Here is a 68,937-nt window from a genome sequence, read left to right on the forward strand (position 1 = left end):
TTTAAATTGGAATTGCGGGTATTCACAAATAAATTAACAGCTTTGATTAGGTTTTCATCTGATAGATCTAATAGCATAGAATGATGGCAAACTTTCTTTATTTTAGAATCGTCGTGGAATGATTTCATGGTGTGGCGCCGCAGCCACCCCGGTCCCAAGACAAAACGGGCCTATCAATTTTGGTTGTCAAACGGTTGCAAAGATCTCCCCGGCTTTGCCTGGGGTAGAAGAAAACTGTACCAAAAAAAAAGAAATGGGGAAAAGAAATCTATCATCAATAATTTCTATTGATAATTACCAATAAATTAGTTTCTTGTTTGTTTTGTGCTTGTTTGAAACTAGGCCTGTTTACGTTTGAAACGTAAACAAACTGTGTCGTATGCAATACAGTTGTCGTCTGCCATGTCAATGAATTCAGATTTGTGCAATAACATCAGGTAAATTTGGGTTAAATTTTAAAGAAATAAGGGATAAATCAGAGAAAATGGCTGTAGCAAACTCACATGACTAAACGTAATGTAAAAATAAGTTCAAGAGATTTTTTAATGACGTATCCATACATGTGCATGTAGTTTATAGTATGTTTGTATGTAGTTTATATTAGCAAATACTTATACATTTGCAATTGAAAGCCTTTTTCTAAAAGAGTTTAAAAAGTCGATTTTATCTGAAGCTGAACTTTAGTAAGTTTAACTGAAGTGCGTTAGAATTTTAGAGAAATCCATCTTAAATATTAGCAGGCACATTTTGTCATAATTTGGTTGTAATACATTGTTTAGGATATATTTACCCTTAAATGCTTTGATAAATTATTACGTTCGAGATATATATAAGAGTTTAACGAATTCAAAAAAAGTTTAAATTTATTTTATTTTTTTTCATCTGTATTTTATACATGATACAGTGACAAAAGTCTCTGAAATATCTCTAAAGTATCTGCGTTGTCAACAAGCCCTATCCCTGTTTCCACCCATGAAGTTTAGCATTGCTGTGGCATTGTTGGTTGGAGCAATTCCTTTGAGTCTACAGATTTGAAAAAAGCCAACCTATTAGCTATAAAAACCTAACCAAATTAATTATAAAATGGTAACCAAAAGTAATTTAAGCCAAACTTTATTTAGTATCAAAAGAAAACGTAATTGTATTATAGTAATATAGTGCGATGTAGATTGTATTTTAGCTTCAATAGCAATGGAATGAAAAATAGATTTAAGTAGATTAGATGTGGAATCTAGTTATAGATATTTTTAAATGCTCAGTGATAAAAGAGTAGTTTTAATCAAGAAAAGTTGGAAAAATAAAACTACGAAAACTAATTAAAGATCTGATGTGTCCATGATCGAATATCTCGAGTTGATCCGATTGACATTACTAAAAAAATCAAATAATCTGAGATAAAAGAATCCAAAAAAAAACTTGTACTCCTGCCTGCATCAAAATATCAGTAGAGTTGATTTCAGTAGAATCTAGAAAACACTTAATAGACCTTTTCACAGTTCCGATATAAAATTTGGAACTGTGAAATGGTAAAAAAGTAAAAACGTAAACAAACACTATTTTAACAACACTATTTTTAAATCTTTGAGTTTAAAAAGCAAAACTTAAATTTAACTAGCAATATTATTGAACCAGTACCAATACAAATTTGATGTTTATTTAAGGAGATAATTTTTTTTCAAATAAAAATATACTATTATTTTACTTAATCGAAACAAAAAGATCAACGACTTAAGCTTAATTTTGAATGTGGGCTGAAATGTCTTTAAATAATATATTTTCGCGAGAAAGCAACAAAAAAAAGCAGCAATGACTTTGTTGGTATTTTGTATAAATTTTGCAAAATAATTTTTTTAATTTAATTTCAGAATATGTTGAAGAATTTTCTTTTTAGTTTAAAAAAGGTAATTTTAAAGGAATGACCAAGCTTGATAAATATCTCTTATTTGATAAACAAAATGTGACAAATATATATGACATAGTAAACAGAACTAAAAAAAAATTATATTTAACCACTGACTTATTTATGTACCTTACATACTCCATTACATAGCTTCATTACATAACTCCATTACATAGCTATATTAGGTAATATTTCTATGACATAGATATATTAGCTAATGTATCTATGTAATATATGTAATTCTACATATTTTCATATTTTCTACAAAAATTTCAATGAATTAAATTTATTAATTCAAGTAAAACATGGTTTGTAGCAACTAGTTATTAACAGAAATATCGCGCCTAAATCCAAACTCTAAGACTCACAGTAAATTTAGACCTTTTTTTAAAAGAGGACACTCCTCATTGAACGGTGTAGTGACAGCAGTAAGCAAAGGAAAGTGTTTGGATGTTATTATTTTATCAAAACATTGACAGTGTATAATATGGGGTGGTAAAAAAGGTACAACACAGTATACAAATTGGAAAGTTAAACATAGTTGTAAAATTAACCATCGAAAGTCAAGTCAAAGTCAGCAATGGAATCCTCAGGTGCTATTGATATATTCCAGCAATCTGTAAGTCGGAATAAACTGAGATCTTGAAGATGGAGACACAGCTTCTTTCAAAGAAGTTGTTAATTCCAAACCCTACGAAGCGCAGTTTTTTATTACACCTGTTAAACTTGATTGTATTGGACATGTAAATAAACGAATAGGTTCTTGACTTAGTACACTAGTACAAGAATATAAAAATACCTCTACACCATTAGGCGGAAAAGGAAAATTGACAAACAAATCCATCAATTCAATAACAAATTATTATGGTATTGCCATTTGAAGAAGTCTAAAATTAAATTGCAGTAACAATGAAAAAATTTACACGATGAAAAAGTGGATTGGTGCTATCCTTCATCATTGTACCAACTTTTCTAAGTTAGATAAACGCCACATGTTTTGTCCACCAGGGGAGGAATCGTGGTGTAGTTATAAGAAAAATAAACTTAAAAAACATAAAGAAAGAATTAATTGGATGTTTCCTATCTTGCCAAAGATTTTCCAGGATCTTTCAAATGATGACCTTCTTCGCAAGTGCATCCACGGGGAAACTCAAAATGCTAACGAGTCCCTGAATAATATTATCTGGATGAAATGTCCAAAGCATGTCTTTGTAGAAAGATCAATTTTACAGTTAGGTGTATAGAGTGCTATTATTCAATTCAACGAAGGTCAATTTGGACTTGTTAAAGTGTATGAAAAACTTGGAATACAGACTGGTGTCTGTTTTAATACTATATCTGAAAAAGTGAACCGACGCAGCATCCAAAATTTACTTATTAAAAAATCAGATAAGACAAAAGCAAGAAGAAAAAAACTAAAAGCCATCAAGAAGGGTATATTGGATCAAGATTTACATAAAGAGGGAGGAGAAACTTATTTAAAAGGAAGATTTTAGTTGTAAAAACAATTTATTTTTTCTTGTTTCTTGATTTTCTCCCATATCGTTTTTCAAGAAAACTTTCTAACGAAAAACATCATAACTTTTGAATTAGTAATGATAACTACTTGAAATTTTCATGGCTTATTTTACAAGTGATCTGCTAGTGCCTGAGTTTTTTTTTTTTTATATAATTTTCAAGTAAGGGTTTGGGAACTAAGATCAGAGGCTTAGTAGCGAATTTTTCGAAAATTCAGTAGTTTTGTAGCATAAACTTTTGTAGAAACAAGATCATATAATAAAAAAAACTCACGCACTAAATACAGGTAGTACACACAAGTATACCAAGTTTGAAAAAACAAGCTTTTACTCATGAGTAATCATGTTTCTAGTAAACCCTATTTTTAGAGTTTTTTTGAGTATTATAGGCCTCTATGATCATCAATATATTTTTGGAGTTCGAAAATAGTTTTTTTTACACATTCTGTACCTACTTATGAAAAATTATTGCTTAATCAATATAGGATTATATAGGAATCACCTTAAGGAAAGCAAAATACATTTACTTTTCATAGGAAACCAAAACACCAGTTGTAATGTGTAATTTGTAAAAGCTGGTTGACATCAGAAGTTGATTTTTGGCAGTCTAATCTTTCCTAGAACCTTGCATGCATATGATTTTTTTTTGATCAAATCAAATTGTGAGGAATTTATGGCCCTAGGAGATATTATTGCTCAAAGTTATGGTAAATTGACTAGAAAATAACAAATATTACTTTATTCTATATTACTATGTATTATGTAACATTAACTATTTTCTCTATGAGCTATTATAAAGCTTCTTTGAGATTGTACTTAACTTGAGCTATAAGAATTTAAATGTTTTTGTTTTAACTTCTCCTCATAGCTGAAACATGAGTTATAATTTCTTTCTAATATGGTTTTAGGTATTAAAGCAAGGCTACTTTGGTGTTTGCCTTGTTAAACGGCTAGCCATGTTTTAAAATTGAGTAATAATTTCTGGCTTATTGTTCATATAAGATTTTAGTTTTTTTGAATATGCGCTCAACAAACTATGTGTTCTAGATTTAAATAAATATTACTACCACAATGCATCGGGCGTTAGCCGATGTACTGTGTCTTTTTTAGTTATTTAGGTGCTCTAAGAAGTCCTAATGTTCTCATAACACAGAGCATAACAACACCTTTGTTTCCAACAAGCCCAAAACAAACAAAACTAATTTATTGAGAATTTATATTATAAGTAATAATTTATTTTAAGACTTTCTGCATCCCCAAGCAAAACCGGGGAGATCTTTAAAACCATTCGATATCCAAAAGTGATACGCCAGGTTTAGGTCTTGGGACCGGGTGAATGCGGCGCCATGCGTTCCACCACGATTCTAAAATAAAGAAAGCATTGTCGTTATTTTATCTAATATTAAACCTATTTATTTTTATATTTAAAAAATCCGGAAAATCTTTTCGTAAAATATCCGTAAAATATTTCGTAAAATAAAGTGTTAACACGTTGTTCAACGGGTTAACACTTTGTCAATGTGTTAACACGTATGTGTTGCATCCTAACCTTCCTACATCATTTTAATGCACAACCTATTGGTTATTACTGTTAACAAATCAGCAGTAGAACTAGAAGATCAAAATTCATATCAGAAAGTTATTAGATTCAATTAGAGAGATTAAGTGTTTGTTAATTAAAGACTTAAAAACCTAACTTTTGATAGTAAGAAGACTAATGGGATGGTAGTTAGACGAATCATATCGCTCTCCAGAATTTTTGAAAATAGGTACAACAGACACCGCTTCACAGCAGGCAAGAAAACACGTTTCTGATAATCATTTTTTGAATAGTTTTTAAAGTATAGGCGACAGCTCCGGAGAACACTTCTGCAAGACTAAAATAGGGATGTTGTCCATACCACAAGCTGTATAAGAGTCTAAGCAGGAAATCACTTTAGATACAGAAGCTGGGGTGATTGCAATGGATCAAACTGCCATTCAGCTATATCAGGTAGAATGTGATTAGTGGAATCAAGAGATTGTTAAAAAGTTCATAGCAAACAATCCAGCTTTGTCTTAGATGAGGTCACAGTCTGAACCATGCAAGAGAAGGCGGATTTAAAAAAAAAACATATTTACTTCCAACAAGGCTGCAAGCAACCACTATTAAAGTTAGAAGTTACTGGAAGGAAAAAGATGAATAGCAAGATAATGATTTAAAAAACTGCAAATTATATGAATCAGGAAAACATGAGGAAGGGATTTAATTCTAAAGAATTGATACTCGAGGGAAAAAACTAGACGAATAAGAATTTTTTGAGCACTTAGGAACAGCCACAGTGAAAGGATGAGACTTAATTGAATGACGAGTAACACAAGAATAAATTCTAGTAGATGGCACAAGAGACACTAGCTCTTTAGCGCCCATTGTAGTATTTGTATAATACTAAAATCTGAATTATGCACGAGAGGTGGAATAACAGATTTGCCCTTATTATAAATACTGTTAAAGATTCACCAAACACCAAAGATTAACGCTAACAAGAAAGATCAAAAGTAAGAGTTAAACCTAGAAGACGAAGAGTTGATGACTCATCGAGTACAAAACTATTCATAAATATAGGAAAATCTAGATTATAGCGATAACGATTAGCTGAAAAGTATTGAGTTATTTGCCTGATACACCATAAGACAAAAGCTTATGTAGAAGACCAGAATGCCAAACTTTATCAAAGGCTTTAGAAATATCAAGAGCGATGGCCATAGCCTCTCCACATCTATCTAATGCAGGGTATTAGAGCTATATCAGGTATTAGTTATATCAGGTAGAATGTGATTAGTAGAATCAAGAGTCAACAATTTGGGCAAATCTGTTACTCCACCTCTCTTGCATGGTTCAGATTTTGATAGATTGCCTAAAGACAAAACTGAATTGTTTGCTAAGAACTTTTCATCAATCTTGTCTTTTGATTTGACTAGTCACGTACTACCAGCCGACAAACAAGTTGATCCATTGCTTTACATTCTTATCACTTCAGCTTATGTATCTAAAGTGATTTCCTGCTTAGACACTTCTACAGCATGTGGTCCGGACAATATACCTGTTACTATTTCTTGCTGACATTCAAAAATACTGGATAAGTATTCAATGAAGGGTATTCCTGATTAGAGATAATTTTTATTCTCAAAATATACCTTTTGATTTATTTCATTAAAATAATCCAAATTGAAATATAAAACTGCAACCATAATTGTGTATGCTTTAATTTTTAGTATAAATCAGTGCAACTGAAAACTTGCTCTATTTAGCTCTACTATTAACATATACATGACATTACTTTTTAACTAGTAAGGCAATATGCTAACTGTTTAAATAAAAGTTATTGTTTGATGATTATAAACAATTATTTATCTTATAATCAAATAAAAAAAGTAACTTCAGTAATAAATGAAACTTTAAAAGCAATTCAAACCTTCAGTGTTTTTTTCCATAACTTTTTTCTTCTAAGCTACAATAATGCACTGAGTTCAAAATTTCATGTTCTTTAATTTTTTTTGCATCTGCATATGTAGATAGAATGTGCCTAATACCTAAATTTGAAGCCTGGTTTGAAACTGCAGCAGTGTTTGGGTGTGTATCTATTTAGAAATAGCCAAAGCAACAGTTACTTAATTGTATAAAACATAAAATAATCTTTCATTATTTTCTTTTCATATTCCATCACTGAGAAACGATTAAAGCAATGCTGTTCGTTATAAAAACCATTATAATATAATTTAAATGTGATCACATATAATGTTCAATGATAATGTTAATGATCACATTTAGCATATGTTCACATGAGCAGACTGCAATCTATGTGATCATTTATGAGTATGTATTATTAAGTAAATCTATGTGGTCATTATACTTGAATAGACTGCAGATAAAATTTAGATGTGGATATATATCCACATTTAAATTTTAAGGTTATAAAAAAACATCTAAATTATATAGTTATAAACAAACATCTCTTTATTTTATTCTTAAATCAATAAAATTTAGATGTGGATATATGTAACAGTACTGGTACATATGTACCAGTACTGGTACATATGGATATATATATCCACATCTAAAATTTAGAAAATTTAGACTAAAATTTAGAATAAAATTTAGAAAATTTTGACTAAATTTTCTTGATTTAAAATTAAAATAAAGAGATGTTTGTTTATAACTATATAAAAAAATACCCAATAAATCTTCGGAATTTCGAAAAGAACTGTCTTTACTCATTTTGATTTGAAGAATAATTCAAAAACTTGTACAAAACGAACTATGTTGAACTGTTAAAATGTCAGCAAAACTAATTTAAAAAAAAACATGGCGCGGTAATTCAAAATAAAGTTTCCATTTTAAACGCATGCGTATTAGCATACAAAAATTTTCTAGGTCTGTGTTTTTTTGCTTTTCGCATTTCGCATTTTGAGTCATCCAATGGAACGCTAACCATATATATATATATACACATATATATGTGTATATATATATATACATATATATATATATACATATACATATATAAATATATTTTATATATATACATATAATATATATATATATATATATATATATATATATTATATATATATTATATGTATATATATATAGTATATTTATATATGTATATATAAATATACAATATATATAAATATATATATATATATATATATATATATATATATATATATATATATATATATATATATGTATATGTATATATATGTGTGTATATTTATATATATATATATATATATTATATATATATATATATTTATATATATATATATATATATAAATATATATATATATATACACGTATATATATATATATATATATATATATATATATATATATACACGTATATATATATATATATATATATATATATATATATATATATATATATATATATATATATATATATATATATATATATATATATATATATATATATACGTATATATATATATCGTGCGTTGTTTGCTTTACTTTTTTCTCAGGTCTTAAGTAATTAATTGTTTGGAAATTTATTAGGCAGTGGTAGGATTAGAATTCTCTTCTTATACCCAACATAATTATTTTAAATATTTCTTGTGCAGTAAAATCAACACAATTTGCGTTAAAAACTGTTTGTAAAAAATTTAAGGAGAAATATTGAATTTCTCGAATCTAGTTTTGTAAGGAATTTTTTTTTTTAAATCTGAGAGTATAGAAACATTACAATAAATATTATATGATCTTTTTTTTTATATTCAGTTACCAAAACAATTTTCAAATAAGCAATAAAAATGCCTCGTATTTTCATTAAAGGAGGTGTTTGGTCAAACACAGAGGTAAGTAAATTATTTAGTTTTTTTTTTTAATTTATAAAAATATAAAAAATATATTGAACTAGTTAACAAAGGTAAATACTTATATTTGAAAGGCACCTTGTTTAATAAGCAATTGTATTTGAATTATTTCTATTCACATTTTTTTAAATTTAAATATAAGTTAACAGGTCAGCAACTGGCAAAAAGAAAACAAATAGTTAAATAATCTGAATAATATTTTGAAAATTCAAAATTTCATGTTAGTGCATAGTTCATTAATGGATAAAATTGAAAAAAATAGTGAAAAACAAATATTTTATGAAATATTGTGCCAGAGTATTTTGTTTAGATGTTTTGAGTATTTTGATTTGAGATTACCAAATGAATTACATATATTTAACATGAATTACATGCATAAAGTGTTGCAAGTTAAGCAGATCATTGTTGATATTGTGTTTTGGTAATGACACCACCTGTTAGGGCTGCAAAAAAAACTTTTGTTTTAAGTACACATTGCTAGACTATTACTAGTCAATTAAATGTTACTAAAAATTATTATTATTTTTTAATCTAATGTGACTAAAAAAAAATCCAATTTTTTTTTTTTTAATTCAATACACATCCCCAAGGCCAATTATGGCAAGTATCTTTGTGTCATCAGCATACATTTTATAAACATTTATGTTATCAAGCAGATCATTAACATAAATAACAAATAGAATTGGTCCCAAATCAGAACCCCGATGAAAACTGCTAGTGACAGGAACCCATTCAGATATTGTTTCTCCTAAAATGATTTGAAAAGAAAAAGTTTATCCAAGAAGATAGCTTACCAGTAATGTTGAATTTTTCTATTTTAAATATATTAAACTTATGTGGTACTTCAAAAGCTTTAGCATAGTCAAGTAATATAATATTATTCAATTTTTCAGCAAAAGTTATAGGTCCATAGTTTCCATAAGATTTGTAACACTTGATTTGATTGTATCAAATCTGTGTTGACAAGAATCAATGTGGTAAATATTCTGACAAGGTTCTGGTAATTCAGATTAATTGAACGTTGATCATTGACAAATGATTATGGTTTAGTTAAAGATTTCACACACAAAATCATTAGCTAAACCATTTTATAGAACTAATGGAGTTACCCAGTTAGTGCCAACTGCATAAGTCCATTAGTTCTATAAAATTTAACAAAGACAATTTATTAGAATCTAATTTGAGTAAATGACTTCCAAGTACAACAGTTCAGAAATTATAGCCTTAGAAACATGACACAGTGGCCCCCTTTCATTTTACAAATGGTCAAAATAGACTACTTTAGAGCTGTATATTTTTTCAACAAGTGTCTCATTTTTTCTAGAACTATTTTCTGGATAGTTCTCTTTTTAAAAAAGTGATTTTTAATAACTTGTATTAAATTTAAACAAGTTATGACCTCCTCAACTTTGGAAAAAAACCTAAAATTGCTAAAATATGCCAAAATGATATTAACTGTCGCATTTTTCTGTTCATCGACAAGTCTTTACAGATAAGTTTTCTGATTAGCTACTACTATCTGCAGTAAATGGGCAAAATATAGGCAGCTTATTGCAGTTTAGAACTCAAATTCATAGCGTCCAAAGTTTCATAGCGCAATTGCGCTATGAAACTTTGGACGCGCTGTGAAACAAAATATTGAACAGTCCAGCAGAAAAAAATTCCCGCTCAACCTTGACATTTGTTGGTTTCACAGTCATTAGAAATGAATAAGGTCTTTCTAAATAATTGCCCTATGTAACACCATTTTCAAATAGTTTGTAAATTGTAAAATTAAGAATCAAGACAATAAAATACTATTTACAGACATGAAAGTTGTTGCAATATCATGGCTGTTCATGAAATATTTTCAAAATATGCAGAGATACCAAAAAATTATAATTATTTTTACTAGTTTTCTACAAAATCAAATTTTTACCATTGGTAACAAATATGATTCAATTACAATTATAGTTAATGATTATTCCTCAAAATTGAAAAAAAAAAGATTTTAATTTAGTTTTAACCAGAATGAAAATAATTAAAATTAAGCACAGAAAGTACAGAAAAATAAAGTATTTTTAGCTTTAAATTTTACTTGGATAACACCAGGTTTTATCTATTTTAACTATTCTACCCTGCTAACCTTAATTGCAATAAGTGACAAATTTTTGATAAAATATAAATAATCTTAAGTATACTATATGGTTGTGTAAATAGTCCTTTCTTTTTGAATTTTTGATAACAATTTATCAAGTCTAACTGGTTTCATCGGTATTTATTATTTTCTAATAACACAATCAAGTTTCTCTTTAATACTTAAATAGATTACTTACAGACTTAGGTACCATTTCAGGTTTCTCAATTATATCCAGCATATCAGGCTCAACTGATATTCTAACTAGAGCAGGATTGGAAGCATTTAATATTTCCGACAATTTTGTCTAAAGTTTTCAACATTTAAATGAAGAAGGCACTGTAATTATTTCTTTATTGACTTAATGAAACTTTGACCGTAACTCAGGTATTGCAGAAGTCTATTTGTATCAGTTCATTCATGCATACAAACCACTAAAGTTGTTTGTATTTTCTTGCTTGTGTTATTTTCAGCATCTTATTATTTTTTAAGCATAAAACTAATTGTCGGCTGTAAAAAGATTGGAATCTCAGCAACAACAAAATGCTTCAAGCGCTGCTTTAATGGTAGATGTATAAAATCTCTGATAATATTGTCACTGTATCATGTGATAGAGCTATAGAATTATCTTGGACTGGGTATATCAATTAATGGTTTTTGTATAAAATTTTGTTGTTGTTGTAAAATCGTTTAAGCATTAATAGAAGGCTACAGTCCTTTATTAAAGATAGTAGTTTTCCAAATATAGCTTTAATATATTTTTGTGAGATGTTGTTTTTGGTAGGTGATTGTCTAAATATTAGTTACAATTTGCAAACTTTTTTTATGACTGGCCCATAATGAAATTCATTTAGTATATAGCTACATATACGATGTGTAGCTAGTGACACATTGTTACAAAATCACAGTATTTAAAATTCAAATTAACATTTTTGAAACAAAAATTGATATAATATTTTTATTAAGATATTTAATGGCAATAATATTTAAAAAATATATATTTCTTTTTGTGAAAAAGATTATAAATTTTAAAATCTTTATATAAAATTCTAATTCTTTTAAGACCCAAGTGATATTCTTTTAGAGAAAAAATTTCAGTGATATACGGGGCTTAGCAAGTAACTAAAGGTTGACTACTTGCTAGGTCAAGGATGGAGCATTACCAGTGTTTATAAGTAAACACTTGTCCAGAAATTCAGTATTTTATATAAACTTTATTTTTTGAACTTTTTATTTTTTATACAAAACAAAATTGAAGTTGAACACACAGTTACGTTAACAAAATGCGTCATTTTTTTGAGTTAATTCATTTATTAAAAGATGTCAAAGCATTACATTTTTTTTGAATTAAGTTTTTATTATTCATATTAAAACGTTGCAATTAGTTATAATTTTAAATTTATAGTTTAACATTTATATTTTTTTTCATTGCAAAATTACCATCTGCTAAGGTTGCATTTCTTTATCGTGCTCGCCAGTTTCTTACTCAGGATTCTGTTCTTTATCTTTATAAATCTCAAATCCGTCCTTGTATGGAATACTGTTGCCATATCTGTAGCAGATCTTCTCATGATGCCTTTTCTCTTTTAGACAAGGTGCAAAAATCCATTGTAAACATAGTTGGACTTGCTCTTGCAGCCAACCTCTAACCATTATCACATCGTTGTAATGTTGCTTCTCTTTCTCTTTTTTAATTCTCTTTCTCTTTTTTAAGCTTTAAATACTATACTTTCTTGTGCCATCTACTAAAATTCATTCTTGTGTTACTTGTCATTCAATTAAGTCTCATCCTTTTACTATGACTGTTCCTAAGTGCTCTAAAAGTTCTTATTTGTCTAGTTTTTTTCCTCGAACATCAGTCCTTTGTAATTCGCTTCCTTCATCTTGTTTTCCTGATTCATAATTTGCAATATTTTATGTTGTCTGTAAACCATTATCTTGCTCTATAAATTTCATCTTTTCTCTTCCAGTAACTTTCAACTCTAATAGTGGTTGCTTGCAACCTTGTTGGAAGTGAAGATATAGAAAAATAAATAAATAAAATAAAATAGTCCTAATAGATACTGTTGTTTATCCTAAATAATTATTAATCAAAATATCATTTTGATTGCAGGAAAAAAGCTCATTGTGATAAACAGCCTACAGAAATCCAAAAAATAAATCCACTACAGTGGAGGAGGCTACTTTAATTTTGGTTACAACCCTCTCAACTCTTTAACTCTGAAAAACAAACTTTGACAAACAAGGTCGCTGTGCAGAGAAACAAGTTAAGCACAGTAGTACTAGGGGTGTGGTGGGGATTAAACTTGGAACTTCTTGCTTATGAGGCAAGTGCTCTACCACTTTTCCCAAAATTTTCCAACTTTTTAAGTAGTAAAAAATTATGGAATCTATTTTATTTTTATTGAAAAGTTTCACTTTTTTGATAAATACTGTAAAAATGCAAAGTTTTTGAGATAATGGCACTTGAAACATTTCTCACATCTTGAGTTGTCCATAATGATTATTGCTAGTCTGGTAGTACCATAATAATTTTTTGTTGATTATTTTTTTTAAATTAATCAATCCATAATCGTGTTTATGCTAACGAAAAAAGTTATATGTCAACAATACTGAAAAATTAATCAATCCATAATCGTGTTTATGCTAACGAAAAAAGTTATATGTCAACAAAAGTTCAAAATGTCAACAATACTGAAAAAGAAAACTGTTTTTAAAATAAAAATTGTTCTAAATTTTATTTTGAATTTTATTTACAATTCTTTAAAACTGCATACCTCTTTGTCATAATGAAAATAGAAACATTCTAGTTTCAATTTGTTTCAATGCATAACTTTATGCCAGTTAGCTTCTTTTGTTCTGTTTAGTAAAATATTTACTTTATATATAAACTTTGTGTTCAAAAAGCTTTATTTCAATTGACTCCATAATGTGTTTGTAAAACATCCTTATTTGAAACCAGTATAAATATATACAAATCTTGCAAACAGAGCTCTGGTCTTATTTTAGAAAATTATCTTTAAATCAGTCACAAAATAATTTTGCATGCAGTGCATTGCATTTGATATTTTTGCAATATATTGATAAATCCAAATTTCGAATAATTATTAAATATTTCATTAAACACAAATAAATGCATTAAAACTTAAATAAAACATGAATTTTTTCTGTTAGGATGAAATTCTAAAGGCAGCTGTGATGAAATATGGTAAAAACCAATGGAGTCGAATTGCTTCTCTACTTCATAAGAAATCAGGTAAACAATGCAAAGCTCGTTGGTATGAATGGTTGGACCCAAGTATTAAAAAGGTATTTCTAGTTGTCATTTATACAAAAAGTAAGCAGTTATGTTTAACTTTTACAAGTAAGACTTAATTATCTTAATTTAGCTTTAATTTAACTTAATAGACTGAATGGAGCAGAGAAGAAGATGAAAAGTTGTTACATCTTGCAAAGCTAATGCCAACACAGTGGCGAACCATTGCTCCATTAGTTGGGCGAACTGCTGCACAGTGTCTTGAAAGATATGAATATCTTCTGTGAGTTTATTAGGGATGCAATGGTACATTTTCAATATTTGGACTTATAAACTGGTTTTTTTTTAATAAAAAAATTCAAATAGTACCAAACATGAATATGGTTTACAAAAGTTAAATAAAAAAAAGTAAATGATATTTACTAGTAATTTTGTTTTTGGTACTATGTGACTTATCCGTTAAAAACAACAACACTTTATTAGCCCGAATATATTGAAATTTTTTGTAATGTTACATTGTTACTAAATGATATTTGCATTTTATGTGAATAAAGTTTAAAGAACTAAATCTGAACAATGTTCTCTAAAGACTTTGTGTTTAATTTAATTTATTCTTTTTAAAAAAAACGGTTTGTATGTTTAAGTATCGAAAATGTATCAATGTATCCCTAGAGTTTGTTATTAAGTTTAGAACTAATTGAAAGTTGATAAGTTTTCTACTTTTAGATTTCTGCAGTATACATTGAATTGAACTCTGAAATAAATAAAATGTTTTGTAATATAAATTCTTAAGATCAAAAAAATAATAATGAAAGTTAAATTAAAATATTTTTTTTAGTTGTTTTTTGTTTTGTTATTAATTTGTTATAAAAGCAAAAAAATATATTAAAGAATATATTTTTAGTTTTTTTGTAAAAATATATTCTATAGTATTTATGATTAAGACATATTTTTCAGTGACCAAGCTCAACGTAAAGATGGGGAAGGTTTAGATGAAGATCCTCGAAAATTAAGGCCAGGTGAAATTGATCCTGCACCTGAAACCAAACCTGCTCGACCTGATCCAATAGATATGGATGAGGATGGTAAAATTGTTATATCATATATATATTTTTGTTCAATAATATTTATTATTATGTAAATATATATATATATTTGTTTTTAATTAAACAATTTTTATTAGTTGTCTTTTATTAGTTAGTTTTTATTAGTTGTACTTTAGTTTTTTTTCCCACATTTGTGAAAAACAATAAAAAAAACCAAAATACTGATAATTATAGTGAATGACTCAAGTAAAACATAAACAATATATCAAATCTAATAACGGCTGAGGTAACACCACTGCTAGGCAAAGACTTTTCATCATCTAATAAGCTGGCATAGATGCAAACCTTTGTTACATTAGTATCTGCCTATGTTAATGCTGGATCATCTTCATTTTACTCAAGAGTTTTTTATTGTGATTTCTTGTAATATTTAAAATAATTCAGTTATTAATAAAATTTTGCAACATATCAATTTTAGATTTTTCTAAATTTGATATGTTATTTGATATGTTAAATTACCTGGTTCCATTCCTGCAGAGGAAGCAGTTGTTGAGAAAAGTTTTGACATATGCTCTAGTGGAATAATTCAAATTCTAGTTCAGTGGAATATTTCCCTGCTATATCTTTTCTACTTGGAAGTTTGTAGCCAATGCACTAACCATTTCTTTAAATAATTTATTTCAACAGTTCTGAAAGGAACATTTATGGCATAAATCGTTTTGGCAACAAGATTATCAAACTTAATTTTGCATGTTTTTATTAAAAGTGACTTTATTGATAAACTTGAATTTTATAAAAATGAATATGTGCTAATGCTATCTGATCTCGCTTATGATGTGTCTGAGTTTGAAGAACAGCCTATACTACTACTAGGTCATGATGGTGCGTGATTTGCTTCTGTTCCAGAGAAACTTCTTTTCCTTGATAGATTTAAAAGTCTGAAGAAGCTGGTCTGTAGACAGACCGGTAAAACAAAGTAAGCAAAACAAAATAAGTGCAACAAAATAAGTATAACAAAATAAATATTTTTAAAGTATTATGAAGAAATTTATAAAAAGTTTCAAAAACGTTTTAGAAGAGTTCAAAAAAAGAGTTTCAAAAATGTTTTTAAAGAGTTACTGCTATTAATTTTTTTAATTGTGTTTTTCTAAAAAAACAAAAATAAAATACATAAAAAGTATCTTAACACATTTAAAAAAAAATCTGTAGTGCAAAATTTTATCTTGGTCTTTAAAATATTCTTGTTACAAGAGTTCCTTAAAGCATTCTTCAATACTATTGCAGCTATTTAACAAGTTATTAACTGAGCCTTATTTTCATTCCTTTTGAAAAATGGCTTCTATGGTTCTAATTTTGAAAAATCTAAAGTCTAATAATTTACTCAATGACAATCAATATGGATTTATCATTTTGTTTTATTGCTGAACTTGTTAACTATAACAGAAAGGTTTATCATGCATTAGAAGAAAGCAGTGAAACAAGAGTTTTTGCTTTTGACATGTCAAAAGAAATGTGTAGTTACTGCCACATTTGCTTTTGACATTGTCATCACAAAAACACTAACAACCCATTTATTGGTGTGTTAGTGGTTTTGTGACGACTCATACGAAACTTGTTACTATAGTATTCTGATGTTGTGATGAGGGGGGGGGGGTTCTAAAATGGTCGAAAATTGCGTGATGTAATTTGTGGATAACCCCTTGAGTCTTTTCAAAATCCAAATTTCTTATTTCTATCTTTTAAAATTAAATTGGTTAAAATTGTACCAAAATATTTAAAAGTAAAATGAGGTTTTGGTTAATTTTCTATGGTTTTATATTCTAGCCTTTTTCTTTGCTTTTAAAAGCGAAGAAAAAAAAAACTAAGTTATTTACTGCAAACAACTATTGCAATATAAAAAAAAAGTAACAAAAGAATGAGTTTAAAGTTTTGATAGTAATTTTTAGTAGAAAAAAATGTTTCAGTTACCAAATTTCTTATTGTTAAGAATTTGCAATCAATATTAGGCCAAATTAGAAATTGTCATCACTGTATTGAAAACCATGGAAGAGAACTGGTATGCACACAATGCACAAAGTGTTATGTTGCAAATGACAAGAAGATTCTGACAGAGAAGAGAAAATTCTATTTTATTGTCATATTTTATTGTTTTTTCCTACCATTGATTCCAACTTATTAATGATTTTTCACAAATGCTGAAAAAGAGCTAAATGTTCTGTATGCATCATATATATGATTTCACATCATGAAAATAGTATAACAAAAAACATCACATCAAAAAAAGCATCACAAAGGATATTTGATCTCTCACCTGAATTAAAACTTGTCTTATGATTTATTTTTCTGTGCAAACTGCTTTCTTCTTAACAATCATTGCTGCAGAAAGTGAACAATAATGTATTTTTTATTTAAAATCTTTTAAAAAAGCATTAAGTTTTTAATATACAATCAAAATAACCTTTTGCTTTTTTTTCATGTCATCAAGTTTTTTTAGCCTAATGTTTTTAAATAGAACATTTAATCAGAATAAATTTTGTAAAAAAAAAAAGTAAAAAAATAGTTATCTAATAAAATATACCAACTATTGATAAGCTATTAAATATAAATTTTTTATTCCGATTTTCAAAAAGCATTTAACACCTCATAAAAGATAAATATAAAAATTTATGTGTTTATTGTATAGAAAAAGAACTGTTAAAATGGATAGAAGCATATTTATCAAATAGAAAACAACATGTTATAACATGTTGTTATCTATTTGATAAATATGCGATACAAAATCAGATTAGTTAAAAGTGCTGAGCAGTGTTCTGATAAGGTTCTGTACTTGGGTCATTATTGAGTTTGTTATATATCAACGATTTACCTTTTAAAATTAATAATAAATGCAAACTTTATGCAGATGATAATAAGATTATTGCTGTAGTTAACAACAAAGTAGACCCAAAATTCTTGCAAGATGATATTGATAATCTAACTGGTCTGACAAATGGGTATTAGCATCACAAAATGTAAAATCAAGTATTTTGGAAAAGATAATAAGAATTTTAAATATAAATGATTCAAGACTCAGCAACTATAATCAAATTAATAAAATCATTTACTTACAAGGACAAAAACATGCTAAATATTCTGTATTAGACTTATGTAAGAATTATTCTTGTGTACACAGCACCAATATGGAATCCTTGTAATAAAAAAATTATACAAAAATTAGAAAGTATTCAAAAAAAAAGCAACTTACAACTTTACTTGGAACTTCCAGAGATGGAAGTTCCAAGTAAAGTTAACTATCCATATGGATATAAAAAGGGCCGGCCCAAACAAATGCGGAGCCCAGTGCAGGATAACCTTGCAAGGCCTTAATATTATTATAGTACATTTATGTACACATATATAATTTTTTACACATATTATTTACATGTGCATTACATTACATGTGCTTACATGTGCATTTTAGTGCACATTGAACAATGGCACTTAAAATAATATAATTAAAAATATTACTAAAAATATTATAAATAAATAAACTAACATTTCAGTCATCAAAATTTTCTTTAATAAATCAAATAACAAAAAATAGAATTATATTGAAAAAATATAGATATATTTAATACAAAGAATTCCAAATTTATCTCCTTGAATTATGGCAAATTCAGAGATATCATCATAACTTTCTATACACAAAATTGCTAATGAAGTAAATCTTTCTTGGCTTATTATTTCTTTACCTCAAATAATTTTTTATTAACTTTAATCTTGAAAAAGATCTCTCTGCTGAAGCGACTGTTATTGGTAAAGTTAGTATAATTTTAAGTGCAGTAACGAAATTTGGATATAACTCAAATAGATTATTTTTTTAACAAATATTGCAGTATTTGTAATATTCTGAAGTTGGAAGGCAAAGCTTGACGACAAATTTTGATTTGATACATGAATCAATCACATCAATATCATCTTGCGATGTCATATATCTTTACAATATTTTGATTTGATACATGAATCAATCACATCAATATCATCTTGCGATGTCATATATCTTTACAATATTTTACAAGTTCATCTTCACTCATGTTTTTAATATTATCCAAACTGTATAAAAAACCATACAGTATTTCTTGTTCCTTATAAGGTTTAAATTTTCTTGTGAATAAATTAATCGCATAATCAACAACGACAAGAAAATATTGAATTTGAAAATATTCTTCACTCGATGAAAAATTTCTTACAGTTCTTTGAATCTTAAATTCAGGCGTTACTTGTACTTCTTCAGCAATTTCCTTAGCTATTATTATGGAAGAGTTCAATCCCTTTTCACTGTATTTTTCAAAAAATTCTAAGTCTTTTTAAATGTGTATTCACTATGCTGATATCTAAATTGGAATGTTGAAAAATCTTGCTTATGATATTTACTTCATTCAATATGGCATACCAAATTAACATACTTATTATAAATTCAAAAGAACAAAGTTTATTTCCAATTACTTCTATTATCGATCTTATTTTTACGTCTCTGGTATGTTTTAGTAGGTGTTTTAAAAGTAGAGAAAATTGCGGTATTTGAAATCTTATAGATTTCACGCTTTCCAGACGGCATTCCCATCTTATTTCAAATATCTACTCTATATAAGTTTATGAAATCTATTATTTATTTGTCTATTTTTTATAATTCAGGTGGCCTATGGTAATCTTTTACAACATCCTAGACTTATCTGCTGCTAATGCTTTTGTAATTTTCATTTTGTTTTCCGACGGCATTCCCATACTGTTCAATGTTTAAAAAATAGAACACTTTTTTATCGTAATAAAAAATAGAATGTTTTTTTTATATATTTATAAAAACAGAATACTTTTAGTTGAAAATTTGAATAGAACATTTTTATCATAAATTATAAAATTAGAGCACTTTTAAAGGAATGTCAAAAAGCTTGTTTTTTAATCAAAAATATAAGGGTTTTTTTAATTCTATTCTATATGAAATACACAATTTAGTTCAAAAAACATATATAGCGTGCATGGGTTTTTTTAAACATTATTGTTACTTTGTTAATAATATACATGTTTTTCACATAAATGAGCATGATAAATAAATTTAAAAAAATTATAAAAATGATTAAAATTAAATTATAATTAACTGGCACAATTACAAGTCTTATACAAAGGTTTCCATTCTTTCTTATACATAGACATTATTAATAATTTTATAGACATCAATACTAATCTCATATACTATTTTTTTATGCATAAACATTACTACAAATGTTATAAAATAGAAACTGTTAAAAATTATATTCACTCTGGATTTTTTTATGATTGAGTACAAACAGAGCAATTTTCTTTTAGAAATGGAAATGCTATCAGAAGCAAGGGCAAGGTTAGCAAACACACAAGGTAAAAAGGCCAAAAGAAAAGCTAGGGAAAAGCAGCTTGAAGAAGCTCGTAGATTAGCCTCTTTACAAAAGCGCAGGGAGCTTAGAGCTGCCGGCATAGAGTAAGTATATATATATATATATATATATATATATATATATATATATATATATATATATATATATATATATATATATATATATATATATATTATTTTTATTGTAAACTAAACTTCTGAATTTTTGGTTTAAAATAAAGTTCAAAAAAATTATGTAAAGTATTATTTCATTCAGAATAAGAAACTATTTTCAATTGTTTGTAAACTCATTAAAGTTTATTTACGGTATTTATTGGTGTTTATTATGTTTATTATATTTGTTGTTGTTTATTATATATTAGTACATTTGTTGTTGTTTATTATATATTAATACATTTGTTGTTGTTTATTATATATTAATACATTTGTTGTTGTTTATTATATATTTACTACATTTGTTGTTGTTTATTATATATTTGCTACATTTGTTGGTGTTAAACTTATTTTATTGGTTTTTAGTAATTTAAAATTTGAATTTAAGATCACTACTAAGTTATCTAAAATTTCAAAACTAAAATTTTGCTAAAATTAAAATATACTGGATAAAAGTGAAACAGAGACCAAAGTTTTAGGTACCAAAGCTCTAGTAAAAGGAATTAACAAAACAGTTTTAATTAAATAAACTGAAACACTGAAAATAATTTTTATTTATATTTGTAATTTAATATTGAAAGTTAACAAATACTTTTCTCTGCCAAACAAAACTATGAGTGCATGTTTAGAAAACAACTCTGACATTACACTGAAATAGCCTCCTGCTGGGAACTTTAGTACATTTATGTATATACATATATATATATACATATATATATATATATATATATATATATATATATATATATATATATATATATATATATATATATATATATATATATATATATGTATATATATATATATATATATAATGTTTTCTTTTTATTTTTAGAATTCAGAGATTCCGACGAAGAAAGCGAGCAGTAGACTACAACGCTGAAATTCCCTTTGAAAGAAAACCAGCACTAGGTCTTATTTTTAACACTCTTTTAACTGTTTTATTTGTGTTTAATTATGTCTAATTATGCCTAATTATGCTTAACTGTCTTTTTTTCTTCTGCAAAGGTTTTTATGATACCAGTAATGAAGATGTCAAAGCTTTGGAACCTAATTATAAAAAATTGCGACAAGAACATTTAGATGAAAAACGACGTGATATTCAAGAGGAGGTAATGGAAAAATGATCTTACTAGTTTTTCACTTCTTTTGTAATCATTTAAATATTTTTCACTTTCTTTTTCATTTAAATATTTTTGAAATATGATTAGCGTGAAAGGAGAAAAGATAAAGAAAAACAAAAGAAAAGAAAAGAGACTGATCTTCCTGGTGCAATATCATCAGTAAATAAGTATATTTGTGAATTTTAATTATTTATTATATAACATTTGATATTATATATTATTATAGTAAGTATTTTTTAAAATTAATTTAATATTTAAAGTAATTACTTATAATTATAACTTTATATTTGTCATTATATATTATTATATTAATAAAAGTTATACAAATTATACTAAATTGTAAAAAGTACAAAAAGAAGCATGTTAGTAATTTGTTTGAACATTTTTAAATATTTGATTTTAGAATGATGAATCAAGATGGTTCAAAAAGAAGAAGTAAACTAGTTCTTCCATCTCCTCAAATAACCGATGCTGAGCTTGAGGAAGTAATAAATTATAAATTATATTTATGCACACACAGATATAAATATATATACATACATACATACATACATACATACATACATACATACATACATACATACATACATACATGCATGCATACATACATATATATACATACATAGACGGAATATAGGAGTTTGAGCTAGGTAGCAATAAGTTTTTTGTATAATTTTTTTTTTCTTTTTGCAAAAAAAACTGTATAGATTTAGTTTGGCAAAAAAAGTGGGTAAATATGTGTATATTCACTATAGTACTATAATATAAATGTTTATATATATATGTATATATATATATATGTATATATATATATATATGTATATATATATATGTATATATATATATATATATATTTATATATATATACATACATACATATACATATACTATAGCATATGTAGATATATATTTGACTTTTTTTGCTGACTTGAATCCATACAGTTTTTTGGGAAAAAGAAGAAAAGTGAATAATAATAAAGAAAAACAATGGCACTCTCTTGTATGTTCTTAATCCAAAATTTAGTAATAAAGTTGTAATATGTTGCAAATTTACTTTATTAGGTTGTAAAGCTAGGCATAGCTAGTGAGCAAGCAAAGGCTTTTGTTGATAATGAGGATGAAAGCGCTAGTAAAGGTTTACTTTCGGATTACTCAATTACTCCTGGTACTAATCTACCAATCAGAACACCTCGAGCACCAGCAATGCAAGATACTATTTTTCAAGTAAAAATTCAATTCTTTATTTGATTTTCAAATTTTTTGATTTTTATTGAATCACCTTATTTTTATAAAATAAAACATTTTATTTACAAATTGTAATCAGTAAATAAACCTGAATAACTACTATAACTATAAATGTATAAAAAAGATTTACATATAATGTTATAAGTTTCATATTATTTTTTTAGTTTTGAAACTTTTGAAACTTTATGAATTTATAAGGGACAAACTTTTCTTATTAAATTTGACATTTTTTAAAACTTAAAGTGTTCAAAATATATTAGGACTGTGCACACTTACATCTGCTAAAGTGTATATTTGGAAAACATTTTTCAACTTTGGAAAACATTTTTCAAAGCAAAGACACAAATAGATAGATAAAATTTTATCTAGATATTTTCTATTTTTCTATACCAAATATAAAAATTTTTAATTTAAGAAATGAAAACTAAAATCACTGATTATTATTGTGAAATTTTTTTGGGAGTTTTTTAGTTTAGTCATGAATCAAATTTACTTTCATATTGGTATCAAATAATATTTTAAAAAGTACTGTTGTTGAAGCCTAGGATCAAACAAACTCTAATTCATAATGGTAGCCGACCCTCAAATGATTTATTATCAGGCTTTTTTAAACTTTTGTTGTATAATAAACTAGATCAAAATGTATTTTATAAAAAATATATTTTGCCTTCAGAAATTATATACTCAGAAAGTATAAGTCCTCTATTTTCTATTGGATTTGTTAATTTGACATTGTAATATAAGCATTAAAATATTTAGTTTAAGACAAATTTTTTCAATCTAGCAACAAATTTAAATTTTACTCCATGAAGTAAAATTTAAATTTTTCAGGTACAAAATTCACTGGCTTTTCTTCTAAAAACTTAATTACAAGCTCTGTCATTTTTAATAGCTGACAATGTTATATTGTCAGTATTTCTACCAGCATTACAAAAGTACATAGATAACATCCCAATAATAATCATAGCAAGTTTTGGAATATTTAGTGCTATATTTGTCTTCTTCTTTGAAGGGTTATCAATATCAAAATCATTATCAGAACTGGTATCAATATAGTCCAGTTCTCTGTTTCACTTTTGATAGAAAATTCTGATAGTGCATAACTAGTTTTTTTTTCACGCTGTCAGAGTTTATTTCATATGTCAGATATTTTTTTTTATACAGATCTTTTACTAACATTTACAAACTGGCGGTCCAATGCTTTAATTACAATTTTTCTGTCATCTCACTTGTATGAGAATTAAATTTTTATCTGATGGCAGACTCTGCCTTTCAGTTTTCAAGCTTCATTTAGAAAGCACAATTTATTATCCAGTTCAAAACAATCTTTTAAATTTAATTTTATCAAAGCAAATGTATGCTTATGTATATGTATGTTAACTTTATATTAACACATAACTACTTTTCTGCGAAGTAAACTCTTACTTTTTGTAAAAGCTATTATTTCATTAATAAAATAAAAACAAAGTTTTCTTACACTATCAGAATGGACAAAAAATTATAAATTTATATTCTGTTGTATTTGGTGTAGTTAAGGCAGTTTTAAAATATTGTAGTGTCTGTATGATATTTAAAATCAGGTCTGTGAATTACAAAAAGACGAATAAAGTTAAAATAATTAATTTTGCGGTATCATAAAATATAAATATTCATAGCGAAAAAACCCAGACCGAAGATTTTTTTTTTTTTTTTTAAATCTTTGTTCACTTCTCCAAATTTTAATAAGATTTTAAATAAATATGTTTTTTAAGTCAAATGAATATCATAGTTTAATAATATGATCTGTTCTGATCGTTTATTGGCAATTTTTCTTAATTATAAGCTCTTTTTTGGTTGGAATTCTATTACTTTTTGTGAAAGTTGGTAGAAGTATTGTATTTTGACAACTATATATAGTTAATATACGTTTGAACCGATTAGAACTAGGATCTATAGTTGGTTAAGGCATTTTTTCAAAAGATTTTAACTAAGTTTATGTTAACGCTAATGAGCAAAAGTGATTAAATTTCAAATTTTGATATTGTATTATTTTGTTTTCACAGGAAGCTCAAAATATTATTGCTCTACAACAAGTTGATACACCTTTAAAAGGTGGAATTAACACTCCAATGTACACAAGTAATTTTGATGGTGCCACACCAAAACACCAGCAAATACAGACACCTAATTTAATGATTGCTACACCTTTTAGAACACCTGCTGATGGAGCGCAAGGTTTATCTGTTCTTTAATTCCTCAATCTTTTTGTTTAGTTTCATCTGCATTATTCGTTATTGGTTTTAAATTAATTTTGGCTTAAATATTTATTGAATTTTATTTGAATATTTAAAGTATTATTTCATAATAATAAAATTAAAATATCGAAATAAAATTCAGTTTTATAATATTTACTGCTTTATAGATTTTTAAATAAAATTTTATTTTTAATTTTAATTGATTTTTAATTTTTAATTTTAATTGATTTTTTTTCAAATTGATTTTTTTTCAAATTGATATTTTTTTTTGAATTTTAATATTTATAGCAGTATATAAATTTCCAGGTTTTACACCGCGAAACACTCCACGTCTTGGAGGAGTACCCCAAGGAATGACTCCAGGAGCATCAGTTAGGGACAATTTAAACATAAACAGAGACGACATATATGAAAATCAAATGGAAATAAAAACTCAACTAAAAGCAGGATTACAGAGTTTACCCAAACCAAGCAATGATTTCGAAATTGTTGTACCAGACGTAAGTTATTTCTTAGTTGAATTGCTGTACCAGACTTAAGTTATTTCTTAGTTAAATTGTTGTACCAGACGTAAGTTATTTCTTAGTTAAATTTTTAAAAAAAGCAGCGGATTCAAAATGGCGTTAATCTTTATATTTGTTCTTAATTGTTAATTTTAGAAGTTTGAAATAGATATGGATGAAAACGTTGATACAGGTTTTGTCGAAGATGCATCTGATATAGAGTCAAAAAAACTTTTAAAGATGAAAGAACAAGGTCTTAAACAGTTTTTAAAATTTACGTTTTTATTCTCTATAATAATGTTTTGTAATTATTAACGCTTGTTAATTTAATTACAGAAGCTGCAGAATTTCGAAGACAAGCAATGGCTGTTCAGAGAAACTTGCCACGTCCCTCTGATGTAAACACTTCAGTATTACGACCAGATGAAATGAAGAGAGATCTAAATCTTTATCAGGAAGTAAGTTAATATTAATTTTGTTGTTTCTATATTTTTTAACCAATAATTTATTATTATGTACATTGTATATATTGTGTATATTTGCGCGGTTATATTTCAGGCAGAAGAAATGATAAAAGCTGAGATGGTGCATATGTTACGACACGATATTGTTTATCATCCGACAGAGCACCAACTTAATATGCTTGGTCTTAAAAAAGCAAGTGCGTCTGTACAAACGGTAATTAATGCAAATAAGCGCGTTCTTGAAGAATCGCCTTTAGACAAAATTTCTGATAAAGATATGGAGGCAGCACGTTCTTTACTCAATGAAGAAATTGAAGTTGTTAAAAAGGCTATGGCACATGGGGATCTTTCTATTGATGTGTATACACGAGTTTGGGAAGAGTGTTATGGCCAGGTACTAAGAACTTTTTAGTTCTTTGTATATATACAGACTAATTGATGTTCATATTTTTTTAATTTATGTATTATGTTCTAGTTATTGTATTTACCAAACCAAAAACGTTATACTCGTGCCGCTCTTGCCAGTAAAAAAGATCGTCTAGAATCGCTTGAGAAACGTCTTGAGGTTTGTGGAGTTATTGTTTACAATTACAATCAATATAAATAGATGTTGCAATAACAATTATTGCATTCGTTTAGCATCAAATCAAATGAACATTTGTTTTTATATGAATTTGTGTTATTTAACATACTATTTACATGTATGTTTTTTATTTGATAAAGATTAATCGTTTGCACATGACAGAAGATGCTAAAAAGGCTACAAAACTTGAAAAAAGGCTTAAGCTTTTACTCGGTGGTTATCAGGTGACGTGTTTGTTATTTTTATTTGTGCATAAAATTAAAAAAAAAAAATGTGACTAGTGATCTGATTTCTGCACTTGCTTTAAATAGTCCAGAGCTGTTGGTTTAAGTAAACAAATCTCTGATCTCCATGATCAAATCGAACAAAGTCGAATTGAAGCAGAGACGTTCGAAATGCTACATAAACAAGAACTTCATGCAGTTCCAAGACGTATTTCTGTAAGTTATTTGTCATCATTCATTATTTTTTGTCGTTTATTGTATTAATATAATTTTTTTTAGGAACTTATATCAAATTTTATTGTTTATTATTCAAGGCTTTAGAAGAGGACGTTGTTCGTCAAACAGCTCGTGAACGCGATTTGCAGCAAAGATACTCTGATCTGCTTTATGAACGCGATCGATTGGTACAACTTACGACAAGTGGCTCGGCAACAACTTAATTGCAACGCAAATCAATTGCTTTAAAAAGCTGCTCGGTTTTCGCCCACATTTATGTTTTTTACCAGTGATGTTGAACAGTTTTGATGTTGAACAGTTTTGAAGAACTTTATAAACCTCTTCTTAAAAGTTGTTATTGTTAAAAAGTCTTTGATATCACTAGTTTAGAAAATTTTAATGATTAGGGGTTCTCAAATTTCTTTGAAAATTTTTATAAAAATCAATTATTCAAAATATACATTAATAGCATTTTAATTTCTGAATCGTTGCATAAATCTGAATACTCAAATAACAACTATTTAATAGTTATTGTTAAGTGATTGTGTTTAAGGTAGTCATTTCCTATTTGGATTTTTGTTTTAAAAAATCTTATCAAAATTTGGTTGCAACCAAATAACTGCGTTGTCACACCTTTTAACTTTCAGAATTTTATTTTAACTGAAATGACCAAAAAAATTAAAATGTCAAACGCTGTCAAAAGTGGTCTAGAGTACTAAGAATTAATACTAAAAGTAAAAAATTAATAGCATTTTATAAAAAGGTTTTATGTTCTTAACAAAATGTTTATGTAGTTAACAAAACAATTTAAAACAAGTTGTCTGAGATCTGTAAACTTAGAATATTTTTTGAACGTTTTCTATGAGTTATGTACCTTTAATCTGCAAACTGTTATAGGTTATTGCATCATAAAAAGCGGTTTTAAAAATCCAAACTACAATGTCATTCTAGTGTAAAAATTATTCATGCAATGAAAAACTAACAGCGTTTGTTGTAAATTTCTGCTGTAGTCTAGGCAGTTTTTAAATTATTCGACTTCTTTTATTTGAGTTTAGCATGATTTTGTCAACGTGTTATGTCTAAACAAGAGCTTTTGATGTCATAATTTTTTTTGCTTCAGGTTTTTATATTGTTCAAAGTAACTTTAATATTTTTTATATAACTTTCAAAACTTTTTTACAACCCCCAATAGTAAACCTAAAGAACACCATTTTTGAGTCTTTAGATCAATTTTGCTCAACAGTATTAACTTGATTTTAGTTAAAATCTTTTGAAAAAGTGCGTAAACTCACTATAGATCCTAGTTCTAAGTTCAAAATACAACATTTCTATCAATTTTTGCAAAAAATTTAAGAAATCCGAGCAAGAAAGAGCTTATAATGAAGAAAAACTGCCAACAAACGAGCATAGCAGATCATATTATTAAACTATGATGTTCATTTCACTTAAACAGCCTATTTGTTTAAAATCTTATTCAAATTTGGGCAATCGTGATTTTAAGATGATTTAAAAAAAAAGAATCTTTGGTCTGGGTTTCTCCGCAAAATTTATCATTTTAATTTATTTCGTCTTTTCATAAATCTAGACCTGATCTTTTAACAGAAAAATGTCGTGATCAGCAAAATATCATACAGCTGTATGAAATAAATACTACAAAAAAAAATACTACTACTCGGCGTAGTTTAAAATATTACAGCATCTTTAGAAAGCGTCTTTAAAATATTACAGCGTCTCGCGACTTTAAAATATTATAGCGTCTGTACAGACGCTGTAATATTTTAAAGTCTACACTGAGTAGTAGTATTTTTTTAGCCGGTTGAAACTTCGCGCGAGTAAGATATATTTTCTTTGAAATAAAAAAAAAAGAAATTACAATGAAAAATATTGAAAAAATTATAGCAAATAAGTTAGAAGAACACAAAAAAAGCGTCATTAAAGGAACAGAAAAAAAAAGGAGGAAACCTTTACTAATATAATAAGTGGAAACCTCAAAATTTATCAAATAAACTTGACAAGATGGAGCAAGAAATTCATGACAACAAATAAAAAATTTTAAATATCGAAAAGGATTTAAGTGATGTTAAAGTAAGCTTAAGTTTTCATAAAGCAAAATCCATGGAAAAAATAAAACAGATAAAATATTATGACAACAAAATAATGCTATTATATACAAAAACTAGGGAATTTAGGCTATTTTTATAGTCAACATAAATTTTGTTTATTTTATATAAATTGTATTCCTTAAAATACTTCATTTTCAAAATGGTTTCAACCACCTCTTTAGCTAATTTATTTCCAAAGATACAGATGTTTAAATATTTTCAATACTTGGACTTTTGAAGAAATATTTTCTTTAAGCATCGCGTTAATTTTTAGGCACCGAATATTAAAATTTTATTTTTTTAATAACAAGTTTTTCCTAAAATTCGTTTGGAAATAAGATTACGAATGCATATTATTTTAAAAACTTATTAATATAACTTTTTTCGGTGATTTGCAAACACGGACCATTAAATGATCAATTAATAGTAAAATACGTTTTTTTAAATTTTTGAAGAATTTAAACGTTTTAAACAATGAAACATTAAATGTTTCAATATTTAATATGTTATTTAAAACAAAATTATTCCAAAAAAAATTAATTTCAATTAAATTTTATTTGAATTTTTTCTTTATCTAAAACCTATCTTAACATAAAAAAAGTTGTCGGCTACAGAAAGTTTTCATATATATTTATATATATATATATATATATATATATATATATATATATATATATATATATATATATATATATATATATATATATATATATATATATATATATATATATATATATATATATGAAAACTTTAAATATATATATATTAACACTTGTTTAACTTACTTAACGAAGTGCACCAACGAGAAGGTAAGCCATAGGACTTTGCACACCATCTGTAAGCTGTCATGTTGCCTAAGATTAACCCATTTTAGGTTTATTACGCATTATTCTACATTTATATGTTTATACAAATAAAAACATTTTACGTGCACATTTTTTACCACATAAAAAAATAGTCTAACGCAGAAATCGGCACATAGTTTTGACTGCGCTTATTAAAGTTAAAGTAAAACGGGGGAAATTGTACAAATCACCAGTTAGAAAAAAAAACTCTTCCAAATGACCCATGAGAAAAAATTTCAAAAATACATACACATTATTAATAAATAGCTGCAGAACCTACTTTCATGTGAAGACGGATGAATTATCTAATTTAATAGGTATTTTAACAAAGTTGAATCATTTAAAAGTAATAGTAACTTAGCTTGAGGATAGCCCTCCATTTATGGATTCTTTTCTTTTTATATTTTAATTTAAATTTTTTTTTTTTACATCTTTAATAAAGCGTAGTTAAGTATAACCCGTAAAGGTTAAAAATACAATAAATAATATGAAAGTACCCTTTAATTAAACAAAATGGGTACATATAAACGCATCAAATATAATTAATACAACTGAAAAAGATAAAAATTACTGTACTCAAATGTAGTAAAAACAAATTATTAGAACATATTTTTATTAATTTTAATAATAAAGGAAATAAGTTAAGTTTAAACTATAATATAACTCAAAATTATATTTAATAAAATTATCTCATGATCCTTGCTACAAAGAATAAGATCACCTTTTTCAAAATCAATAAATAAAAGAAATGATCATAGTTAATCAGGTTCATTATCATACTTAACATAGAATGTGGTTCGTTTTCCATTTATATGATCAATCTGTACTACTTGTGCACGTTCCAAAAATACTTCAAGAGAATTTTTTTCTTTAACACGATGTTGAATAGAAATACTTACAGAAATCAGATGGATTGTTAAAACTTTTTAATAAGTAATGTGAAATAAAGTAACTCTTTTCTTACTTCATCAGTTTTACTATTTAGCCATTCTAATGTTTGATTCTGAGACCACATTGTCAAAGCCCAGAATGTTTGAATATTTGCATTTTGTTTTATGCGTACCATCAAGTTGCAATTCCAACTTGCTATTTTTGCGTTGCTCCTTTAACTTTCTGATGTTATCAACTAGTTGATTTATCTTTATGGCTATAATTTTTTTTAAAGCAAGCAGTTGAACATTACACAAAAAATACAATTTACAGCATTGTATAAGGTATCTTTCAATGTTAAATAACAATTATAAATTTCTTTATTAAGCATTTTATCTAAATAAATATACAATTTTCCAGAAGTCAAGCCAAATAAATACATACCCTTCAATAAGTTTAAATACCCTACAATAACTAAAATCAACTACATTCTAATTTTCAAAATTTAATAACAGTTTAGTTGTTTATTTATAAGTACTTTTTAAATAATATACACAATGCTATATAACTTACAGTGTAAGTTACAGTGTAAGTTATTTTATGGCTAAATCCCTGGGTTTACGGTAAAGTTCAATTTAAAAAAACTTGTATTGACCTTTAATCTATCTTATTTATAAAAAATACTTATGGGATATTGCAATAGTTCAGAAAAAATAACATATAAATAGTATAGATATTTTCTTGGTGCTTCTATATTTATTTATAAGCGCATATATTCAGTATGTTTCTTAGTTACTCTATTTTATATTATATTTTAAGGTCTTAAAGAGCAATGAGTTAGCTGGTGATTGGAACAAAAAATTTCTAATTGAAAGTTGTTTAAACAGAAACTTTAACAATACAGAGAAAATATGTGCATATTATTGCTACACATTAGGAATAGGATGGAAACAAGGAAAAAAATGTATGCACCCTAATCACTAAGTACAAAAGGGAAGAAAGCATTATTAGGGCGACCCAATCCAATATCTATGACACTTCAAATATCTTCCCATTATAGTTCATACATTCCAATTGGTTCAATTATATGCAATCGTCATCGAAAAGAATATTATTCCGAGACTAGGAAAAAAGAAACAAAGATAATAACTGAACATAAATCTACATCAACAGCTACTAATATTGATTTTATACCAGATGAGTTTTTACAAAATCAAAGTTTTTTACACTGATTTTAAATAGCTGTAAACAGGCTAATCATAATAATAATAATAATAATAATAATAATAATAATAATAATAATAATAATAATAATAATAACAATAATAACAATAATAATAATAATAATAATAATAATAATAAAAATAATTACTTACCAGTAAGTAAAAATTAATAACTTATAAGTCAGTAAATCTACTATAAAATTGAAAATAAAATTATTTTAGTAAACTTTCTTTTAAATGTAGTTAATAAAAAAACCTATGCAACAATCAAAACTAAATATATCAGCCTAATTATTCTATATCTATATCTAATTATATCTATATACTTATAAAAAGAAAAACCTTTAACGTGCACATTTTTTTCCACATAAAAAAATAGTCTAACGCAGAAATCGGCACATTGTTTTGACTGCGCTTACTAATATTAGTAAAACGGGGGAAATTGTACAAACCACCAATTAGAAAACCAAAAACCCACCCTAATAAACCACGAGAAAAAAATTTAAAAATACATAAACGTTATTAATAAATAGTTGCAGAACGTACTTTCGTGTGAAGACGGATGAATTATCTAATTTAATAGGTATTTTAACAAAGTTGAATCATTTAAAAGTAAATAACTTTTATAATTCAAAAGTAAAATGTCGTCTTTACTTAAATAGATGTTCTACATTCTTTTAAAAAAAAAAAACGATACCAATACATGTATTTAAATTTGTAATTTTCTTGGGTGGGTCTTTGACACATACCTAAAATCGATTATGGACGAAGTTTTTCAAAATCAAACTATGTTTTTAAATAAAAAGTCACGTGACTAAACTCTTTACAAAAACAGCTGAATTAGAAAATCGTTCTTGTAGGAATAACCAAAGAATAGATGTAACAATAAAAAAGCCTGGAAAAAATTGAAATCAATTTGAAAACGCTGTTAAAGAAATCATTAAAAATCTTCTAAAACATTAAGTGAAGTAGTGATTGAAAGAGCCCTCCAAATCGGTTCAATAAAAGACAACAAACCAAGAACAATTTTTTTGAAACTCGTGAATCTTCAAGATAAAACAAAATTCTAAATGCTGCTATAAATCTCAAAGGATCTGGTATATACATAAACAAAGACTTTGCACAAGGAACGATCGAACAACGAGAAAAGTTATGGGAAGAATTTAAAAGACTTTGAACCGAAAGTAAATACGTCATTTTGAAATACGCTAAAATATATAGTCGAGATTTAAAAAAATAGCGCCCAAAACTTAATGACTAAAGAAACGAAAAATTTTGAAACGCTGCGTTTTAATGTCTTCAAAAAATGTTAATAACGTATTACTCAAGGATTTTTACGACGCAGGGGTGCAAATTTTTAATGGAAATAATTAAAGTAAGAAAGGACCACTCAATCTCTGATACCTATAGCGAAGTTTTTACAATTGAGATAACCAATAAGAAATCAAAAAATGTTCTAGTTTCCACCTGTTGTTAACCGCTCGAAGGTGAAGTAATTAAAATTTTAAACTACTTAAAAGAAATTTTACTAAAAGTATAAAAAATTAAGAAAAAAAGATTTTTTGTATTGGGGATTTAAACATAAATTGTAAATAAGTTACACAGAAAATGCTATTACTCGACTTTTTTTTTTATATGTATCCTGATAAATATCAGACAAACCGACCCAGGCAGCCCCAATCTCTGCCTCTACTACAGACAACATATTGACAAATTCACATCTAGAAACTTCCTTAAAAAGCCGAAATTTTCAAGAAAGATATATCGTACCATTTTCCTATCTATTTTTTATTCTCACAACCTGCAAAAACAATCTGCAATTCTAAAACCAAAACCTATAAATGAAAAATCAATTTATCTTCTATTCAAAGTTTTAAAGACTCGCTATCGGCCGTAGATTGGGATAAGTTATATCAAGAATGTAACCTTGGACACACAAACACGGCATACAATATTTTCAAAGATATTTACCTAAAATATTACCATAAACACTTCCTAATAAAAGAAAAAGAAATAAAAACAAAATACTTGAATTTCCCATGGGTCACAATTAGAACATCATCAAAAAAAAACAACAAAAAGCTCCACGTTAAATATTTAAAAAATAGAAACGAAGTAAATATATAAAGAATATATAAAGATATATATATAAATAAAGAATACAAAAATTAAAAAAATTAGGAAAAATTCAAAAACAATCTGCTTTTCTAAGCACCTTTAAAAAACCAATGGCAGTGTTAAAAAAGCTTGGAACATATTAAAAGAAATAATTGGTAAAAATTATTCAAAATTAAATAGTTTACCTGATAGAATTGTCATTAATGAAACAGAATATAACAACAAAACCTTCATTGCAAAAAATTTCAACAATTTTTTTGCAAACTTTAACCCTAAGATGGCTTTTAAAATTCAATGTCCGGATGAATCCTTCGAAACGTATTATTAGACATTAAAAACGACAGAGTAGTTTAAACTTCAACGAACTAAACTACGAAGAGCTAGAAATTGAAAATTAAAACTCATTAAAAATAAATAAGGTCCCTTGAATTGATGAGGTTTATAGCAATGTAGTTGTGAGTGTGTTTCCAGTGATTAAAAAACTCATTTTTGAAAACTTTAAACCTTTAATTGTTACTGGATCTGTACCGGATAAGCTAAAAATAGCAAAGTTATACCAATACTAAAAACTGAGAATTCATTTAAACCAAACAGCAACAGACTCATCTCAGTTCTTCCAGTATTTTAAAAACTTTTGGAACGAGTAATTTACAATAAATTATAGTCATACCTACAAATTTACAATGTCTTAAATGAAAAATAATTTGGTTTCCAAAAGAAACACTCGAACGAACATGCAGTTCCAGATCTCATAAACAACATAAGTGATTCTTTTGAAAATAAAAAATATGTACTTGAAGTCTTTCTTGATTTTTAAATTGGTTTAAAAGTTTTCTGATGAACAGACAACAATGCATAATTACCTATGAAAAAAAAATCATCAGAATTACTCAAAATAAAGTGCGGTGTCCCCAAAGGTTTCATTATTATATCCCTCTTGTTCCTAATCTCCCAAATCCTTCAAGTATACCAGATGTCATTATGTTTGCTGATGATGCTAACTTATTTTCTACATTTATTGCAGAACTCTTTTAAACTGAAAATATTGAACAAGAAAATAAGTTTAAGTCCAAAAAGTTATCACTAAACGCAAAAAAAACCAAACACATCCTTTTTTATTCCAGCCAAAAAAAAATTAAGTCTCACCCTTGTCTAAAAGTTGATAATAAAGAAATCGAGAGAACCCAATCAATAAAATTTTTAGGGATACTTATCAACGATAATATCTCATGGAAAGCGCACATGAACTTTTTATTTTAAAAGAAAAAACCAATACATTTTAAGAAATGATAAGGCTATTCGGAAACGTGATTACCATTCAAATTTTGGAAAGTTTTGCATTTCGTTTCATGGAGCTTTTCTGTGGAATAATATAATTTCAAAAAGTTTTGATATTTTTAAGAAATGTCGTTATCCCTCCTTTAAACAAACACTAAAAAATATTATATTTTCAATTGATGAAATATTGATGTTTTTTTTTAATTTTGGTTTTAAGTTTTCTTCTAATTATGTTTTCTCCAACAAAATGCTTTGTTGTTAAATAAATTTTATTGTAAACATATACTATGTTCTTATGTACTAATCCTGTAAACTTTTTCTAGAAAAATCTTACATATAGTTTGCTGAACTATACTTTGTAAAATGTTTTGTGTATGAGTTTGTATATTTATATGTATGTGTAGATGTGTGTGCATGCACCTGTGCAGGCCCGGCGCTAGACATGTCAAAAAAGGGTGAAAAAATATTTTGGCGCTTTAATAAATCAAATTTTAAATTTTGTAATGTATTTTACAATACAATGTTTTTGAATGAAAGTTAAAAATAATCTTGAAAATAGTACTTTTCAAAAATAATACTTCCAAACAATGTAAACGATTGGTTAACGAAAAAATGCACGTGCATGAACAGGGCTGCCGAAGTATATTAGCAGATAGGCGCCCCTATAAACAATCTTATTTTAAAATAAAAACATGTACAATTATAAAAGTTAATGACTGTGTTTTTATTTCAAGTACTGTTAACTTATTTTTGTTCATATTTTTCGGAAAATCTGGATATAATCTGGATTAAGAAATACAGATTCTTTGAAATTAATATTGAAAACTCTTTTTTTTTGCTTTTTTACCAGCAAAAATTGTTATTTTTATTTTTTCATTTTACGACAGAGCTGTATCCAACTCATTTTTAACATGTATGCCAGATAGATGTTCTTAAATCTTTTGTGTTATAGTGGCCCTACAATCATTTGTTAAACCAATTTTATTTTACTTAAAGAACGTTCACCTTCTGCAACAGGTACTGGTTTGCGTTAAAAAATTCGAATTCGAATCCATATAGATTGGAAAATTAGCTATAGACCTTTTGAGTATATTTGGTTGAAAAAGCCTTAAGTGTTTTTAGAAGTGAAGAATGAAGACTATTTTAAAGTTTAAGATGCGAAATATCTTCCATAAAGTTGTCTTCAATTTTAAGCCTTAAATTTTTACCAGTTCTTGATCTTTTAATCAGATGAATGAGAATCTTAACGAAACGGTTTTTATAATCCCAATTTTAAATTGATTTTGTTGAATAGAATAACAAAGCTTAACGTTAAAGTTATTCACTTTAAGCTTATATTCGGAGAACTCATGGAAAAAAAAAGAGCAGCAGTAATTTCCCGTGGGTGTTTTGTAATTAGTTTTATTGCGGCAATCTGAGCGTTTCCAAAAGCTTTACAAGCTTTTGGATGAACAAGATTTTCCATCTAGCGGGGATGTATAGTATAGTATAGTATAGTATAGTATAGTATAGTATAGTATAGTATAGTATAGTATAGTATGTATGTATGACGTTATGTGTGTACGTACACGTAAGTGACTAGTTTGACCTTCATAACTAACCTATATGCCTGAAAAAAGGCTAAAATTGTTCAAAATTGCTATACGTGGGTCAAAGAAGAACTTTTACAAAATACTAAGTGGAAAATATTCACCATATGAAGATAAAAGTCATTTTAATGTATAGTATTCCGGCCGGAATTAAAATAATTCAGGAAGAGCAACTATTATTTATGCACCACAATATCCGGAATTTATTACTTACCTTTATTTATTTTTTAAAACATGTGACTGTGTAAGTTAAAAAACATTGTCTTCCAGGGCAATAAAAACTGTAGGTAAAGCTAGGTAAGAAATATAAAATTCTGAACGAACGCAATGTAATTTTATGTTCTATATAATAATCAATAATGTAAAGATTTCTGGATATTGTGGTGCATAAATAATAGTTGCTCTTCAGTTTTTTTTTATCAAAAACTTTAACTGCTTCTGAGATTAGTCTTTCTGAAAAGACCAATAAAGCAGGGGCAAATAAAAGTTTTTTTTTCTATACAGCATATATCAGAATAATAATCCATACTATTACTCTACCATTTTAATACTTCTTCTTCAAATATCTCGGAAAAAAGCCAACTTTTAGGCAAATGTGTTGCTCATCAGAGTGATAGTTTATACCTTAGATCAACAGTTGTGGACAAAATATGTAATTTACTATTTAGTCATTAATGTGACTTTTTAATGGAACATTACTCATGAATTTTTCTAGAGTCATCTGCAAGGTTTGCAGAAAAATTATGTAATGCACGAATATGGCTAATTACTGATGACAACATTGATTTTGATTTACTGACTGTATCAGTAATCATAAAAAATGGTTGTAAAAGTCCTTAAAACATTATCGATTCCCATTCACTTGAACTTAATATTAAATTTAATAATATAAGGTGGTTCCCATTAAGGTGGTAGACTGCTAAAAAACATTGAAAAAAGTAGTTTTTCAAAAGTTGATTAGTTAAAAACTTTAACTATTGCTGTTTTTAAAAACATACATATTATTTTACAAAAAAACATAAAAAGGCCTAAAAAAACAGTTTAAACTTAGTAGGGTGATTTTGCTTCCCCTAGCAACGCTCATAGTAACGTCAAAATAAAGCAATTTTAACTAAATTTTACAAAATCTAAGCACTCAAACCAATAGCTACTTCTTTGTTTTTGTTTTTCTATGTTTAAATGACATGGTGTGAAAGAACAACGTTGTTGAATTGGTTTATTACTATATATTAACTCGATAAAAGTGCATACTATCAACATGGGTTCTGCAGAAAGAAGAAATAAGTCTAAAAGCAAAAAACTTAAATGTTATAGATTACTTGCGAATAAAATTCACTTGACTTCTGAATATACTACTTCAAGTTCAAATAATACATCAAATAATACATCTCTAACAAATACTTCTTCAAGCAAATCAGCATCTGCTGAAAAGTTAAATTTACCGACTTCTGATACTCCAAGTATTAGTCAAGATAGTAATCCTGAATGTTACATTATATTTAATTCTGACGTCTTGAGTTCAATTTTAAATCTTGTTGGTTCTTGTCCAAAATGCCAATCTTTAATAAAATTGAATAATGATTTATCAAGAAAGAAAGGATTTTCACATCAACTTGTTTTGTCTTGCACTGCAAAAAAATGTCAATGGCAAAATGAGTTTTTTACCTCAAAAAAAATTGAAAAAAACAGTGATAATGAAACACAAGGCATGAAATCGTTTGACATTAATATCAGAATGTGTGTAGCTTTCAGAGAAATTGGAAAAGGTTATGCTGCAATGGAAAGTTTTTGTAACATAATAAACAGTCCACCACCAATGCAAAAAAAACATACAATAACATTGTCTATAAATTGCATTCGTCTTATATCAAAGTTGCCCAAGATTCAATGAAGCGAGCAGCTGCACAAGCACAACGTACAAGTGAGTCGACTATTGGTGACCCTGATATAAAAAATGTTACTGTAAGTGTTGATGGAACGTGGCAGCGACGCGGTTTTTCCTCGCTGAACGGTGTTGTTACAGCTATTAGTAATGGGAAGTGTGTTGACACTCAAACTCTCATAAAGGATTGTAAAAGTTGCCAATATTGGCAGAGAAACAAAGATATACCGGGATACAATGACTGGGTAGAATCACATATTTGCCCAACTAATCACAAAGGTAGTGCAGGTGCAATGGAAGCTATTGGGGCATTGCAAATATTTAAACGATCAACTGTTTTTAACAAACTGCGTTATACAAAATACTGTGGTGATGGTGACAGTAAGTCTTACCAAAATATAGAAAGTAATAATGTTTACCCAGGGTATAAAATTGAAAAAAGTGAATGTGTCAGTTATGTTCAAAAAAGAGTTGGGTCTCGTTTACGCTCTCTTAAAGTATTGTACAAGGGAAAAGTTTTAAAAGATGGTAAAAGACTTACTGGAAAAGGAAGGATGACAGATAAAGTCATTAATACATTGCAAAACTATTATGGAATGAGTATACGACAAAACAAAGGGAATTTGTATGGCATGAAAAAATCCATAGCAGGACTAATTCATCACTGTTCTGAAAGCAGCAGCAATGAAGAACGTCATAAGTATTGTCCTCGTACTAGCGATTCGTGGGGTAAATATCAAAGGGACAAGATTAATCAAACTTTGACTTATAAAAACAGTATAAACATTCCAGAAGCTGTTTGTGAAATTATAAAACCTATTTTTTCACATAAAGATCTTGGTGCAAACAAGTTATTAAAAAGATGTCTTGATGGAGAAACACAGAATGCAAATGAATCCTCAATAATGTAATTTGGACAAAATGCCCAAAAAATGTGTACGTGGGTAGGTCAACACTTGAAATTAGTGTTGCATCTGCTGTCATACAGTTTAATGATGGTAAAACTGGTATGATAGATGTTTTTCACAGTTTAGGAATTTTACCAGGACATTTTACTAAAAACCGTTTTCAAAATAGTGATGTGCTACGTGAAAAGCTTATGGACATAAAATCATCTGAAAAGTTTAAAAAACAAAGAAAAAAGCTTAGAGCAACAAGGAAGGGGTTTGATGATAAGCACAATGATGAAGAAGGAACATTATATGAAAAGGGGGGGTTTTAACCTGTTTTCAAGTGTTAATATATTTGTATTTTCAAAATATAAAGTTTTATTTGCATTTTTCTCTGTTGTAAAGTTTTTCATATTCTGGATAAGATTGCGGGAGCTGTATTTGTCCAATTGATTTGAAATTTTGTACAGATGTTCATTTTTATGAGCTTTATGTCCTGAGATAAAGAAATTTCGGATAAAAATTAAAATTAAATTTTTTGGGCTGTTTTGGGGTCAGGAATTTGGCCTAAATTTAGACGCATAGAAAAAGCTTATGGTGCATCGAAATTGAAAAAGATTCAAATTTTTTGTTTATCTCAGGACATTTATCTACTTAAAAGGTACACAACTGTAAAATTTTGAGACTTGATATATTTTACTTTTTGAGATATCTTTTCCAAGAACTTTGCACTTTTTAGGCCTAAAAACACTTAAATTTGCCCAAAAATTAGAAAGAGGAAAAAAAAAAAAAATTTTTTTTTTTTTTAATCCTATTTATCGTGTTTAAAATGAGAAAATCAATTGGAATAATGTCAGATTTGAAAATTTTTTTTTTAGCAGTCTACCACCTTAAGATGAAAGCACGTGACCAAGCTACTGCAACCTCAGAAAAAACTACGATGCTGAGGTGTAAGGATTCACTTTAATCTTGAAAATTTAATCTTGAGCAGCCGTAATGATTAGTTTTATAACATTGGTAAGGAAAGAGGCGTGAACTTCCTTTCAAATGCTCTTCCGCAGTGCTCTGTGATAAGACAGTAAAGACTTCTTGGGGAACCTAAAATTAAAAAAAAATAAAAGAATAAAAGATCAAAAATAACATAAAAATAATTCTTGATCAGGAACCAGATTTGTTGGAATAGTTTATTAAATTTGTGCCGGAATTTAAAATTTCCATTCCGGTACACTTTTATTTCTACCTCTGTTTAAAAAAACTTTTAAAATTATTTTATAAGTAAAACCATATCTGTTAGTTTAAACTTACTTTCTTTTACTTTGGCATGCAGGCGTTGAACCTTGGACTACTTGATCCAGAACTCTAACTACTGCACCGCGGCTGCAATAGGTTTAAGTGTGTAAATATTTGTGCCTAGGTAAAATTGTCCCGGTTTTTACCGGGACAATTTTATTGCGTTCACTTAAAAAAAAAAAGAAAAAAAAAAGCAGGACAATGATTTTGAAATTCCGTTAAGGAAGGAGGCGTGAGCTTCCTAGTTAAGTGCTCTTTAGCGGTGCTCTGTGACAAGAACGTTAGGTCTTCTTGGGGCACTTAAAACAAAGAAAAATAAAATAAAATAAAATAAAGATAAAAAACCCTAGCCTAAACATAATTTGGCAACAAGCTATCAGTGTATACCAAAAGTTTTTTTTACTGCATATACTGCAATTTGCCTCTTATATTCTTTAAAAGCAAAGTCTGCTTTAAGCGATGTATGGCATAAAAACGCTGCACATTTTAAAAATAATTTATATGCTAGAGGGTTTGCATACGCAGCGTTATTAAATCCGTTTGTGCTTTTACTGGTTTAAAGTTACTTAACTGTTGGCTAAACAAATTTAAATTAATAAAATTATAAAAGTTATTAAGGATTCGTTGGGAAACGTTCATATGCTAATATAAAATTATAAAAATTCCATAGTCCTGGAGTCCCAACAATTTTAATAACGAGCGGGACTTTGGACTCCGACTTTGCATCCTTGGTTTAAACCAAACGATTTTAACAATTAATTATATTTTCTGTTTAATGTCACTCTTTTTTCTTTAAATTCTTTTATTCCTGATCCTTATGAAAAACAATTTAAACAGACTTTATTATCATTGTGAGAATTTTAATTGCTTGGCATTTTGAAATTATCTAAGAAATACTATAAGAAACCCCTCAAAAAGAAGAGGTTTTAAACTTTCCTTGGTCGCCTTTTTAAAACAATAATTTTTTTTTTTTATAAATTGATTTTTCCAATGAATTTTGATCTAGTGTAAGATACTAAATAAAAGTTTTTTTAATTTTTTTCCACACTCGGGATAGTGGGACCCATTTTAAGAGGGTAAAATTGTTCTAAGGCTCTAATCACTTTAACATTTTGTAAATTATTTTTATTTAACACTAGTTTCAATATTAAAGAATTTAAAGTTTGCACATCTCTGAAAGTTACTTATCTTAAACACGAAAATCGATGATCTGCCCGTTTTACGTTTTTTTTCGAAAGACGTCAATGAAATATTTTCTAAGTCTTTAACTAAGGTTTTAACTCGGCAGAGCAGACGTTAAACTAAGAATCTTATGTATCTAATGCTTGCATTCTAACCACTACGCTAAGATCAAGCTTTAATCATTGATGTTACATAAACTACTTTATTTTCTAATTTATTTCAAATTTTAATCAAACGGCAAGTGAAAAAATAGTTTCTTGATAAAAGATTTAAACTAAACGCCTCCTCAATTTTAATTGCGACCTTTTCAAGCATTGTAAATAAGCAAAACTGCCTGTTCAAGTATAACAGCTTCAATTTAACAGAATAGTTAAAAACAAAGTTTAAAAGGAAAAAATGGATTTACAAAATCTATTAACTAGAAGGTAAAGAGAGGAGGCTGAATAAGTGCGAATTTCATAACTGCGAATCTGCATAAGTGCGAAGCAGTTGCAAAGACTGGCATAAGTGCGAACTGGCATAAGTGCGAACTGGCAAATGTGCGAATCAATTGCAAAAACTGGCACAAGTGCGAACTGGCATAAGTGCGCCGAAAAAATTTGCAAACAATGGCATAAGTGCGAACTGGCATAAGTGCGAACTGGCATAAGTGCGAACTGGCATAAGTGCGAACTTGCCAATTCGCCACTTATGCCAATGTTTGCAAATTCTTTCGGCGCACTTATGCTAATTCGCGCTTGTGCCAGTTCGCACTTATGTCAGTTTTTGCAATTGGTTCGCACTTATGCCAGTTCGCACTTTTGCTAATGTTTGCAAATTCTTTCGGCGCACTTATGCCAGTTCGCGCTTGTGCCAGTTCGCACTTATGCCAGTTTTTGCAATTGTTTCGCACTTATGGCAGTTCGCACTTATGCCAATGTTTGCAAATTCTTTTGGCGCACTTATGCCAGTTCGCACTTATGCCAGTTTTTGTAAGTGATTCGCACTTATGCCAGTTCGCGCTTGTGCCAGTTCGCATTTATGCCAGTTCGCACTTATGCCAGTCGCACTTATGCTGATTCGCAGTTATGAAATTCGCACTTATTCAGTCGCCCCGGTAAAGAGACAATCTTTTTCAAATGTGCAAAATTATAGACAAACTTTCATTGACATTATTAATTGGCATTATCAGAAATGTCTTACGGAAATCAAAAATACGGATATAATTTTCAAAAGGATTGGGAAGCCGGATCTGGTGCGCAGTGCCGGGTATTTTACGTAGCGCAGTAGCAGGAAGTTTGGTCATTTTTGAACGAGCCGAAGCCATGAAAATTTTATTAGCTCTAACTCTTCTATCCTAGTATTCAATTTATAGCTTTTTTATAAGATAAAATAGTAATTTCAATGATAAAATTTTGAGTACCGAGTGAGATACTGTATTAAATACAGTATCACGTTATTTTAAAAAAAGTAAATCTACAAAAACATTGCGTAGCGAACCCTAACGCCTATTCAATTATTCCATTAATCATCATTTTTAGACATGAGCACCATCCTTGTGGTTATAATATGTATATATACTTATTTATTTTGCTTTTACTAAAGATTTATTTTATATTTAGCCCCTTCTTTTACAAGTTTTTAAAACAACTTTTAATGTTCGAAAATCTCATTTACTTTAGTTCTTTTTTCGGCTCAGTCAAGTAGATTCACAGCTCATCATGCTTTTGTACTCTGTAGAAACGCTGAGTTTCCTTACCGGTTACCCGTTACCGGTTAGTTGATGTATGTTTTTATTGTTATATTGCTTATTATGTTTGTAAACTTTTTTTTTCGGATTTATTTTTATTTTGTATTATTTTATTATTATTTTAGTTTATGAATTAATATTATACTTTACTTTGGTTCTAATAGAAAAACTTGTTTTTGAAAAGGGCGTCTTAATTTAACTTTAGCCAAGCAACTTTTTTGCTGTAGTAAATTTAAAGTTCGTTTACAAATTAATTTATTTTTCTTAAATGGTTGTCATAACTTATAAACTCGAGATCAAAACTAAAAGTTTTAAGTAATTAAAACTTTTAGTTTCAAATAAGTAAAATATATACTATTGAAAATACTTCCAAGAAAATTTGATTTGTGTGCAAATTTTTTGTATTGCTTTTTTTCAGCTTTAAATTAAAGTGCTTTATTGCAAAAAAGATCAGCATTACTGGTATAAAAAAAAAGAAGGAGCAAAAATAATTCTATTTAGAGTCACTAGAAGTCATTATGGTTGGGAAAAAACGTAAAATAGTTTACGCTTTAATGAATTTTAATCTCTTGTCTTTTTTATAATAATGGAATATATAAAACTTAACAACAACAACAATAATAATAACAATAATAAAAAAATAAATAAAAATAACAATAATAAAAGTATTAATAAAGGAAAAATAAGAAAAATTTATTGCAAGACTTTTTAATTGAAAAAACTTGTAAGATAAAAAAAAAAAAAAAGTAGAAAGAATTAATCTGTTAAGTCAATTACTTCAACTATACCTTTTTGTATTCGAGCTGGCCATCGGCAAACAGGGCATCTATGTTTACTATTCTCTAATACTAACCAATTATAGATACAAAATTTATGAAACATATGTAAACATGGTAGCCCTGTCACAATTTCATAACATTTAAACTGCTCCATGCAAATAACACACTCATTGACTGAATAGCCATACTTTCTAATTTCATCTTCAAAGCAACATTTTGACTTTGTAAATCTAACTGAACCAAAATCACATTGAACCTTGCCAGTATGTTTACATTCACATTTATCTGAGCAAGATATATTATTGTTGTAAAGAGGCGATGCAGAAAATTTCCAAGAAGGCAGATCTTGAATATAGTTTAATGAATTCAATGGATGAAGCCATAAATCAGGAGTTGATAACCTCTGTAAAACTCTATCAATACTATCATCAAATAAAAAAACTTGAAATCTTGGTGTTATGTAGGAAAATAGTGATGTCATCATGTTGTTAAGATCTTGAAAATCATTTAATAAAATTGTAACCAATGATCCAGATTCATTCTCCTCATGATTTAAAAACTTGTAGCGTAAGTAACCAAGAATAACTCCATAGAAAAAAAATCCAAAAATTGCAATATATAAATGTTGCATCACCTGAAGAAAGTCCTGCCTTATAGTAGCAGCTACATCTGAAAACATTAAGTATTGAAGGGCCTTCAAAAAAATATCTGTAATAGGCTGAACTTGTGGTAAATTCATAACTTGAATAATAAAAACCCATAGTGAAACCAAGACAATATTAGTAATTAAACAACCCCAAACATAATAAATAATTCTTCTAATTGGTCCACCTTTCTGTAAAAATATTTCTAACCAGCATGCCATATTAAACAATATAACAGAAAATATAAAAACATCATTTAATTCAGGATGCAAAGTTCTCAAAAATAAATTTATGCATTTGTATGAAAAATTTTCTCCCTTATGCTTTCCATAATTATATTTTGAATATTTATTCATGGCAACTGCATTATCATTGCTGTTGCTAGACTTTAGAATATAAAACTCTACACGACCACTGAATGTTACTGAAAGCGATGTAAAAAAAAGTGGAGGTGCACTGTTGCTAGAAGAATAAATAAACAACATTGAAGGAAACTCATTAGCAACCGGTTCACTACTAATTTCCTTAAATGACTGAACACTTTTAAGTTTAAAGTAAAGTTTACGTTGAACCCATCGAAAAATCTTGTTAATAGAAATTGACTTACTATATTTATAAACAGCTATATTTTCCTTTTCTATAGTCAAAAGTAGAGATGGTACATGTATATTTAAATGTAAGCACAAAAAGTGATCAACATTACAATCATAAGTTGCAGTTTTTATTCCATAATAAGTTAATTTGTCAGATAAAAAATTCCAATCCATTTCTTCCATAGGAATCGACGCATTTTTGTAGGACCGAATTAAAACTAACCAAATACTTGTATTTGTATCCTCAATCTTTTCAATGTAATCTTGAAAAGAACAAAGAACTGAAAATGATGGTACTTTTGTTAAAATTTTAGGTGAAACAAACTTTTTCAACATAGAATCATTTCTGAAAAATGCTTTATTATTTTGAAACATATCAATCCAGAAACCTTTTGGCAAGCATTTAACGATTGCATCTTGAATAGAGTTTAATGAAAAAGATTCCAAAGAGAAATCAATAATCCTTACGCCAACAAAAACTAGTAAAAAATAAATGAGCAAGAAAAAAAGCTTTAAAAACATGTATTATTTTAAACTTAACCGTTAGCTTTGAACCTTTAATATATTACAAACATTAAAAAAAAAAAAAAAAAAACATGAGTTAAAGCGAACCAACATAAACAAAAACCTGCCTAAACTTTGCACTTTATCTATTAGAGGTATTCAAATAAACTTTAACTGAATTTTTTATTTAACTTTTGTTTATTAAAAAAAAAAATTTAAATTTTTTAGTTTATGATTTTTTATTAACGTTTAAAATAAATAACTTTATTTATAAATATATTATATTCGAAATATTAAGTGTAATATTATACTTCGTATAAAACCCCCGTAAATTAAAGATAATATAAATTGATAAACAACTTACCTCAATTACTACTTGATGTAAATATATATATATTAGGGTGGAGCGATTTAGAAAATTTTTGAAATTTGATTTGCCTGAGCAGCAAATCAATATCTTTTGGTGAAAAAAGAACCATACTCTTTTTTTTTTTTTAGTTTAGATGAGTTCTTGAGGTTCCTCTTTGGATTCTAAATTTTTGATGGGTCCTAATATTGTTTAAATTTTTTTTTTCTAAACTATATCAACTTGATACTTAAAAGAAGCAAAATAATATGCTGATTTTGAAAATAATATTTGTTTTTATTAAAAAATTAAAATTAAAAAAGAAGAGTTGTTTTTTTTATTAAAAACCCCCGTCCTCAACAAAACGGGGGTTTTAAGGTATATTTTTGCAAGCATTTTTTTCACTAAAAATTTTTTTAAATAAAATTATTATTTATGAAACAAGCATTTTTTTCTGCTTTTTTTGAGACCAAGGTTGATATGGTTTAGAAAAAAAAAAAATTCAAAAATATTAGGACCTGTCAACAATTTAAATTCCAAAGAGGACCCTCAAGATCTTATCAAAATCAAAAAATATTTTTTTACTTTTATCTTAGACATTGATTCGTGTCTCAGTAATATTGGTTTTTACACTCTTTTTTTTTTGCTATGAAAATCGCTCCACCCTTATATATATATATATATAAATATTTTTTTTTGTTGTTGTTGTTTTGTTTGTTCATTATTACATTTTAAAACATTTCGTTAAAATTTCATAAAAGTTACCAGCTAAAATATAAAAATCAAAATAATAATAAGTAAAGGTTGTTACTATATTAAAAAAAAAAAAATGAACGCGGAGACTTGCAGAAGACCGTTAAGTCTTGTCGCCGGTGCGAGTAGGTGGGGGATGGGAGGGGGTAGGGTGGGGTGGGGGTGTAATGGGTGCCATTTCAACTTTTTCCGACTAAAAAAAAAAATTAAGCCAGTACAACGGCTCCTAGATTGTAATGGTTATTTTAATAAATTCCGAAACACAGTGTAAGATATCGAGCTCGCCATCCTGTCCCTATCATCTCACACCGGACTGCCTTTTTGAAAAAAAATTTTCTTTGCCATGAAGGATGGTGTTTAAGTGACCTTTATTTTTGGTAATTGGTAGTACTTAAGTTATTTATAAATGTAAAAGCGAATCGAAATAGCTTACCTATATCTAAGTTATTCTATCTAAGTTATTATCTAAGTTAGTCTATATATAAGTTTTTATATCTTGGATAATGGCCAAGCCTAAAAAAGAATATATAAAGTTGTCCTTAAAGAATGTACTTGTTGTATATAAAATATTTTATGAACTTTTACATTACAGTTATAAACATATGCCAAGCTTAGTTTTATAGCCGGTCATTTTCTTGTGTAATTCGTGTATAAAGAATTCAGAAGTTTTTTGTTAAATTCTTAATACACAAAATACACAAGAAAATGACAGATTTTTTTGTTGAATTTTATGACGCATATTTGTACAACTAAAATGGTGAAAGATCCGAATTTTTTTTCAAGAAATTAGTTGTTTACAAACTCTTTAACAAAAAGGCTCAAATGGTGTTGCATTACAGACGCCACAATGGACACGGACCATTGGACCCACTCAATCTGCCAAGCTTGAGCCTCTCTCCAATCACCGTAAAGTTGCATCTCTTTTTCTTTTCTACAAATAATATCATGGTCACCGCTCAAAGGAGCTACTATCTCTAGTTCTATCAGCTAAAACTCATTCTTGCTTGACTCGTCATTCAGCAAAGTCTTATATAGCACTAGTAATTTCAGACACCCTTTTTTATGAATTCATAAAAGGAAGTATAGGGTTACGCTATTTTAGAACGATTAAATGAAAAAAAATACAACACACTAATTAAAAACACTACCATAATACTTCAATTTTAAGACACAATATATCTAATTTATTACAAAAAATTCACAACAAACAATCTTTCTTTTAGCTATTTTCTTACGTTTTTAATTGATCGTTAAAACAATTGTTTCAACAACAAAAATATGAAGTTCCAGATTTTGTTGTACACTGCATTTTTTAAATTTTCATATGATCAAATTGAGTTCAACAGATACTTAAACTTCGTAACCGGTAAATGTAACGTAAAAGTAATTCGGTTACAAAGTTTAACGGATATTTATTATTCGACTTCGTTTAATTTTAATTAGCGAAGTTAAACGAGCCTCGTCGGTTCTTAATCAGAAAATGCCTAATGATTTAAATTAGTTAATAGGGTTCATTAATGATATGCGATAGCCGTAAAACAATTCTGTATGCACTACATTCAAATCATTTTTAAACAAACGGTTTAAGAAATAATTAAGAAATAAACGATCAATAAAGTAAATTTCCAGTCATGAAAGTTTACTAGATTAAAACCATATTTTAACAGTTAGGCAAGCTAAACTAAAATATTGACGCAGAGTGGAACGTTAAAAAAGGTAGAACTAAAAAAAATAGAAAAATATACATTTAATAAAATAAGTTATATTTTAATTTGTATAAAACATCATTTTGTTTTATACAAACTAAAACTCTTAATCTCTTTAATTTGTATAAAACATAGTAAAAATATAAAAAATACATTAAAAAGTAAAATCATATATATTTTTTAAATATAAGAACTGATAAAATCATATATACTATACTTAAGAGAAAAAAACAATATATTAGAATTAAAATCTTCATATATTTTACTAAAAAATCTGATTAAAATAATTTTACTTTCATAATTTTAAGTTACTTCATGTTATTTATAAACTCAAAAATAAGAAAAAAATTAGTTTAAAATAAAAAAAAACTTAATGAAAAATTACTTAAAACTTATTGAGAAGTATTTTTACGAGGAAATTGTGAAGACACATAAACAAAAATAATAGTAACATATCACTTTTTCCAATCCAATTCAATTAAACTAGTTTGTTGGGTGAACTACTACCCGCCGGCATTTAGTCTTAAAAAGACGTCTTTTGAACGTTTATAAAACGTCTTTTTAGGACTAAATGCCGGCTGGGACTACTTATAATATTTATACTTATTCTTAGTCTTATATTTATTACATACTCAACCCTGTTCGTTGCTAGGACAACCCTGTTCTTTGCTTGTTCAAAGTTAAAAAAGGACTGACCTATGGAATTTTAATAAAGCGCTTTGTTCAGAAAAAAGGGATCCATTATTTTTCAAAAAAAAATGATTCTGTTACTGATATGGCCCAGACACTAAGTTTTATGTGGACATATAGAGTAACTTTAATTTAAAATTTAAAACAATTTAAAAAGGGTTAAACATAAAAGGTTAAAAATTAACTCACAAATTAACAAATATAACAAACTAATTGTTAAAGAAAATGAATAGCAAAAAAAAAAATGGTTAACAGTTCTTATCTATAAAATTTAACCTACAATTTTTGAATGCAAATAAGTCTATAACTTTTTCAACATTAGGTTCTATCTTTTGGTGAATATGCAATATAGCAAGACTCTCAGATGACATTCTCTCAGATGACATAGTACTTCGTGTGTAATTTTTTAATTGTTTCATAGCTGAAAACAATCTTTCACATGCAGAGGAAGTTACAGGCAATGTTTGTATGAATGTGAAGAGTCTGATATTTGCAAACAGAGTATTAGGAAGACTTTTCAATTCTAATATTTAAAACTCAATGTATAAAACTCAATTCCATAGTCAGCAATGTATTTAAATTTGTTCTTGCCAAGTTCCATCGTAGATGCAATCTTGCTGTCCGGAATCATAGCCTGAAATGTAGTAAAACTATTGGAAACAAAGCCATCACTGTATCCACAAACAACATACTTAAGTATCCATTGAATCTCTGCATTAAGTTTACCTCCATCGTAATAAATAAATACTACTACTACTGCTACTACTACTACTACTACTACTACTACTACTACTACTACTACTACTACTACTACTACTACTACTACTACTACTACTACTACTACTACTACTACTACTACTACTACTACTACTACTACTACTACTACTACTACTACTACTACTACTACTACTACTACTACTTGGTAGTAGTACTACCTAAAGCAAAAACTTTTTAAGATATCATCAAAAGGTGTGTAGCATAAATTACAACTCTCCTAATTAAAATATATTACAGTGCTCTACACCACTGAAAAGCATACAAAACCGTATCAGATAATTGCAAAAATAATTCTGAACATTAAGAAACACAATTTGGTTGTAACACTTATATAAATATCATAACTGATTAATAATTCTAAGCAAAAAAAGTTTATGCTAAAAGTATTAATTTCAAACAAAACCAAAAAAAAAACAAAACGTCCTGCACAAGCCTAGGTACAAGCAAAATATATGGCCCGAGGTACAAGGATTGATAGCCTCATGAAAAACGTCAAATATTAGCAGATCCGAATTAAGAGGAAACTTATTGAACATTGCATTTAGTACTTAAGTAACAAACAATATAATATACAAGAACCTATAGAAAAGCATTTCCTCTAGAATTGTAAAACAATAAAAGATACCAACAGCAAAACTTAACTTTACACCATCAAAAAGTGTTTTTCGATTACAAAATGTTGTGGCAACATTCTCTAAGACCGTAGCAACGTTTACCTTAGCAACGCTCTCTGAGAATCAAAATAGGATTAAATAAAAAAGATTTTATAACTAAACACCTGACTGAGAAGCATTACTTAGAAATTTATAGTTTCTTAATAAAGTTTGGTGGCACTAGGTACAAGGAGGCCCTACGTACACGAACTTCCCCTATATCTAAAAAAACAACTTTTTTTTAAAACTAAAAAAAGTACTTTGTATAATTACCTTAAAGGAATGCAATTCAACTTTAAGGTAGTTTTAAAATTTTTTTGCACAGTGACAATGGTTTGTGGTTAAATGGAACGCCATGGATAAGGAAAAATATTGCTAAAACATGTTGTAGCAAGAAAAAACTGCCCTCAAATTATTCTAAACTTAGAGTTTTTAAAAGCATTAAAATCAAGTTTTTGAATTATCACCAGGTACATAAGATCCTCCTCTCCAACATACTCGCAGTTTAAATATTTGGTGAAATTGTAAAGTCTTATGTTTTAAGCCTGTAAGAAATGCATTTTTGAGACGTGCTTGTATTTAAACTAAATAAAACTAAATATTTTGTGAAATTTACATTTAGCACATGTCTTATCCAACATTTATTAAGTTGTAAGTTTCTCCTGACCTGATTAGTTGCTAGATAGGCATCTAGCAACTAATAGGTTTTATGTAATTTATAAGATAGGACAGTTCATAACGAATACAATTAAGCAAAAAATTTTAATAAATTAGATAAATTCAGTGCCGAAAAATCATTGTTTACTATTTATAAGGGTGTTGGTGCCTTAAAAACAGTAAACAATGATTTTTCGTGTTGTGTTTACTATTTATAAGGCAGTTTAAAATTGTTTTTAAGTATTTAGCACTTTTATATGGTTCCCAGATATCCTAATTTTAGCAGCGCTAAACTAGTTAAAATTAAAATACCTTAACATTATAGGAAAAGAAATTAAGGTTGAAAATAGTAATAATACTGTTCGGGGAACTGTGGCATAAATGGCTTTAAGAAACTAAAATACTATATAAAATTACTTACAATATACTATAACAATATAACAAAATTCTTACAATGTAAGACACAATGCTTTGCATTTACAACAATAAAGTAAACAGTAAAAGATTATCCAAGACCAAGTTACTGTAGTAAACTGTGGCCTCCCCCCAATAAAATTCTTAAGAAGGATACGCTGGTGAGCTGTGGGAAGCGTACTTATAGCATTTGTAATACTTTTTGATGCAAATACAACTAAAACACGTCGAGATCAAGAACTCTTAAAAAAAAGTTTATTTGGTTTGTTGAGATAATAAACTCTTAAAAACTTTCTGATTATCGAAAGTTTTCTTTTGTGATGTTAAACCTTATACTTTTAAAAACTATCCGATTATCCAAGTTTTCTTTGTTTGTTGTGATGGTAAACCTTATACTTTCAAAAACTTTCCGATTATCCAAGTAAGGTTTTCTTGGTTTGTTATGATGGCAAACCTTATACTTTTAAAAACTTTCTCATTATCTTAGTGAAGTTTACTTAGTTAGTTTCAATGATAAATTCTGTACTTTTAAAAATTTTCTGGTAATTACATATTATTGTTGTAAATGATATTCTCAAAATGAATATAAAGAATGTTTTACTTTACCAAATTTATATCAAAAAGTAAAAAGTAAATAGCTTTATGTTGTAATAATACAAAGTATATTACAGCATCATATGGTTCTACAGTATCATTTATTCTACGTGCGGATCAGTTGTATCCTTAAAGCATAAGTTTATCTAGAGTTTTATTATATACTTATATTATTATCATCGTTTTCAAAAGCACACAAATGTTTCAAATTAGAAATTAACAGCTTGTAAACTTTTTACCGTTAACATGAATTTAGATTTATATATATATTTTTTAATGTTTTTTTCAAAAATGATATGCTCAAAATTGCAATGGGGTGTTTAATGAAATAGAAAGAAGTGTGAAGAAGAAAAAAAATTCTTTTTCATACTTCTTTCTATTTCATCAAATACCTTATTGCAATTTTGAACATACCATTTTTGGCTAACAAACTCTTATGTTATAATACTTATAAACTCACGTGTATAAGCTAACGTCTTACACAAGATTTATTTTTTATTTTATATGGTTTGTGTCATTTTCTTCTGATAAAAATTCTGTTTCAATAATTACTGTGCCAACCTTAGTTAATGTGTTGTTGTCATAATTACGATTGGCATGATGTAGTATGATTTGGTCAAGTATGTAAAGTATTGAACTACTGTGCATTATAAAATTCATTTTTTTATTGACATAAATGCTCTCCTTCTGCATATAACCTTGGGTTTTTTTTTTATCTTTTCTTTTTTGTTTGCAATTAAATCTTTGATCAATTTAAACATTTTTTATAATTTATGTTCCTATTTTTTAACAGAGAACTCTGCGTCGTTATTTTATTACGTAGACAAAAAAGTCATTGTCTATTATAACTATTCTTTCTTACCTGACTTAAAATAAACAGTATTAAACGATATAGACAATAATAACAACATAAATATTAAAAAAAAAACAATACACTTAATTCATTTAATAAAGTAAACATTTACAACAGTAATAAGGAATAAAGATCCTTATGGTTGACTGATTGATGATCATGATGGCTGATTGATTGATAATTTAAATATTGACTAGCATGAAATTTTTACATTTGATTGTTTATTTTAACTATCAAGAGCATATATTAAAATGGATTGATGTGGGATCGTTTTGTAAGAGCCTTTCAAATAACTTGTAGCCTGAAGTAATTTCAAAAAAAGTTTTTATACAGCAACCTTTCAGCTCTTTTCTCTCTCACTTATTCTTTCTTTACTCCTCTCTTTCAGCTCTCTTCACTCTTATCCTTTCAGGTCTTTTCTCTCACTCTTTCTCTCATCTCTCTCACTCTTTCTCTCTTCACTTTCTCTCATTCTTTCAGGTCTTTTCTCTCACTCTTTCTCTCATCTCTCTCACTCTTTCTCTCTTCACTTTCTCTCATTCTTTCAGCTCTTTTCTCTCACTCTTTCTCTCATCTCTCTCACTCTTTATCTCTTCACTTTCTCTCATTCTTTCAGCTCTTTTCTCTCATTCTTTCAGCTCTTTTCTCTATCAATCTTTGTCTTATCTTTCTCAACTATTTCTCAATTCTCTCTCTTTCAGCTCTCATCTCTTCCACTGTTCTCTCTCACTCTTTCTGCTCTCTTCGTTCTCACTCTTTCTCTTTTCACTCTCTCTCTCTCTCCTTTTCTCTCACTCTTTTTTTAGTCAATAATATAATTTGAAATGTATAAGTAAAGTTCTTATTGACTATTATGCTCGATTTTCGGTCCTAAATTTTCGATATGTTTGGATGTTAAAGCGTAAAAGAATATCAAAATTTGAGATGATAGGATAAAAAGACGAAGTAGAAAGAAATCAGATGTTTTTATTGTGTTTTTTTTTTTTAAATACAAGACCGATTCTGCAATTTAATATATTTTTAAAATTTGAACAAAAATCTTGATTTGCAAATGCATATAAAAAAGGATTAACTGCAGATTGAGTATATGAAACAACGTTGCTTATTTCAAAAAAAAAAGTATTATAGCAGCTAGTACAAAATGGAAGTAAAATCATTTGTAGATTATATGGAAACCAAGTAAAAACAAAAATAATAACAATGCTTGCTATCATTTTCAAAGCTTTTTTGTGCCTTATAAGGTTTCGATGTTTGAAAACACTTTCATTGTTCATAGCTTCAACATTGTACGAGCCTGTGCTTTTAGATACAAATGATTTGGTTGATGAGTCATTTAATGACCGACCGTTTCGCATTAACGTCAGCCGAGGAATGGTTTCCATTTCCTTCTTCACAAGGATATACATTTTAAAATAAATGCATATTAGTATGGGAACAGGTAAAAAATATCCAAACCCAACAGAAATTAAAATAAAATATAATTTGCTACTGTGAAATGATGTTCCATCAAATTTTAAAAACTCAATATAGCATTTGTTAAGTTGCAAATTTTTTTTTTCAGCCAATTTCATTGACCATATTATCCAAGGAGCCCATAATATAATTGAAAATAGCCAAGTAATAAGAATACATAACCGGAGTCGAGACTTTCGATTTCTTCCACGATAGCTTAGAGGTTTTTTAATACTAAAAAACCGATCGATACTGATTAAAACAATATGGTAAATGGAAACTTGGCAACAAACATAATCGAGCACAAGCGTAAATATGCAAAATATTTTTCCAAAATGCCAATAGTTTAAAACATTTTCAATCGTGCTCATGTTTAAGGGATAGAAACCAATTGTTAAATCCACCAAAGCTAGTGACAATAACGGAATATTAGTGGCTGTTCGAAATTTTTTATTTCGCCAATAAAAGCAAATAATTAAAAAATTCCCAGAAATTATAAACAAACTCGTCAAACACGATAAAATTGCGATAACCACTTTATATGTAAGATTCGCGTTTGTCTTTGTTGCCATGTTAGAATTTAAATTGCGTTAGAATTAAATAATACAGTTGGAATGACTAAAAAAATTGTTTGTTTTAAATTTGAGTCCATTTAGACTTTTTAAATAACTGGAAAAAAAAATTAAAAATTGAAAATGAATAAGAATAAAAATAAATAATTTTTTTTGATGTCCATAGAAAACATCCATTAGAAGTGAAGTTTGCGAAATTTTTTTAACGTTAAATATGAGTTTTAAAATTTATTTTTTCCTAAGACTTACATCACATTTTATATAATAAAATATTTTATTCGAATTGAAAAACTTTTAACTGCTATATAAGATCATAATAAAAAACATTTAACTTCTTGCAAAACCACTATAATAACATATTGAAAATCTAAAATACACATATCGAAGAAATGCTTGAGGTATCTTTGTATAAGTTAAGAGGTAAAAAATATGTTCAACACCCTTTTATCATTATGTAAAAAAAGTCCTAAAAGATAATATCATTTTTTTATCTATACAGAAGCAAAGAGATTAAAAGTTTTTTTATATTCAATTTAGGCAGTCAAATCTTTGTTGACATTTTTTGAACAAACTGTTGGCGCAGCTTAAAATGCTTCAACAATATAATGTGTCAGATCCTAAATACTTTGTCATTTTTTTTTTTTTTTAGTAAAATTCTTTTGAATACTGAGTCGGAAAATAACCTTTTTAGCAAAAATCTAAAATCAAGTGTTTTGTAGGAGAAAACCAATATTTTTAAATTAGTTTTCAGGTATTTTGGGTTTTCTAAAAAAAAAAATCTTTTATTTGTTGGTTTAATGTTATACAAAACATTTTTTGGATATAAAAACAGAAAATCAACTTTTCTATCAGAAGATATCTTCTGTTATTCTTAATATAAAAACGTGTATTACAATACAGGGCCGACGACATTAGTGTGTAGGGGAGGAGGGCAGCGATGCCTTATTCCAGGGGGCAGCGATGCACGTGCCCCCTGGAATATGTAGCAGTTACATTATTTTATTATTTTATTCTTAAGAAAATTCCAGATATCGAGGACTTTTTTTAGAAGTTGACGATTGTACCCCTCTACTTTGAAACCCGTGTCGTCGGCCATGCAATAAATCTAAGTACAATTAATATCACAAATATATTGCACAAACGAAATTTCAAACGATTTTTTTGAATTTTCGTTTTTTATCTGTTGTTGTATTGTTTTTTAAATTTTATTTTTTATTGCTGTTCTAAAATTAGGTAATTGTTCTACCTTCTTTATTATATCTTAAATCTATTACATTATTTATATTTTCAAATTTATTGCAGAGAATATTAGATATAATATTTATTTTTGCAGATTTTACAATTTAGAGTTACTTTTGATATGAATCAATACAGGATATTTAAATCATTTTTACTCGTTTTAAATTATACTAAATATTTATCTCTTTATTTTTCAGTTTTCTTTGATATTCTTCTTATTAAAATCATGGAATAGGTATTTTAGCTGTGCAAGCTATCGTCTTAGATTTGTCATCTAGTTAAATTTGTTGTAAACATTTGTTTTAGATTATAAACATTACTTCACAATTTCACAGTTGGATAAAAACAAAATTAAAAAATAAGCAACTAGTAAAACTTATAAACATTCATTCCAAATAACTACTAATGATTAATAAAGATTAAAACCATGTACTATGACAACAAAAATAACTTTTTAATGTTTTTTTTTTTTTAATTTTTTAATTCACTTGTTAAAATAAAACCTTCATTTACTCAACAATAAAGGTATTTTAATATATATATATATATATATATATATATATATATATATATATATATATATATATATATATATATATATATATGTATATATATATATATATATATATATATATATATATATATATATATATATATATATATATATATATATATATATATATATATATATATATATATATAAACAATTGAACTATTGCTAATTAAATTGATGAGATTTTAATAGAGTGCCATTAATTCAAACCGTAGCTCTTAAGGTATACAAATTAATTCATTACTAACACTTACAGGTATTTGCTCACAACCACGACGTTAACATAAATAATATTACATAAGGAAAAGGAGATTTTTTTATTAAAACAAAAATAACTTTTACGGAGTGCATCAGGTTATAGGATACATCAAGTTTATTTAGATTTTAGATAGATAACTGAAATTGTTTTAAAGTAATTTACGCTGTTATATAGTAATTTGAGGACAACAAACATCTTACTTAATGAAATCCAAGTTGGATTAGTCAAGTTGACGTGGGAGGATATATATGCGTTATATACGTGAGTATACACCTCATATACGTGAGACATAAGCTAGATTAAGCTCTAAAAAAAACATGGAAACAATCAGTTAGTTTAAATCAAAAGTAAAATAAACATATAACTTTTGTTCCATTTGCTTGTTAAATTTTTGACGCAAAATAGATAGTGTCCGTAAACTTTAGATGATTGTCTTTTTGAAAAACTGGATTTTACGAAGTGTGCTCCTTTACTAAGTGTTTGAGTTAGATATTATTATTATTTTCATTTTATTTTATATTTCACTGTTAAAATAAATTACAGGTGAGTTTACACATTAAAAAAGGATTATGTGAGATAATAAGTTGACGCAAGTACCCGAGTAACAAAAAATGTTGACACAAAATATTTTATAAAGATTACATAAGGGTAATTCCGCATCAAATCACCCAAAATTTAGAAAATTTTGAACCATGGGTCTTCAAATTTTTTAAAAACCTCTTTGGCTGTTGCATCTTAAAAAGAAAAGTTAACATATAAAATTTTAGCTAAAAATGTTGAGAGGTTGACAAGATACTGCAATTTTAATACTGACCTGGTTTCCTAAAATGACCCAGTTTTCATAACACTCTGAAAAAACATTTTTCTTAAAATAATAAGAAATAAAAATGGCAAAAACATGAAAATAAACATATATAATGTTTTTTTGATGCTGAATTCAATAAATGTACTTAAAATGCTAAAATATAAAAGGAACATGCTTAAAAATTAATAAAACAATCAGTTTCTATAAAACAACTTTGGGGCCCAATATCTCAAAACACCCCCATCAAAAAATTTTTTTTTGCTGTTAATCAAGATGTTATTGGAACTTTAGGCAACGAAGAAAAAATAGCTATATCATTACGCTGTAACATTGAACTATCAAACTTAACAACATTATGAGAAAAACATGCTACAAATTATTTGAAAATGTATCCTATATGGCAGAAAGCATGCTGTGATCCATTCAAAAAACATACAAAGAAAATTACAAGTAAGTAAAAGTGGAATTTAAGTATTTTAATATATATATTATTTTAATTTGTGTTTTCCAAAACATAAACAATGTTTTAAACAATTGTGCAGATAAGCTATATACAACTATACATACAATTATACTATATACAAAATACATAAAGGTATATATATATATTTTTTTAAACATCTTCGCTTCCAACAAGGCTGCAAGCAGCCACTAATTAAAGTTGGAAGTTGGAAGAGAAAAGATAAAGATTGTAGAGCAAGATAATGATTGACAGACGACTTAAAAGATTGCAAATTATATGAATCAGGAAAGCAAGATGAAGGAAGCGAATTCCAAAGAGCTGATGTTCGAGGAAAAGAGACGAATAAGCGAAAACTAGACGAATAAGCGTTTTTGGAGCACTTAGGAACAGTCACAGAAAAAGGATGACACTTAATTGAATGACGAGTAACACGAGAATGAATTATAGTAGATGGCACAAGAGACGCTAGCTCTTTAGAGCAGCGCCCGTTATAGTATTTGTAGAAAAGAGAAAGAGAAGCAACATTACGACGATGTGATAATGGTTGGAGGTTGGCTGCAAGAGCAGGTCCAACAATGTTTACAATGCGTTTTTGCACCTTGTCTAAAAGAGAAAGGGCATCATTAGAAGATCCGCCCCAGATATGGCAACAGTATTCCATACAAGGCCGGATTTGAGATTTATAGAGATAGAGAATAGAATCCGAAGTAAGAAAGTGACGAGCTCGATAAAGAGATGCAACTTTAGCAGATGCTAATTTTGCAACTGATTTGATATATGGTTTCCAAGAAAGATTGGAAGTAAGAGTTAATCCTAGAAGATGAAGAGTAGGTGACTCATCGAGTACATTACCGTTCATAAATATAGGAAGATCTAAATTATTGCGATAACGATTGGCTGAAAAAAATTGAGTTTTATCTGAATTAAAGTTCACCAGCCACTGTGAGCCCCATGCTGTAGCAGAAGTGAGATCCTTTTCAAGCTCAAATGCCCCCTCCAAGCAATCAGAAGATGTTGGTTTCTTATCACGACAAGAGTAAATGGTAGTATCATCAGCAAACAATGCCACCTTAGATGTGACAATATCTGGAAGATCGTTAATGTAAATTAAAAAGAGTATAGGGCCAAGGATAGAACCTTGAGGAACCCCTGAAGTTACAGAATAAGAAGAAGAGTGTTGTCCATCGAGGACAACTTTTATGCTACAATTGGAAAGGAAGGATTCAATGATCTTAAAGATGTTGCCGGATACACCATAAGAAGAAAGCTTATGGAGAAGACCAGCATGCCAAACTTTATCAGAAGCTTTTGAAATATCAAGAGCGATGGCCTTAACCTCTCCACCTTTATCTAATGCACGATAAAACCTGTCAGTTATTACTGTTAGCAAATCAGCTGTAGAACGAGAAGATCAAAATCCATTTTGATGGTCAGAAAGTAAGTTATTAGATTCAAGATGAGAAATTAAGTGTTTGTTAATTAAAGATTCAAAAACCTTGCTTATGATAGGAAGAAGACTTATGGGACGGTAGTTAGGAATCGGATCGCTCTCCAGAATTTTTGAAGATAGGGATAACAGATGCCGCTTTCCAGCAGGCTGGAAAGCAAGACTCTGATAAGCACTTGTTGAATAGTTTTGAGAGTATAGACGACAGCTCCGGAGAACACTTCTGCAAGACAATAACAGGTATGTTGTCCGGGCCACAAGCTGTAGAAGAGTCTAGGCAGGAAATCACTTTAGATACAGATGCTGGAGTGATATGAATGTCAAGCAATGGATCAACCTGTTTGTCGGCAATATCAGGTAGAACGCAACTAGTGGAATCAAGAGATGATATTGATGAAAAGTTTTTAGCAAACAATTCGGCTTTGTCTTTAGCTGAGGTGACAAAGTCTAAACCATACAAGAGAGGTGGAATTATAGATTTGCCCTTATTATTGATATTATTAAAGATTCTCCAGAAGTCACAAGAGCCTAGTTTTTGAGATGAGATACGAGATTTCATGAACCGAGAATAGCGGGTTTTGGCGTTAGACAAAACCTTTTTACAATTGTTTCTAGCAGTAATAAATAGACGTCTGTTTTCTGGAGAATTGTTTTGGTGATAAATATGGAAGTAACGGCTTCGATTGGCAATCGCAGCAGCACAGTGTGAAGAAAATCATGGAGGAGAGCGAGGCTTGACCTGGAATTGTCGAGAAGGAATAAAAGATTCCATGCCAGCCTGAATCCACGAAGTTATGTAAGAAGCACATTTGTCGACAGGAAGACGAAAGATTTCTACTCAAGGGCCATCACGAAGAAAATCACGGAAAGAATCCCAGTCAGCTTTACTGTAGTTGTAAGAGGTACGATAATAGGGGGATTCAGGTGATGAAGAAGAACGAGATATTAGTTTTAGAGAGATCAAACTGTGATCAGAAGAACCTAAGGGTGAATGTGGAGAAACTGAGCACTGACTAGGATCAGAAACAAGACATAACTCGAGTAGAGAAGGTAAATGATTCGGGTTGTCTGGAAAGCGAGTTGGAAAGTTGACTATTTGAGTTAGGGATTGAGAAAGGCAAAAGTTGTGGGCTTTAATGCCTGCCGAATCACTGACACTTGAGCCAAGCCATTCAGAGTGGTGAGCATTAAAGTCACCAACAACAACTATATTAGCTGATGGGTAAAGAGAGAGGGCTTGGTCAATATGATCAGAAATAACGTCAAAAGTGTGCAGTCTTGAGATGAAGAAGAGCGATATAGAACAAAGAGAAAGGCAATATAGTGAAGTGGTGCTAAACGAAAGCACATAAAAGAATTGTCTGTGGATTCAAACCTAGTTTCACGACAAATGGGTGAATTCTTACGAATGTAAATGCCCAGGCCAAGCATGTGACTATTGGAGTCTTTGCGAATTAGAGGAGGATAACCATCAACACTAAGATCACAAAATAAGACAGCCGAACTCAAATTAGTCTCACAAAGAGCAAGTAGGTCTGGTGAACTTTACAAGAGATAAGACTCAACAGAAGAAAAGTTACTTCGAAGACCACGAATATTAGTGAATGATAGGTTTAGAGAACTTGGTGATGATGATATGCAATTATATATACAAATCAATTACTTTTAGAAAATCTTAGAGTAGTTACGATAAATGAGTCACAAGACATGATGAGAAGTAGCTTAAATATTGCTCCTGGGAAGAAACTTTGCAAACCCTGTAAGCAAAAGATTGCCAAAAAAGCAGATCTTAAAGAAGAGAAGCAAAGTCAGGGTGAACAAGATGAAGATTTTCTAATATCATCATTCAAATCAAAAAGACAGGAGATCAATGAAGAACTTGAAAATTTTAATATATCTTCTCTAATATCTCATTCAAAGTCATCAAAACATATACTCTCGGAAGGAAAGCGAAAAGTTGCGCGCAACAACGAAATGGTAAGTAACCTTACTAGAAAAACTGAAAGTCAATTCAATGTTCCCTCAAAACTGTGTTATGAACCAAATGACATTAAAAAGAAGGCTGAAAACTTTGATGAAAATATGAGCTTGATAAAAGAAAAAATTCTATGTTCTGACAAAAGAACTATTGTTCAATTTCTAACATTGACACCCCCAAGTTGGTTAATATTAGAAGTACAAAATAACTTTGCAGTTACAGAATACCAAGCAAAAAAGGCTAGACAACTTTTTAATAAAAAAGGATTGTTGGCTATCTCACCTTTGTATAAAAGGAAAGTCTTACAAAAAGAAATAGAAGATTCTGTTAAACTTTTTTATGATTCAAGTGATTTATGTAGAACTATGCCTGGAAAAAAAGATTATGTTAGCATTCAAAAGAACGTCCATAAACAAAAAAAACTGCTTTTGTGTAATTTAAAGGAACTATATTTATTATACAAAGAATACAATCCAGAAATACAAATAAGTTACTCAAAATTTGCTTCACTTAGACAAAAGAGGTGCATTTTGCCAGGTGCAAGTGGTACACATTCTGTTTGTGTTTATTCTTATCACCAAAATGCCATATTGCTAGTAGATGCTTTAAGTATTAAGAATTGGACTAAAGTATAAGGACTTACTTTCAAAAACCGTTTGCTCAGTAGAAAACAAAGAATGCATGCTTGCACAGTGTGATGATTGTTCTGGTAAAGAACCCCTCACCAAATATTTGTATGAGATTTTTGGAGAATACGAAGATGATTTTGAGATACGCTACAAGCAATGGCAAACTACTGACCGTGCAACATTATTAAGTTTAACAGCTGATGTTCCAACGTTTGTTGAACTATTAGCATCTTGTTTTGAAAAGATACAAGCTCATTCTTTTATTGCTCACTCTCAATCACAGTACCTAAATCAACTGAAACAATATATGGATCAATCAAACATTATCATTATTGGCGACTTTGCTGAAAATTATGCTTTTGTTGTCCAAGATGAAATACAGAGCTATCATTGGAACACCCAACAATGTTCTTTACATCCATTAGTCATATACTATAAAGATGATAAAGGTGAACTGAAACATATTTCTTACTGTTTTATATCAGATGACATTATACATGATGTAACTTATGTGTACAAAATATTCCAACTAATAATACCAATATTAAAAATAAAATTTTCCAATCTGTCCAAATTACATTTATTCACTGATGGTTGCGCAGGACAGTACAAAAATTGTAAAAAACTTTTACAATCTATGCCAACTAGAGAGCGAATTTTGCCTTAAAATTGAATGAAACTTTTTTGCCACGTCCCACGGAAAGTCACCATGCGATGGGATTGGTGGTACTGTAAAAAGATTAACAGCACAAGAAAGTTTAAAACGACCGTACAGAAACCAAACTCTCACATCAGAAGCTATGTATGAATTTTGTATTGATAAAATCAAAGTTGTTAACTTCATTTACTAAAGAGATTGGACTTACAATTGCAACGTGAAGAGCAAAAAGTGAAGGTACACTGGTGTAACAACTCTACCTGGTACTCGTAGCTTTCATCAATTTATACATCTTGGAGATAACAAAGTTGGGGCAAAGAGGTATAGTACAGACACTAATTATACAATAATCCACAATCTTAAAAAGAAACAAGACATATCTCAACTTGATACTGTCACTTTAGGTTGTTATGTCGCTGTAGTCTGTGATGATAAGTGGTGGATCGGCATTGTAACTAAAACCAACTTAGAAGAAGTTGATGCTAAAGTTAAGTTTCTTCATCCAAATGGTCCATCAATCTGTTTTAACTGGCCTGAAAGAGACGACTACTGTTTTATTCCAAACACCAACATATTGAAAAAACTATCTGTTCCACAAGCTTGCTCTAGTTCTGGAAGAAACTATGTGTTTGAAAATGCTGAAATAGAGGAAGTACAAGTAAAATGGGAGCAATATTGTAAACTATTACAAACACAGTCAAAATAACTTTCATCTTTGATACCTTTACAAATCTTGTATATTTAAGTAACTTTTTAAATTGCGATTAACTTTATTTTATTTACAAATATTTTTTGGGAGTTTCTTGAAAAAGTAATACATCTTTGAAATTAAAGTTCCGTATGTTTTAGTTGTTTTTCCAGTTAGATTTTTTGTGCCTAGTAAGATTACAAACAGCTGAAAATATTAACAGCAGAAAAATTTTTCTTTTGATAGGAGTGTTTTGAGATATTAGGCCCCAAAGTTGGTTTATAGAAACTAGTTGTTTTATTAATTTTTATGCATGTTTTTTTTATATTTGAGCATTTTAAGTACATTTATTGAATTCAGCATCAAAAAAACATTATATATGTTCATTTTCATGTTTTTGCCATTTTATTTCTTATTATTTGAACGAAAATGTTTTTTCTGAGTGTTATGAAAACCAGGTCATTTTGGGAAACCAGGTCAGTATTAAAATTGCAGTATCTTGTCAACCGCTAAACTTTTTTAGCTGATATTTTGCATGCAATATTTTTTTATAATTAGGAATAATGTGTCAAAATATAACACAAATGGAAGACACATGGTTCAATGGACTGGGTGATTTGATGTAGAATCGCCCATAACGTAAACAACATTGCGCCAATATTGTTTGCTACTCGGGCATATATGTAAAAATGTAATGCCGCTAGTTTGCCATACAATGTTCAAGTATCAACGTTAAAAGTTGCGACAGCAAAGCAACAAAGCATCTACATTAAAAATTGCGATACCGAAGCAACAAGTTATTGAAAATTAGAAAATTGGTTTTTTCGATCAAATATTTACATATTTTTATTACATTGCAGCCGGTTTGGGTAACTTTGAATGCCTTATAAATAATAAAAATATTTGCATAAAGGGTTTTTCTGTTCTTCTGATTTTTCTAAATTGTTATCAAAATATTTTAACTTAATTTAAACTTTTTTATTTTATACCTGTTGTAAACGGTAGTGGTGTGCGGTAGTGTTCATAGCCGCCGAAAGAAATTTTGGGCCCCTGGGGAAGTTTTCTTAACGGGCCCTCAATATGATCAATTATATAACCAGGACCGTCAGAAGCGTGCTCTGGTCATTGAAAATTAAAAATGAAAATTAATTAAATCTTTTAAGTCAAAACTATTTAAATCTTTTAAAAGTTAAAGATAGGAAAAAGTGCACACAAATAATGTTAAACACTGTTTCATAATAGAGCTTTGCGAGCCTTTCGACTCGCAAACAAATTATTAACTTCTTCAAAATTAATTTTCATAGCCATTTCGGCTTCAATAGATAAAAGTCCTAAGTTATTTAAACAGTTTTATGTCATTGTTGATCTATTACGTTTTTTACTCTTTTCAACATGCTAAAAGATCTTTCTGCTTGGGCAACTGTGACTGGAATTGTGCAAAATAACCTTATTGCAATTATAATGTTTGGAAACAGCACATCCAGTTTGTTTTTTTTAATAACATTTAACAATTCAACGGGCTGAAGAGAAATATTTTATATATTGGCATCATAAATTGACTTTTAAATGTAGTATTTCATCTCTAAGATGATCATCAATATCATTTTCATACATTTTTTGCAACTTTTCACACTTACTTTGTATTTCTTGATCATTTAAGTCACGGAACAACCGTAATACATTGAATAAAGAATCTATTTCTTTTGCTGCATTAAATCTTCTTGTCATATTTCCAATAATGCTATCCATGAAAACATTGAAAGTATTAATTTTAAATTCTTCTGCCGGTGTCCTTTTTAACTCGTGTGTTTTTTTTCTTTTAGTATATTTTTCCCCGAAAATTCTATGTTTATCTGTAAAGATGTGCCCAACAATCTACATTCATTTAAAATAGTATCCAACTATTTCTTATCGTACTTAATTCAACAAGAAGACTTGACAAATTGGTTATTTCTACATCAACGGTTGCATTGCGAGCTTGTAAAACAGCACTAAGCATTCAAAAGACTCCATATATTTTTTTATTCTGATAAAATCTGATCGAGTTTCTGACGTTAAGTTTAATTCCAAAACAGCGTTAATTGCTATTTTAATTTCATTACTTTTCAGCAAATTGCTTAACACTTTCAATTCTTGCAGACCACCGTATATTTGACATAGTGTGCAAAGAACATCCAGTATTATTTTTTAATATCTTTGTGGGCTACTACTAAATATATTGTATAATTTTTGTATTGTGCCAAAAAATGAATACAAGATTCTGCTGCATGAACACCACATAAATTTAAACTATGACATGCACAAGGAGAAAAAATTGCCAATGGATTAATTTGCAAAATGTGAGCTTGTGCACCTTTATATGATCCACTCATGTTAGATCCGTTATCGTATCCTTGTGCGCGACAGTCACTTATAGGAATGTTATAATTTTGTAGCGTTTCAAAAATTAAATTAGCAATATCTTCTCCAGCCTTCTTATTGCAGTCAACAAATGCAAGAAATTTTTCCATAATTTCGAATTTGTTGGACTCAACAGTAACGTACCTTAAAATGAATGTAATTTGTTTTATATGCGCAGAATCGGGTGTTGCGTCTACAATAAAGGAATAATACTTCATGGTTTCTCTTTCCTTTAAAATACAATTTCTCAAGTAATCTGCACAGCATGATATGAATTCATTTTGAATGTCTGGCGATAAGTGATGCATTTAAAGATTTCTGTCTGCTTTACGTTTTTTAAATGTTCTTCTAAAAACGGATCATAATGACTTAAATGTTCTGATAATCCTAGAAAATTTCCATTGTTCGAATCTCCAATCAAAGGCCAATCCACGCTCAGCAAGAAAAAAAATTACATCTAATAATCGTTTTAATAAATCTTTCCATTTCTGTGTCTCATTTTGTATTTGTTTTACTATAAAGCAATCAATTGTGGTATGTTTATTAATATTTTTTTCTAAATTTCGCCACTGGATATTACAAGATTTATGATTACTAAATTTTTCATGGTCAGGTATTCTGTCATATAATTTTTTGTACCTTCTATTAACCTGACAACCATTTTCTGTAGCAAAAATTGATCTTTGCTCATGAAATTTATAAAATAAACGACAAGAAAAACAAAACAAAGCATTTTTAGATTTGCTCCAAACTAACCAATCACGAGGAACTATTTCTTTATTTTTTAAACGAAAGCTTAATAAATAGGTTGGGAATTGACAACCGTAATTATCTACAAGAAATGTTGTTGGGTGTGGTTCTGGACCTCTCAGAATGGCATCTTCTACGTCTTTTGGTGTTACATTTACTTTTACCACTCCAATATCGATGTTGGCACAGTCGGTATACAAAGAAAGTGTCGAAATACTAGATTGCGCGGAAATTCCAATAAATTCCGTTTCATTTCTTGCGCTTAATGGATCCGAATCAATGTTTCCATCATCGCAATAGTCATCGTTCTATGTTTTTGAAGAAATTTTAAACCCCAAATTTTCTAGTGTTCTCATACCTCTTTCTTCATTTCTTTTTTGTCGCTCGTTTCGTTTTTCGTGTACAAATTTATGGCGAGAAATCATATTCTGTATTTCAGAAATTAAAACGTAGCTCTTTATACAGAATTTATAAATAATTAATGCAAATTAAAGTTTACGAATAATAATATTTTTTTAATAATATTAATATTTGAATTATAATATTTTGTATTTAACGCAATTGTAATATTTATCAAAAGTTTGATATCGGCAGTGTCTAAAACGCAGCAGTGTCTAAAATTTTAGAATGCAGCATTTAATGAGAGATCAAGTCATGCAATCTTTACAACAATAGCGTTTTCAAAGAAAATTTGCAAATGAAAAGTTAACAACGTCGA

The 68,937-nt window shown here is 28.1% G+C and overlaps 2 protein-coding genes, 1 long non-coding RNA gene and 1 pseudogene across 4 annotated transcripts; 1 reads left to right on the forward strand and 3 right to left on the reverse strand.

Annotated features, from left to right (window-relative positions):
* Window positions 1-4,616: 4,616 nt before the first annotated feature.
* LOC136078057 (uncharacterized) lies at window positions 4,617-7,801 on the reverse strand. Its single transcript, XR_010637487.1, has 3 exons — window positions 7,633-7,801; window positions 6,873-7,038; window positions 4,617-4,781 (listed from the first exon to the last, which is right to left on the reverse strand). It is a non-coding gene; the product is annotated as an uncharacterized LOC136078057 (long non-coding RNA).
* Window positions 7,802-8,682: 881 nt separating this feature from the next.
* Window positions 8,683-27,842, forward strand: LOC100215511 (cell division cycle 5-related protein). The gene is made up of 19 exons (XM_065792810.1): window positions 8,683-8,776; window positions 14,085-14,219; window positions 14,319-14,449; window positions 15,124-15,251; window positions 20,556-20,703; window positions 21,608-21,684; window positions 21,781-21,884; window positions 21,984-22,063; window positions 22,300-22,381; window positions 22,959-23,120; window positions 25,184-25,355; window positions 25,682-25,875; window positions 26,035-26,131; window positions 26,215-26,336; window positions 26,437-26,736; window positions 26,818-26,907; window positions 27,066-27,149; window positions 27,237-27,365; window positions 27,464-27,842. The coding sequence occupies exons 1-19, from the start codon at window positions 8,732-8,734 to the stop codon at window positions 27,587-27,589; spliced, it is 2,406 nt and encodes an 801-aa protein (XP_065648882.1). The 5' UTR covers window positions 8,683-8,731; the 3' UTR covers window positions 27,590-27,842.
* Window positions 27,843-44,913: 17,071 nt separating this feature from the next.
* On the reverse strand, window positions 44,914-46,968 carry LOC100201757 (E3 ubiquitin-protein ligase RNF103). The gene has a single exon (XM_065792812.1). It carries the CDS (start codon window positions 46,899-46,901, stop codon window positions 45,120-45,122), a length of 1,782 nt encoding a protein of 593 aa, XP_065648884.1. The 5' UTR covers window positions 46,902-46,968; the 3' UTR covers window positions 44,914-45,119.
* A 7,419-nt stretch (window positions 46,969-54,387) lies between these two features.
* On the reverse strand, window positions 54,388-56,443 carry LOC136078059 (muscarinic acetylcholine receptor M3-like; annotated as a pseudogene). The gene has a single exon (XR_010637490.1). The product of XR_010637490.1 is annotated as a muscarinic acetylcholine receptor M3-like (transcript).
* Between the last annotated feature and the right edge of the window lie 12,494 nt (window positions 56,444-68,937).

This window comes from Hydra vulgaris, chromosome 03, assembly GCF_038396675.1.
Source record: "Hydra vulgaris chromosome 03, alternate assembly HydraT2T_AEP".
Lineage (NCBI taxonomy): Eukaryota > Metazoa > Cnidaria > Hydrozoa > Anthoathecata > Hydridae > Hydra > Hydra vulgaris.

Excerpts from the sequence above, each read along its gene's own strand:
- LOC100215511 (XM_065792810.1), top strand. The coding sequence starts at position 8,732 with ATGCCTCGTATTTTCATTAAAGGAGGTGTTTGGTCAAACACAGAG. Across the intron at positions 26,908-27,065 it reads CGCTTGAGAAACGTCTTGAG|ATTAATCGTTTGCACATGAC; the intron begins GTTTGTGGAGTT and ends TATTTGATAAAG. Across the intron at positions 27,150-27,236 it reads TTTTACTCGGTGGTTATCAG|TCCAGAGCTGTTGGTTTAAG; the intron begins GTGACGTGTTTG and ends TGCTTTAAATAG.
- LOC100201757 (XM_065792812.1), bottom strand. The coding sequence starts at position 46,901 with ATGTTTTTAAAGCTTTTTTTCTTGCTCATTTATTTTTTACTAGTTTTT.